Genomic DNA, 72,089 nt, shown 5'->3' with positions numbered 1-72,089 from the left:
CTGGGAGTGGCCTACCTTGTCTCTATGCATTGCTTTGTAGTTGTAAAAACTTCTGCTGAAACTGGTGACTATTTGATTTCTGTTATGTGTGTATGAATTAGGGTAGACTGCTATTTGTCAGTTAGAGCAGGCATTAACCACCAGACAGACACATTTAAAAGTAGACTGTTGAATTTTTTTGGCTACTAGCCGAAGTCCAACACATCAAGAAACACACACAGCTGTGTGTTTTCTTCCTTCTTTTTCCTTTCTTTTGAGTGTGTGTGTGTGTGGGGGGGGGGGGGGGGGGGAGGGGGGGACATTAAGTATAGGATAGAAACTAGCAAAGGTTGAGCCCAAGGGCATTATGAGAATGATGAATATGTTGCAGGAAAGTTCCCATCTGCACAATTAAAAAAAAAAAACTAGTGTTGGTGGGAAAGATTCAAAATGTATGGTCTGTGAAGTAGCACACACCGTGTTGCGTATCATGTTCGGCAGTTGGTTTTGGGATGGACCTAGGGATTTGAGGGGAGACTGAAGACTATGCTGGACTTCTGCAGTGGGATCACTGTGGCAGGCCATTCAGGTGGATGTGTCTGACAGCTGGTGAAGGCCCTTCATAATGGCAGTAGTGGAGCCTTTATCGGCAGGTAGGATTATAAAGTTGAGATCAGTTTTTAGGTGGCATTTTACTTCTTTCTGTGGATGTGAAGTTGGTTTTTCGCTTTTTGGGATTTGGGTACTGACGGTGAGGAAAGGTTTGAGGTTAGGAAATTCTAGAAACTTATAATGTAATGACCCCCCCTCCCCCCTATGAACCATGGACCTTGCCATTGGTGGGGAGGCTTGCGAGCCTCAGTGATACAGATAGCCATACCGTATGTGCAACCACAACAGAGGGGTATCTGTTGAGAGGCCACACAAACGTGCGGTTCTTGAAGACAGACAGCAGCCTTTTCAGTAGTTGCAGGTGCAACATTCTGGGTGATTGACTGAGCTGGCCTTGTAACATCTACCAAAACAGCCTTGCTGTGCTGGTACTGCGAATAGCTGAAAGCAAGGGGAAACTACAGCTGTAATTTTTCCCGAGGGCATATAGCTTTACTGTATGATCAAATGATGATGGCATTCTCTTGGTAAAATATTCCAGAGGTAAAATAGTTCCCCAATTGGATCTCCGGGTGGGGACTACTCAGGAGGATGTCGTTATCAGGAGAAAGAAACTTGGCGTTCTACGGATCGGAGTATGGGATGTTAGATCTCTTATTCGGGCAGGTAGGTTGGAACATTTAAAAAAGGAAAGTTAGAGTCAGTGGGTATTAGTGAAGTTCAGTGGCAGGAGGAACAAGAGTTCTGGTCGGGTGAATACAGTGTTATAAATACAAAATCAAGTAGGGGTAATGCAGGAATTGGTTTAATAATGAATAAAAAATAGGAACATGGATAAGCTACTATGAACAGCATATTGGACGCATTATTGTAACCAAGATAGACACGAAGCCCATGCCTACCACAGTAGTACACGTTTATATGTCAACTAGCTCTGCAGATGATGAAGAGATTGAAGAAATGTATGACGTAATAAAAGAAATTATTCAGATATTTAAGGGAGACACAAAACGGGTTGGTCATGGAGGACTGAATTCGATAGTAGGAAAAGCAAGAGAAGAAAAAATAGTAGGTGAATATGGACTGGGGGTAAGGAATGAAAGAGGAAGCCGACTGGTAGAATTTTGCACAGAGCATAACCTAACCATAGCTAACACTTGGTTTAAGAAACATGAAAGAAGGTTCTATATGTGGAAGAGGTCTGGAGCCACTGGAAGGTTTCAGATAGATTATATATTGGTAAGACAGAGATTGAGGAACCAGGTTTTAAATTATAAGGCATTTCCACAGGCACATGTGGCCTCTGACCACAATTTATTGGTTATGAACTGTAGATTAAAACTGAAGAAACTACAAAAGGGTAGTAATTTCAGGAGATGGGACCTGGATAAACTGAAAGAACCAGAGGTTGCAAAGAGTTTCAGAGAGAGTATTAGGGAATGAATGAGAAGAAGAGGGGAAAGAAATACAGTAGAAGAAGAATGGGTAGCTTTGAGAGATGAAGTAGTGAAGGCAGCAGAGGATCAAGTAGGTAAAAAGGCAAGGGCTAGTAGAAATCCTTAGGTAACAGAAGAGATATTGAATTTAATTGATGAAGGAGAAAATATAAAAATGCAGTAAATTAAGCAGGAATAAAAAGTATCAATAATGAGAGCAACAGGAAGTGCAAAATGGCTAAGCAGGGATGGCTAGAGGACAAATGCCAGGGTGTAGAGGCAATATCACTAGGGGTATGATGGATACTGCCTACAAGAAAATTAAAGAGACCTTTGGAGAAAAGAGAACCAACTGTATGATTATCAAGAGCTCACATGGAAGACCAGTCCTAAGCAAAGAAGGGAAAGCAGAAAGGTGGAAGGAGTATAATAGAGGGTCTATACAAGGGTGATGTATTTGAGGGCAATATTATGGAAGTTGAAGAGGATGTAGATGAAGAATTTGACAGAGCACTGAAAGACCTAAGTTGAAACAATGCCCCAGGAGTAGACAACATTCCATTAGAACTTCTGATGGCCTTGGGAGAGAAAGCCATGACAAAACGACCATCTGGTGATCAAGATGTACGAGACAGGTAAAATACCCTCAGACATCAAGAAGAATATTGTGGCGGCCGCAGTGTTCAAACACGTGAAGGGCGACACAAGTAAGCAATGCCAGGCATTCACGAGTGCAGCTACACCATTACGCCGAATTTTGGCAACCATGCATCATGCACCGGACTGCACAGGACAAAGCAGACCGACAGTGCGAGCTGGTCAACGCGATGCAACACACGTGCCTGACTTCTCCCGCCGTGAACCACGTGCGTCGAGTTAATGCGACTCCACCGCAAATACATACGCATTTGCGGTGGAGTCGCCCATTTCGCGGTGTGCACCCTCTCATTGGCAGTGCCTTTCGCTCCTTCGTGGACATCACGATGCCTCCGGTCCCGCCAGGAGCCGAACATTCGGTGACGTGACTTTTGTCTCGGTCAGTCCACGCAGTCGCGCCATGGCTCATCACTGGAGTGTACACCCTCCTAGATCGGTGATCGTGCTTTACCACTAGTGCAACGCACCTGTACGGATGGATATTAATGATGAATGGTATTTGTTACTTATTGTAAAACAGGTGAAGAATAAATGCATCACAAACAAAAACTGCCATAGTCATTTCCGTCACCAAGCCTCTCCCTTGAACACAGTGCTTGGGCATGGCAATAAAGCCTGTTCACTGCACATCATGACTGTAAGTGGTGATACCACACATCCCCACTTCACTGGTGACCCCGACGTGATCTGAGGCTAAAAACACATGACGACGAACGTTCATCGGTACTAGTGATGTGGAACTGCAAGTAGGCTGGCACGTATATGCCCGCGCCCGAACAGTGCTCCGTAGTGATAAACAATTTTTTTTGCACGAACCATTTTTTTGTTTATTTTTTGTGCGTGTATGTTTCGTTTGTGAGCTGTCTAGTATTATTATTATTTTTTTTGTGTGTATTCCTTTGTCGTGTTACTTTGTGTGCTTTCCTCTTGTGTGAGGATTTGACCCTAGCTAAGATGGCGACATTAAAAGAGTTGCAAAAGACCATCGAAGACCTGCTTGCACGCAACAAGGGGCTGGAGAGTGAGCTACAAGCACGGACTACATGTGCGGACGCTGTGCAGCCACAGTCAGCTCAGGAAAATTTTGGCACGCAAACCCCCGTCACACCAACACCTCCTATGATCGCTGGAACGCCGACAAGCACTGGACGGGTGTTGATCAGGTTGACAGCGGCACCTAGCGCCACGACCGCGCCAGCTTACGACACCACCTCCCCACCACAGTGGAGGCATGCACCTCCTGCACCCACATCGGATGCCGACCTGCACCAGCTAGTGCAAAACTTGGCCACACAGGTGGCAGCTCTCTCCGGGCAAGTCGACAGGTTGGTGCGCTCGCGGCAAGAGGGCAGCACGCATCGCAGTGGCAGCAGACCAGGCTCCCACAGCTGGTAACGCAGCAACAGCCACTCCAATGGTACCACGCAGATGTCAGAGCATGCACAAAGTGGCTACTGCTGGTACCGTGGCCGTTTTGGCAATGAAGCAACCAGGTGCCGGGCTCCTTGCTCGAACCCAAATGCCAGCTGCGACCGGACCTATGTGCACCTGGCTGGCGACCGGACCTATGTGCAGCTGGCTGCAGTACAATATGGAAGCGTCTGTTTGTCGCGGAACAGGGTGCGGGGGTGAGGTACCTTGTTGACACCGGTTCGGACCTTTTGATATTCCCCTGTTCTACGTTACGAGACCACAGGCGGGTCAAGGTACTATGCCTCATAGCGGTGAACAATTCAGCAATTAAGACTTATGGCACACACAGCCGCAATTTAGATGTAGGTCTACGCTGCACATTCTCGTGGACTTTTACTGTGGCCGATGTCAATGAGCCAATCCTGGGCGCGGACTTTCTCGGCCACTACAGGCTGCTAGCCGACATCGCAAACGGCCAGCTCATTGACGTGACAACAAATTCAAAGATAGCAGGACAGTGCCGGCAGGCCGCATTTTACAGTGTTAAACCAGTGAAGGGCCCAGACCTTACGCTGATATCTATACTAACATCCCCAATGTCTATCACCTTTCCGTCATTGACCACTACCTTTCTGAACACCCAACTGACTTCAAAGCCACAACTTCCTTCTTAGTCACTGTGCCAACTATATCCTCACCCATAATTACTTCTCCTTTGCAGCCACAACCTAGATAGAAATCTAAAGTACTGCCATGGACACTGCATGGCACCATTGTACACCAACCTATTTCATGTCCCATCTAGACAAACCCCTCACTTGGTTCAGATTTGTTGATGACTTCTTCATGATCTGGACTGAAGGTGAGTACAACTTACCATCATTCATCCAGAACATCAACAACTTATCCATTCACTTCACCTGGTCCTCCTCAGCCCAACAAGCCATCTTCCTCTCTGTCTACCTCTGCTTCGTGGATCACTCCATCAGTACCTCTGTCCTCATGAAACCTACCAACCCACCACCACCACCTTAATTTTAACATCTGCCACTTATTCCACACCATGAAGTTCTTTCTATACAGCCTAGCTCCCCCATGGTTGTCATATCTGTTGTGATGAGCAGTTCTTTTACAAGTGCGGTAGGGATCTCACTGAGGTCTTCAAAGATTATAATTATCCTTGTAGCCTTGTCCAGAAATACATCTCCCGTGCCTTGTCTCAGCAATCACCTACCACCACCTAGGACTGAATCACATTCCCTGCCAGAGTTTCTACTGCCTTTCATCATGCCCTGAAGTGATAAATATGATCCCCACCAATACCACAGTGGTATTTTGCAGCCCATCAAACATAAACAATCTATCCTTTTTATATTGTTGTTATTCCAACCTCATAATTGTGGTCTTGTGGCATCCCTAACTGTGTTTACTTATAAGTGAGACTGATGACCTCAGAAGTTAAGTCCCATAGTGCTGAGAGTCAACTTATAAGTGAAGATTTGGCTTTTTTGTGAGATAGATTTTTCTGTAATAATGATAAAAGCATCACAATCAATAAGATTTTTTTATTCACAGCTAAACTTGGATCTAATGTCAACTCAGATGACAATATACATTTCTTATCAATTGTACATATAATTCCCACCTTATAAAAAAAAAGTCTGCAGCTAGTAGTGTGTCTAACAACTTATTTTGAAATTGTACTGTGCCTTGTGTAATTTAAGACATTTCCAATACAAAGCAGAAAAGTAAAAGTGCTTTATAGTTATATATGAGTATTGCAGAGCTGAGCATGCCACACAACACAGTGTGCTCGACTTTAAAAACTGCTTCATGGCATATTCTATCTGAATCCTTCCCAGCAACATCTTTTCTGAATTATGCAGGTGGGAACTCTCACTGCAGTGTGGTCGTTTCCCTTATCTCCCTGGCTTCAATCTCCTTTAATCTCTGTCCCCTACCTGCCTCTATCCCCTCAACTGCTCCATTCCATTCTCACCTGCCTTCTATTCCCTTAATCAACTGCAAAGCTCTTTCCCTCTGTGCTTCTGTCCACCTACCCCCAAACGCCCCATCCCCCTCCACGTCAGCAAAGCTTTCCTGATGCTGCATTCAGCAGCCAGCCTTGATGCTATCCCCACCATATTTCTGCAGACTTCCACAGACAATACTACAGCATCTTCTCTCACTCCTACTCTACTATTCCCCTTCTCCCTTCACTATGTCTCTTCTGTACCCCCACAATCCACCTCCCCCAAGTTAGCTACTCAGTCCAGTAGTAGTGCTACACCTAGAGAAGACTGTGACCCTCTCTCTCTCTCTCTCTCTGTGTGTGTGTGTGTGTGTGTGTGTGTGTGTGTGTGTGTGTGTGTGTGTGTGTATCTTCACATGATGAAGGTCTGTGTCTGGTAGTTAAAAAAAATACAGCAGACTATTTTTAAATATGCCTCTCTTCTGTTCAGCCCTAATTCTAAGTGGGTGGATAACAATCTATCCTGATTCTTGTTATTCTGGCCCAGGTTTTCCATTTTTTGTGCTATTTTTCTAAGTGTTGGTTTTGCCTTCCCAGTAATTTCATGCTGCTTGAAATTACCAAGTCAGAAGTGGATGTCTTAGCAGTGATGCAGTTTGCTTTGAATGTTAGCTGAATTTTATTTAACGAACATTTGTGTAGTTTTGACCAGCAGTCACACCTGTAGCTTTGATGTTGTTTGCAAGTGGTACATGACATCAGTAATGAGCTCTTGAAAATATGTTAGAATAGGTACATATTAAATGATTCAACTGTGGGTTCTCTGTGAAGCATTGTATATTTATTAACTAAACAAAACACTTTTTTAGCCTTGTTTCAGAAACTTTATTATTACTGTTTGGTCTAGGTTTCAGGTTATTAAGCCATTTTCTAGTACATAACTGATCCCAAAAATGAGGACCAAGCAAAGATAAAAATGTCACCTATTTAGATCTATTGATTCGTGACTTAATGTGTAAAAGTTATCTCTGTTGATAATTCTGACAGATTACATATTGATTTACAAAATTCATTACAACAGCACTATGACTAAACATACATTGCAGTAAAGCTATGCACAGGAATATAATTCTTTGTTATCTGAATGAAGACACCAAGGTTTTTCTTCTGTGTAGGAGTCGTAACATTTTCTAAAAGAGGTGAATAATTGAATTGCGTTTATTCATTCAGTGATAAATGTGGGGATACACACATCCATTACACAGTTTATGAAATTTCTCACTGAGTGAGCCATGCACAGGTACAGATGCAGTAGGGGTATGGCTTGCTTCTTCAGTTTCTTGTTAAGAATTTCGTCAATAATGTTGGAATCGAATGTGTTATTTGTGGCTACTGTTTTTATTGTACTGAATTCCTGGTCATAATCTTCTTGGAACAAGGGAATAGAAAGTAGGTAGTGGATCATGGGCTGATAGACTACATGTTTGTAGGATGTTGATGAGAAGCTGGGATGAATGTGTCATTTTTTTTTTTTTTTAAATTATAAGTTTATGGTTTCTATTTTTGATCTGTAAGCTGATGTCTAGGAAAATAAAAATGGAACCTCTAACTCATTTCCTAGACAAAAATTGAACAGTGGAAAGTTCAAGTTGGAATATCAACAATATTATGGGACAAGGCTACCAGGGACAGCGTTGAGAGACTGTGGGGGAGGGGGTTGTCAATGGGGAGCAGAAAAGGAGAAGAGCAGAGAAGGGAAGAAAACAGGTGAGTTTGTTGACACAGAGCAGTGCACAAAGGGGCTGATGGGACATGAATTGGGAGGAGGTGATTGGACAGAGCTTGCAGGAACTGTTTGGAGTAGGTTATCATAGGCCGAGGCTGGATAATTTTGGACTGGAGAATGTGTTATAATTCCCATCTGTACAGCTCAGAAAAGCTGGTGCTGGAGGGAAGGATCCAGATGACCCGTGTTGTAAAGCAGTCATTGAAATTAGGCCTGTTATGTTCAGCTGCATGTTGTGCCACAGAGTGGTCTACTTTGCTCCTGGCCACAATTTGATGGTGGCCATTTGGTTGGTAATCACACAAACATAAAAAGCTGTGCAATGACTGCAGCAGAGGTTTGGTTGGACATGGCTGCTTTCACAGGTGGCCTAGCCTTTGATGAGGTAGGATAAGCGTGTGACAAGACTGGAATAGGAAGTGCTGGGTGGGTGGTCTGGGCAGGTCTTGCACCTGGGTCTTCCTCATTGGTGTGATCCCTGTGGCAAGGAATTGAGAGTGGCATAGGAATGGACTAGGAGCTTGCAGATGCTGGGCGGGTGACAGAACACCACTTTAGGAGTGGAGGGAAAGATCTTGGGTAGGAATCCCTCAATTCAGGGCATGGTGATGGATAATAAAAGCCCTGATGAAGGATGTGCTCAAGTTGTTCCAGACCAGGGTGGTACTGCTTGATGAAGGGGACACTCCTTTGTAGCAATGTTGGTATGATTGGGTGTGCTTGGGGATATGGCATGAGGAGTTTTGGTAAATAGCAATGTGTCCTTTTTGTAATATTGTTCATTTTATAGACATCAACTTGCAGATAGAAAATAGCAACCATAAACTTAAAAGTTACAGAAAAGATTAGTTTACTGACACATTAATCCAGTTTCCTCTCAGCATCCTAAACCTACAATATGCAGTGTTCCACCACATGATCCTTTGCCTCCTTTCCATCCCCATCTCCCAAGAAGACTAAGACAAGGAACTCAGCACAGTAAAAACAATAGCCAAAAATAATGAATTTTATTTCTACTTTAATAACAAAATTGTCAATAAAAAGAACTGAAGAAGCATTATTGTACCCAGTGAACAATATAAATAGACCGAATAAGAAATGGCACAATTTATTGTTTGCAGGTTAAACTTCAAATAGTATAAGCAACATTTTAAAAGCAAAGGGTTTCTCTGTGCTTTTTTGTGTTTCACAGGCAGTATAGATGTCTCTTCAATTTATAAGGTAAACAACGATACATCATGGAAATTGGGGTTTATAATATAATATGCTGAGAGTGTCAGTGTTGCTATATTGGAGACACTGAGAGATCAGTCTGCACTAGGCTGAGAACACCGTACAAGTTAGAGATTAAAGAAGCCAGACTCATCCTTTGTGGAAAATTGCATAAATGAAAACAACAAACATGTGTAGTAGACTCTTGCTGATCCAGCCATTCCTTACACATATTGGTGTCAGATTAGTGGAAGAGGTAGAGAATTGAGTGTGTCTTCAAAATGGTTCAAATGGCTCTGAGCCTAGAACTTAGAACTACTTAAATCTAACTAACCCAAGGACATCACACACATCCTTGCCCGAGGCTGGATTCGAACCTGCGAGTGTAGCAGTCGTGCGGTTCCGGACTGAAGTGCCTAGAACCACTTGGCTGGTGAGTGTGTCTTCAGTTTACTTTAAACACACAGGGATTGTACATTATTAAATCCAAACATACATTCATTTTCACAGAAAACTTAGTCCTTGAGCACGTACAGATACAGTAGTATCACTCACTACACCTTCACTGACACTCCACAAGCCACCATATGGCTAATGGCGTAGGGTACCCTGTACCACTACTAGACTTTTCCTTTCCTGTTCGACTCACAAATAGAGTGATGGAAAAACAACAGTATATATGCCTCCACATGAACCCTAATTTCTTGTATCAGGGATTCCCATTTGAGTTCCTGAAGCATCTCCGTAACACTTGCATGTTATTCAATCCTACCGGTAAGAAACCTAAGAGCCCGCCACTGAATTACTTCTATGTCTTCCTTTGATCTGACCTGGTGCAGATCCCAAACATTTGAGAAGTACTGCCTTCCCTACCACAATTCTCACATGCTTTTTCTGTTTCATACCGCTTTGCATTGTTATGCCTAGATATTTCAGTGGCATGACTGTATCAAGCAGAACACTACTAAAGCTGTACTTGTACATTACAGGTCTGCTATTCCTACTCATTCACATTAACTTAAATTTTTCTACATTTAGAACCAACTACCTGTCATTACACCAACTAGAAATTTTGTCCACATCATGTTGTTTCATCCTACAGTCACTCATCTTTGACACCTTCCTGTACACCACCGCATCATCAGCAAATGACTGCAGCCCACCGTGTCCTCCAGATCATTTACATGTACACATAGAAAATAACAGCGCTCCTATCGCGTGTTCCTGTGATACTCCTGATGATACCCTCATCTCTGATGAACACTCACCATTGAGAACAACAATTGGGTACTATTACGTAAGAAGTCTTTGGCCACTCACATATCTGTGAACCTAATCCATATACTTGTACCTTTGTTAAAAGTCTGTTGCCCTTCATCCATAGTTTGCAGTATATCATGTGAGAAAAGGACAAGCCGAGTTCCACATGTGCAATGTTTTCTAAACTGTGCTGATTCACCGACATAAGCTATTTAATCTCTAGGAAACTTATTGTGTTTGAACTCAGAATATTTTCTAGAATTCAGCAGCAAACCAATGAAAAGGATACTGGACTATAAATCTTCAGTCCCTTCTTTTAGCCTTCTTGTATAAAGGAGTCACCTCCACTGTTTTCCAGTCACTTGGGGCTTTGCGCAGATGTTCCCAATAAATGCAAGCTAAGTAAGGGGCCAATGCTTTGTTAAACTGAATTGGGATTCCATCGGGACCTGGTGACTGATTTATTTTCAACTCTTTCAGTTTTTTCTCTACACCAGGTATGCTTATTACTATGTTGTCCCTATGAGACTCTGAGCGATGGTCAAATGACAGTATGTTTGCATGATTCTCCTACACTAGCGATTTCTAACCCTCCGTTGCTCACGCAGATTACAATCATCATCCACTCAATTTTGTCTGACAGAGCTGCATTGAGTTTGCGCCATTTTCAGTACCTTTCTGTTAACTCTCCGGCTGTTAGCACCAATCATTGTTGCCTTTCAGTTACGAAAGATACATTGTTTATGAAACATTATTATAGTCTGGAGGACACTTGTCATCCACGCGAGCTCTGCTGCCACAATCTGAAACAAAGTAAGTCTGTATTACTTTATTGCTTTCCTAGATTCAATTGATCTTTCATGTGTGTAAATTTAGATGTATTGAAACTGATTGTAGTTACCTTCCGTGGTCCCTAGTATTCTCTTTATTTTTAAATTGTGGAAGAAATGTCAAAGGCAATAAACCTCGGACAGAGTTTAGTAGAGATCCTAATGTATGGCTGAAATAATTCAATGAGCTTAGTGATGAAGATGCTCACAGTGACTGCACAGACTGAGAGACTGAGGATTGTGTTCATGAAAGCGGTCATGATTCAGGAACAGAACAGGAAGTGTTAGAAAATGATGAATGTGGATCACAGGAAGAAGTAACTCAAGAGGATGCATTTTTTAGGGAAAGATGTAATAACTAAACAGAGGAAAAATAAATATCCTACCAGTGTTAGAAGCAGATCTTGTAATCTTATTACGCATTTGTCTGGGCCAAAAAACAAGCTCATATAAAAAAGACAGAAATAGAAATTCTGAATTTGTTCTTGGATGAAAACATAATAAGCATTATTGCAACATGCACTAATATATACTTCAATTAAGTTCGTGGTAACTTCTCTAGGGAAAGGGACACTAAAGAAACAGATGCGATAGAGATCAGAGCATTCATTGGTTTGTTGTATCTATGTGGATCTTTGAGATGTTCTAGGAAGAGTATATTGAAATTGTGGGATAACTCAAAGGGAAACAGACTTGAATCACGTTATTTATGCATAAGTGAAAACTGATTCAGGTTTCTGTTGAGACATTCGAGGTTTGATAATACCCGTGATAGAGGTGTTCGCAGAGAGATTGACAAGTTGGCTGCTACCATAGCTATCAGAGAGGCACTTGAACTATTCACGAACAATTGCCAAAAATATTTTTCACCTAGTGAATATCTTACTGTTGAAGAATGGCTTTTTGGCATTTAGAGGAAACTGCCCATTCAGGCAATATATTCCTAGCAAACCAGCAAAGTATGGGTTAAAAGTATTTGCTTTGGTTGATGTAAAAACAGCTTACACTTTGAATTTAGAACCATACATTGGTAAGCAACAAGAGGGACCACATAAAGTCAGTAATTCTGCTGAAGATATTGTTCTTCGAATGGTCAAACTGTTTCAAACGTTAGAATATATTATACTTTGTACAAATATTAAATGTATTGTATTTAGATTTAATAAAAAAATCATAAAACCAGTCATAAAGACTGTTCAAAGTGTACAAATAGACCGCTTGCTTTGAGGATGACACCAGTCATCCACGCAAGTGACGATGTCATGAATTTTCGCGTGAGCAACGGAGGGTTAAATGTGGAATTTAAGACTTCAGATTTTGTTTTGCTATCTTCAACTGTCACACCACACTGACCAATGAGGGACTGCATGGAGGCCTTCAGCCCACTTAGTGATTTTACAAAGGACCAGAATTTTCTCGAGTTCTTGGCCAGACCTTTTGCTAAGGTAGTTGGGTGGCAGCTGTATGTCACATGTAGATCTTTTCACAGATGCACGAATCCGTAGTAACTTTTGTCTGTCGTCATTGCATGTTCTCTTTTGAGCCAAGAATACAACAGACCTTGCGTCCTCAGCTTTATCAAAATTTTATTGCTAAATCACATCTTTCATCCACTTACTAGGCACCTACTTGTCCATAGCATGATTCACAATGTGTTTAAATTTTAACCACAATTCCTCTATGTCTATCATACTGGAACTACATTATGTCAGTTCATTGTGTAAGTGAGATGCTAACAACTGCTTATCTACTCTTTCTAGCAGAAACACTCTCCTAGCCTTCTTGACTGATTTATTAACTTTCATAACCACTGCCACCAAGATGGCATCATGATCATTATTCTCATTGCTATAGTGATTTCATTGATAAGGTCCAGCCTGTTTGTAGCTACAAGGTCTAAGATATTTCCATTGCATGTGGCTGCTGAAATAGATGCTCAAGACAGTTTTTGGAAAAGGTGTTCAAAAGTGCTTCACAAGACCGTCTGTCTGCAAGCCCTGCAATGAATCTGTAGACATCTCAGTCTATACTCCGCAGGTTAAAGTCACCTCCAACTAGTACTGCATTATCTGGATATTTACAAACTACTGAGCTTAGGCTTTCCTCGAATGACTGTAAAACTGGCACAGCAGTATCAGATGGCTGGGGAACATCCAACTATTAACTTGGTTTCACCTAGACCTGTTATACATGAGCAGATAACATCACTATCACACTAAATTTCAGCCTTAATTGAGACAATATTTTCATCAACTGCAATCACACTACCCCTACTATGGCATCTAATCTGTCCTTCCGATAAACGTTCCATGACTTGATAAATATCTCAGAGAATTCTATTTGTTGTTCTAGTCAGCTCTAGGTCCCCAAGAATAATTTGAGCATGAAAACTTCCCTTGAGGGCAATAAATTCAGGAACTTCGTTACAAGTACTTTGACAATGAACTGGTAAAATTTTGACAATCAATATGCCTACTCTGAATGCAGTCTGATGTCCCCTATCTGCACATTGACTGGCGAGTATTCATCAGAGTATCTCAAATTACAGCCTAAAAAACACCATGTGCTCTCCGCAAGTACTCTGCTACAAGAGTAGCTACTTCCTTTGTATACTGCACACATAAATTATCAAGGGGAGTCTTGCAATTCTGTACCTGATAACACAGGTCTAGAAATCTGCAGCCAAGATCGTCACAGTCAATGAAGCCTTTGGTTGAAACCCTCCACTTGGCTCCAAAGCAAAGGACAACGATCAACTCTGGTAACAATGGTGCAAATTGCAAGCTCTGCTTACATCCCGCATGCGAGGCCAGCAGCCTCCGCCAGCTGCCTGTATGTACTGAAGACGGCCTCAGAACCAGTGCAACACGAGCCACAAGTTGCAGATGACAACACTGTGTATGCTCAATAGCTGATGTTCAAGGCCATCTCCATATCTCAGAGCAGGCCCCCCTGGTGGACATACTGAGCACACTTTGGCTTTCTTTCCAGACCTGAACGCTATCTTCCCAAGGGGCTCAAAAATATGCCTAATATCGGAGCTCCCAATAATTAGCAAGCCCGTGTTCATTTGGGCCTACTTGGACCTTGCAGAAGGAACAGCCACCCATTCACTCACAGGGCAAATAGGTGAGGCCATCTGTCCAGCCTCTATATTGCCCCTCTGCCTCAAGTGGCAGAGTCTGGCCACTCACCCTGCTGTGAGGACTGGGAGGTGCCTTGGCAGCAGACCACGGGCAAAAAAGTGACACCTGAGGTGTCCTGTGTAACGCACCATATTGTCTGCCACCACTATACCTCGAGGAAGCAGCCTGCAGGTGCCTGACCATAGCCAAAACCACACTCAACTGTTCGTGAACAATTCGTCCTGCATCCACACACAGCGCACACACACCCTATCCATCCTGGAAATACTAACTGAAGAAGTAAAGTATAAAAGTTGGCAGATACTGAGCCCTCCTTAAATATCACCATTGGACACCGATGCCTTAATGAACTGTGTAACAGTCTGTGAAACATATAGTGGATTTATAGCTGTCAGAGTGATGATACGTGATGGCAGTACCCTTTAGCACATTATGGCTTTACAGGCATTACATGGGTACTGCATGTTTCTGATTGTTGCATGATGTACACCCAGAAGATGTCTGCAGCTCCAGCACCAGCAGTGTCAGATATCGTGTTACCTCATTCTATATTCTCTTCTTCATCACTTTCACTGTAACTTTCTTGTACACTTTTGATTCTCTCTTCCTCTGTTGAAGTTTGTCCATAGACGGTTGCTCGTCCATCATTGTACCCAGCAGCAGTGGCTTCTGCGATGAACCTCAGTTCAACTTACATATAATTTTGAGTTTCCAGATGAGGTCTAGCATAAAGTTTTCTCTTTTAGGAGCCTTGATAGTAAATCGTAAAGAAAGCCACAAATGGATTTCCAAGCAACTGGACTAACAAGGGCCAGAATAGCAAGAGTTTAGTGTAATAGATGTAGAAATCCTACACACAAAAGGAAAGAGTGGATAGCTCACTCAATTAAAAATTTTAGAAATTATGAAACAGATGAAGGTATCTCCACATTTGTTACTGAATGAACAAACTGAATTCAATTATTCATCTCGTGTAGATAATATTGCAACTCCTACGTAGCAGGAAAACCTTGGTGCCTTCATTCACATTCATATTCCTGTACATAGCTCTACTCCAACACATGTTTAGTTAATTAATGCTGTCCTAACAAATTTTGTGAATTCATATGTAATTTGTCAAAATTGTGTACAGAGATAATTTTTGCAAATTAATTTTGGACTCACTAGATTTAAAAAGTTGACTTGTTTATCTTTTTGAGATCAGTTATGGACTAGAAAATGGGCTTATAACCTGAAACCTAGGCCGTACAGTAATACTAAAATTTCTGAACCAGCCTAAATAGTGTTTTGTTTAGTTAATACAATAGGTGCATATTTTAATAGCTGCTTTCAACTAGCAATAATTAAAAAAAGTTTGTTTTAATCATGTGTACCCTAAATGAGATTTGTTTAAATTCTCTCTCTCTCTCTCTCTCTCTCTCTCTCTCTCTCTCTCTGAAAGGGCATGGTCAATTCCCTTCCCAATCCTTCACATAATCCCACTTGTGCTCCGTCTCTAATGACCTCGATGTCGACAGGACGTTAAACCCAATCTTCTTTCATTTATTTTCTTTATCATTACAGGCCAACTAAGAACCACATCAAGATAACTATTTGTTTGCCTTGGGGTGTTCGAAAAGTCCGTGCAAAGTCTGAGAGATGGCACCACCAGTGTGTATCGAGGTCATGTTGAGTTAGTAGCACCCTTGGAAAGAGCACACACCAAGTTTCGACCATATTGGTCTATTTCTTTGTGTTTGGCATTCCTGTGAATCAAGGATATCGAGTGATTGTCAAAAAATGGATGAAAAAGAATTTCGTGTGGTGATTAAACATTACTAAGGAGACTAAATAGAAGCTTGACAAACATCCGCAAGATGGGTTGCACGATTGCTCACACTTGACCGAAAACGGAATCACGTGAAGTGTTGCAAGGATGGTTTGCAGCTGTTCAGGAAGAATCCGCAGGACTTTAAGCATCGTTTCGTCACTGTGGATGAAACATGGATACATAACTATACTCCTGAGACCAAACACCAATGTAAACAATGGATTACCAAGGGAGAATCTGCACCAAAAAAGTTGAAGACCATTCCTTTGGCCAAAAAGGTTAAGGTGACTGTCCTTTGGGATTCGCAAGGAATAATCCTTATCGACTATCTGGAAAAGGGTAAAACTATTACAGGTGCATATTATTAATCGCTACTTGACCGTTTGAAAACCAAACTGCAAGAAAAACACCGGCAATTGGACAGCAAAAATTCCCTTTTCCATCACGACAGTGCACACACCTCAGCAGTTGTGATCGCAAAATTATTGGAAATAGGATTCCAACTCATTTCACATCCCCCTATTTGCCAGGCTTGGCTCCCTCGGACCACTATTTGTTCCTCAATTTGGAGAAATGGCTGGCAGGACAAAGATTTTATTCAAACAAGGAGGTGATTGCAACAATTAATAGCTATTTTGCAGACTTGGACAATTCCTATTATTTGGAAGGGATCAACAAATTAGAACAGCATTCGACGAAGTGCATATGTCTAAAAGGAGACTATGTCAAAAAATAAAAATGGTTTACCCCAAACACATAAGTAGTTTTTATTTTTGCACTGACTTTTCAAATGCCCCTCATATTCCTTGGCTTCTAATCTGAATTTGTTCTGGTGAGTAATATCTGTTCAATCTGCATTTCTTTCGAGTCATTTTTGGTCTTGTCTTCCCTCCCATTTTCTTTGTCTGTTTTCCCATTTTAGAACAACATGCAAATCTTGTTTGTTTGTCTTCCAGTGTTCTCTTTAGCTGTTCATAGACTGCAGCATTATTCTTTTGTTTTTCCATATCTTCCATACCCTTTTGCATCTGGATAAAAGTAGTGTTTTGGACTCATGTAGTACTTCTTGTTTTATAACTGTATTATAATGCCTTAGTTTAACATCTTCAAAAAGAATTTTTTATAGTACAGATTTCTCACTTTCATGTTTGTTCTTTTCCTTTTTTCAGTCCTGATTTTAATTTCTTGTTTGTCTTTTATGTTTATATTTGCACTCAGGTTTTTATAGTTTTTTTCAAGTTGCCATACTTGGCTTTTAAAATTGTTGGCGGGTTACTTTTATTGGTCATGTACTCAGCCTTTTCAATTGATATTTATAGACCTATCTTCTCAGTTGTTTCCTTCAGAAGTTCTAGTATATTCTTTGCATCTCTGAGGTTCTGGCTTATTACGAGGTTGCCTACAAATGCCAAACAATTTGTTGCAGTTTTTCAATCTACACAACTTAATAATTACATAAAGTTTTTTGTTTTTTCCCCCATTTTCCATTCTCTTACAACTTTTTCCAGCACACAGTTGAACGATAATAATGTGGTGACCACAATGTCGACTAATGGATTAACTCCAGTGAAATGGCTGTGCATGGACTTCTTAAGAGATGTTTTCATGGCTTTTTCAATGTGTGTTGAGTTATATATATCAGTGCTGCTTGCAAGTATTTTGATGCTAAATAAATTATTTGCTGTGCTCTATGACAGAGCTGTTTGTTCGTAGTTGAGATTACTAAGAAATTCCTTTCATTATTTCTTACATTAGTGACCATGACTAAAACATGGGTAAACCAGTGACAACAGAGTCAGATCCATCACTGTTGCATCCTGCTTCGGATCTGTTTCCATGTCAATCAAGCGGGAACATACACCAGTTTCTAGGCAAACAGATTCTACTTCAACCACAGTTGAGGAAATGTCATCATGCCGACCTGGATCTGCATCATGCTTCACCTCTGCCTAGCATTGTTAATGTGAAGCTGCTGCCAATTTGGTTGGCAAACAGGGAATTGTTGTTTACTCAAGAGGAAGCAATATTTTACAAATACACTCCTGGAAATTGAAATAAGAACATCGTGAATTCATTGTCCCAGGAAGGGGAAACTTTATTGACACATTCCTGGGGTCAGATACATCACATGATCACACTGACAGAACCACAGGCACATAGACACAGGCAACAGAGCATGCACAATGTCGGCACTAGTACAGTGTATATCCACCTTTCGCAGCAATGCAGGCTGCTATTCTCCCATGGAGACGATCGTAGAGATGCTGGATGTAGCCCTGTGGAACGGCTTGCCATGCCATTTCCACCTGGCGCCTCAGTTGGACCAGCGTTCGTGCTGGACGTGCAGACCGCGTGAGACGACGCTTCATCCAGTCCCAAACATGCTCAATGGGGGACAGATCCGGAGATCTTGCTGGCCAGGGTAGTTGACTTACACCTTCTCGAGCACGTTGGGTGGCACGGGATACATGCGGACGTGCATTGTCCTGTTGGAACAGCAAGTTCCCTTGCCGGTCTAGGAATGGTAGAACGATGGGTTCGATGATGGTTTGGATGTACCATGCACTATTCAGTGTCCCCTCGACGATCACCAGTGGTGTACGGCCAGTGTAGGAGATCGCTCCCCACACCATGAGGCCGGGTGTTGGCCCTGTGTGCCTCGGTTGTATGCAGTCCTGATTGTGGCGCTCACCTGCACGGCGCCAAACACGCATACGACCATCATTGGCACCAAGGCAGAAGCGATTCTCATCGCTGAAGACGACACGTCTCCATTCGTCCCTCCATTCACGCCTGTCGCGACACCACTGGAGGCGTGCTGCACGATGTTGGGGTGTGAGCGGAAGACAGCCTAACGGTGTGCGGGACCGTAGCCCAGCTTCATGGAGACGGTTGCGAATGGTCCTTGCCGATACCCCAGGAGCAACAGTGTCCCTAATTTGCTGGGAAGTGGCGGTGCGGTCCCCTACGGCACTGCGTAGGATCCTACGGTCTTGGCGTGCATCCGTGCGTCGCTGCGGTCCAGTCCCAGGTCGACGGGCACGTGCACCTTCCGCCGACCACTGGCGACAACATCGATGTACTATGGAGACCTCACGCCCCACGTGTTGAGCAATTCGGCGGTACGTCCACCCGGCCTCCCGCATGCCCACTATACGCCCTCGCTCAAAGTCCGTCAACTGCACATACGGTTCACGTCCACGCTGTCGCGGCATGCTACCAGTGTTAAAGACTGCGATGGAGCTCCGTATGCCACGGCAAACTGGCTGACACTGACGGCGGCGGTGCACAAATGCTGCGCAGCTAGCGCCATTCGACGGCCAACACCGCGGTTCCTGGTGTGTCCGCTGTGCCGTGCGTGTGATCATTGCTTGTACAGCCCTCTCGCAGTGTCCGGAGCAAGTATGGTGGGTCTGACACACCGGTGTCAATGTGTTCTTTTTTCCATTTCCAGGAGTGTATTTAATGCACTGTGACTTTGACAAATATGTGTTAGTGTTAGCACAACTAGACTCTGATCATATAAAAAATATTGAGCATGTGCTACGTGAACAATTATATGGTGACCTGAGACAGGCTCTGTTTGAACATTACTCTCTACCACTCCATGAATGTTTTAAAAAACTTGCTCTCATCCCAAAACTATGTGCATTTGAAGTCTTCAGAATTTGCAGGGGACTTATGTTCATTTTTATGCAGATATTTGTTGACTGAGACTGCTTTACACCTTATATGGCTCAACAAGCTTCCCACAAATTTATGCCCCGTTTTAATTGTTGAAACTAATCTATCAGATTTAGATAAAAAGGCAGACACTATAGCTACTTATCTTGAAGACAGTGTTTGTTGTGATCAATTACTGTGTGCACCTGAGAGTGATCCTGGACCGCGCATGCTCAGCGATTTAATGACCAGCGGCTCTAACGCATATGACCACTGTGGACAAATGACTACAGTGGGCAAAGCTAGCTCTGAAGCGTGATGTGCCACAGTGTGTATACAACATGTAAGTGGTACCTATGCTGAAATCTGATGTGTGTTTGCACCCTCCAACGAATCTCTAGGACACAAAAAGTTTAGTGTAAGCGCATACCCAAACATGAGCAATGAGCGTTCGTGGACATTCCTGCTAGTCATCCAAACAAAACACACCCAATCACAACCAGTGCCTTACATTGCAGCAATGTGACAGTTGCAGTGCTGTAACATTCCAACAGGGTGTTTATCAGGGACAGAAACACTGGTTGTAAATTTCTTGTTGACTCTGACTTGGAATTTAGTGTTTGCCCATGGCATCTGTGCTCTGATCCAACTTAAGCCACATCCCATATATTGACTGCAGCGAACAATACGTGCCTCAACATGTATGGCGAACATGAAATTTCACTGCATTTCTGCCCTTCCTTCTGCCCATCATGGAAGTTTATTCTTGCTTATGTTAGTGGTCTGATCACTGGAGATGATTTCCTACATTTCTATTAGTTGATGCCAGACTTGATCAATGGCTGTCTAGTGAGAATGCACACTGGCAATTTTCCAGCTGTCACGTCACCCATGCTGGTTCGTGACGAGTGTGCTGAGCTCACTTTGGCTCGCATGAAGATCTCTGCAGCATCCTGCACTAAATGCGAGAAGCAACCCGTTCCTTCCAGTACTGTACCTACGACAGGCAATCTCCAGTGACACTATTGGTGCTCAATTATTGTGTGAATTTTCTGCCCTGACCGACCCTGCCAAAGCACATGAAAAATGTTCGCACCCCCACAGCATGACAACAAAACAACTCCTGGACAGCCTATCTTCTCCTGTGTACATCACCTACTACCATACAAATTTTTGGATAGTATATTTTCAGATTGCACAATTGTTATGACTGCACTGATGTTTATTCTACGTTGGAAAATATGGTTGCTACCTGTGTGCCATATATGTTTGTGATTTTGTACTTATCTGCATACTGGGACACCCAGTTTAATAGATCTTTATGATGACTTCACTTAAAGTTAATTATACCAAAAATGTAAGTAGTATTAGTTTTTTTAGTTTTTAATTTGCATTGGAATGGCATAGTGATGTTAAATTTTGGTCCTTCTGACTTTATATGCATTTGTACAAATATTTTTCAGTGTTTTATTTTTTAACGGTTTAAGACTGAAATAGAGCAATTTTAGAAAATACGTTTGTCTCTTGCAGAATCCAGTGGAAATTGTTCGAGGTACAGGAACTGTCTTTCATTTAACCATTTGTAATCTCCACATTGACGTATCGAGCCATCCTTCTTGGGTACCATGTAAAGAGGATTGACCCCCACACATTTAGATGGTCTAATGATGCCACTGACCAACATGAATTTAACTTCTTTTTTTTTTGCCATTTCCATAGGCATTGGGTCTAACAGTTTTACCCCAGAAAACTGGTAATATTGTATTTGGCACCATGTTTAATTTCACCAGGCGCCAAATCAGGTTTAGTTATATCTGGATACTGTGACAATAGGTCCATAAATTTTGGTTTTTGAATCTTGGTTCTGAAGACAGTTCTCCCCCCCCCCCCACCCCCCCCCACCCCGCCGCCCTCAGATTGATACAGCTTTACCCTGAGAACTGAGTTTTGTTACATTAAGACATTTCACTCCAAAATTGACAGTACAAAGTTCGATCCCACAATCTAAGAATTTCAGTACCATTAACAGCATACAATTTATATGGTGACTCAACATAAACCTTTGAGTTAGTTGGAATTACATCTCCACTGTCAACTACAAACAAACAGGTTTTGTGGCCACTGCTTCAGGTAGCAGAACTTGTTGCTAATTCAGCTGCTGATCTGTGTTTCCCTTCTTGGACCACTTACATGGAAATGTGCATTTTTCAAGTCTGTAGTGCTGCCTGAAACAAAAATGGTAATAACAGTTCTTGCCCTTGGAGTTTTATTTTGAGACTTACTGTGTCTTTTACTTCATCAGTGGTCAAAGCTTCTACGGCGAGACCTGCCTCGATAACAGTTGACATTGCAGTTATTTGTTGTTCTAGCCCTGAAATTCTTGTAATTATGTCACTCCTAGCTACCAGAACATCCTGTTCGCTACAAGCCTCACTTTTCATGATGGGGATTCATTTCTACTATTCCGTCAGCTATTATAGCCACTTTTTTTTTTTAGTTCCTCTTCACTGATAAAGTGTTCCCTATAGAATCCAGAAGTTTTGCTAGTTAGAATATTAACAACAACCTTTTCTCTGCCAAACTTAAATGTTCTGTTCTGATTCCTATCAATGTGATCTCTACAGACTCAATGAGTTATTTATTTATTGTGTGGCAGGTTTTCCATTCTGCATATATGAGAATTTTATATGGAATTCCGAACAGTATGAACATCTACGAACAATATTAAAAGGAATCTACATAAAAATTATTTTTATCAGGAAAGGTCACTGGCGACTGAAAATAGTGACCAGTGATCTTTTTGCAATTTTTTTAAAAAATCTGATTGCAATTCATTGGCAAAAATTACATCATTGACAGGCAATAATAAAACAAAGTTGGGTTTTGAAGAGACTAAACATGGAATACCCCTTACCATTATATTCTCTTTAAACAGGAAATCGTCCTGATCTGGGAGAGGAATTATTAGTCACAAAAAAATAATATGTTTCCCTATAATGTATGCTGATAACTATTTTGAGTTGTTTTAGTTTTGGACACTTTACAATAACATGAAATCTGGATGACTCCAGGACTGCAGAACATTTTGAAGAAGCTGATAATACCAAATTTTTTATTACCAATTTGTATCAGAGTATGGAAGAGTATAAAAAGTAACTCATTGAATAATCAATTATATAAACATTCTACAATTATAATGTACAAACATTAAATTACAATAAGCTTCATTTTAATAATTATTCTTAACAATTAATCCAACAAACAAAACTATGAATTCATTTAAGTGGTCCTTACAAGAAGTTTAAATTGAACTCTTCTATACACTTAATTCCAGTATTTTCCTTACTTGTTGAAAATAACATACATTTTTTGTTCTTGCATAGCATCAACTTCTTTGGCAGTATATTTCTTTGCGCCAAAGTATACACATCATACCAAAATGACAAATTACAGACTGTATCAGTTGTTCATGTAAAATAGGTAACATAGCAGATTTGTGAAAAGGTAAGCTTTTCTTCCATTTTAAACCATTTAAACCACACACTATGTGTATATTGTATTTCAAGCAAACCATTTAACCAGAGATAGCATCTATGATTGTGTGTTAATTTTACATACCCAGATATTGTGAATAATTGTGCATGTAGTAGGTCTTGCAGTTCAGACAAGTCAAAAAACAGACAAACTCTTAACAACAGGAAGGACATTAGATTTTCTCATATTTAGAAACCAAAACAATCATTTTTAGAAGTTAACAATTTTATAGTCTAGGTTAAATCTGCCACATACGCTAAACACAAATTTATTTTCTTCAACAATAATCTTTACAATTTCTGTACAATTCACTTAAACATTGACAATTGCTTATGTAGTACTAAATGTTCTTTGTTTATCAGCCATTTCCAGTTGATGTAAATAATAGCACATTTCTAATAAGCAGCAGTACCTAGAATAAGAATTTTACAAGACATGAAACGGTTTTGAAAAATATCACAAAGAAATAAAAGATAAGTCCACAATTTTTTCCTAAGAGACATATTACACTCATGAACACTGAGTACAAGACAATACACACTGATCATTTACGCTTTTATGCAGTTTGCAATATAGATGGCTTGGGAAATTGGTGGACACTAACATTAATCATGACTGAAAATTATCACTGTTACCCTCTGACTACAAGAAACAGCATTTCCATCATCTTGCGAAAACATCACAAATCTTAGATGAATATGTATTGTAAAAAAATTTAGAATGCCTCTCAGGTCCAATTACTTTTGGTATATAAAATTTCAAACTACAATAATTTGTAGTTATTACATTTAAAGCACTGTTTAATATTGGTATACCAGCTGATCAAAAATGCAAGTGAAACAACTTAAAAATGTCTAGTAATGAAAAGAAAACAACCAAAACTGTTTAGGATAATTCAGTTTTAGAACAAGCCTCTCAAATCTCTTATTTAGGCTGTACTGTAAGTTTTGATTTTGACTCCAATACTGAAAATAAAATACACAAATTCCAAGTTGTCTGTGGTACCATTTGCAGAACATTGGGCCAAAAAAAAAAAAAAAAAAAAAAAAAAACCACACATCATGAAATTCTATAAAGTGATGGCAGTTCCTGTGTTATCCTAAAGAAGCAAAAATTTCAAACAGCAGAGATGTGGTTCCTACGGAAGATAAACAGCTGCACAAGAAGAGAGATGATTAGACAAGAAAATATCAAAACAAATTAAATATTCATGAATGAAAAAGATCAAAAAATATTGTGAAGATTGGAGATAACACCTCATGAGAATACCAAGTCACAGAATTCCCCAGAAGATACTCAACTACAAGCTGAATGAGAAGAGAGACACTGGAAGACTTCAAAAAGATGGGAAAGATTTTGTTTGTGGGCAACAGGTTAATCCTTGAAAGGAAGATGTCACAACAAGGATAAAGAGTTAATTACAGCAACTAATAGATAAATTGTGTTTTACTATGTCTTAGATTGGCAAGGAAAAATCAAGACTGTCCACTGGAACGCTGAGAGAGATCTTTTAAAATGAAGTTCCTAGCATAAATATTTAAGGGTTGTCTGCTGACTTACTCATTCATCTTCTGCAATCTGTCATTGGCATTAACTTAAATTTGAATCACAAAACAAAAGAGACCAGCATTAGGACATCCCAAATTAAATTGTGTTAAATTATGGGTCCAACTAATATTGTCTATGTAGACAACTGATGAGTGCTAATATCAAATTGCAACCAAGGTTCCAAGCAGAAAACTCCAGAAGAAGAATAATTACCAAGACCAAGTAGATTCTGACTACATAATTAGTGTTCATACAAAACACATTTTGACAATGCACTATACTGGATTTGGTTATCTACAAATATCCCAATTGTCACTTTCAATAATTTCATTTCAAACTCATTTAGTACGATTGCAGTCACTCTGGTACATTCATACAAATTAGCAGTGTGAATAATTTTACTGGAAAAATACTGAGTTACTCTGACACTATGTCGGATCTTGTTGAATTTTTTTTTTTTTTTTTTTTTTTTTTTAGGATGTGCAGAATTAAATATTTTTAAAGGAACACTGTTGCAGAATAATTTTAAACAGCACAGGAAAACTAGTGCATCAAAAGAAGGGAGAATCAGTTAGCTGAAGAGGTTACATACAATATACAGTACATAATAAAAGCCAGATTAGGTACACAAAAAATGGTTAGAAATACATATTCACACCTGTGCTGTAGGCGATACTGAAGTATATGAGTATTAAATGCTAATGTCTACTAACATTATCAACAGAAGTTTATATCTGGCCGCTGTTGTTCTATATGAAACTGGTAAAGCACTCAACTTCATTTTTTGAATGATCCCAAACACTATGTTCTGCAAGAACACACTGATAAGTCTCTTGTCCATATCAATATAACAATCAAGTAATACCACAATCCTACAAAAATCCAGTTTGTAACTTTTACACCACAGTCTGACAAAGACAAGTACAAAGTTGATAATGCTTCCTATGTCCCACACTGAATCCTAAATGATACGCCCATATTAAATGCATGGGCAACAAAAACATTCTAAAGAAAAAATCTGATTCAGTTGCTAGCACTTTTCTAAATTTATTCCACAACCAGTTTCGAAGCTTAAAGCTTTATTTTCACGTACCACCAAATAATTATGGAAACAAATGTGTGGCAGTCAGGCCAGGCAGTTAATGGGTAATCAAAACCCACAATAGGAGCATAGGACCAGCAACCACAGTGCCAGACTGGACAGCAGGTGTTCACCCTCTTAAATATTTTGTACATTTATGAGGGGCATTTGAAAAGGCCGTGCAAAGTCAGAGATTGCACCACTAACACGTATCAGGGTCATGTTTAGTTGTTAGCATCTCTGGAAAGAACACACACCAAGTGATTGTCATGTGTTGATTAAACATTACTTTATGAAAGGCAAAACGCCTCAGGAGACTAGAGAGAAGCTTGATAAACATTATAGTGACTCTGCACCTTCGATTAGTACAGTTTACAAGTGGTTTTAGAATTTTCGGAGTGGCCATATGGGCACAAGTGATGCTGAACATTCTGGACGCCCTGTGGAGGTTACGACTCCAGAAATCATTGATAAAATCCATGATATGGTGATGGATGACAAAAGAGATAAGGTTCCTGAGATTGCTAGTGCTGCGAGCATCTAGAATGAACGGGTACATGATATTTTGCATAAGCATTTGGACCTGAGAAAGCTCCGCAAGATGGGTTGTGTGATTGCTCACACTTTACCAAAAAGTGTTGAAAGGATGGTTTGCAGCTGTTCACGAAGAATCCACAGGACTTTAAGCCTCGTTTCGTCACTGTGGATGAAACATGGATACATTAGTATACTCCTGAGACTGAACACCAATTTAAACAATGGGTTCCCAAGGAAGGGTCTGCACCAAAAAAGGAAAGACCATTCCTTCAGCTGGAAAGGTTATGGCGACTCTTTTGGGATTCACAAGGGATAATCCTCACTGACTATCTGGAAAAAGGCAAAACTATTACAGGTGTATAGTGTTCATCATTATTGGACCGTTTGAAAACCGAGCTGCAAGAAAAACGCCGGCAACTGGACCGCAAAACAGTCGTTTTCCATCACAACAATGCACCAGCACACACCTCAGCAGTTGTGGTAGCAAAATTATTGGAAATAGGATTCTAACTCGTTTCACATCCCCCTATTCGCCAGGCTTGGCTCCCTCGGACCACTATTTGTTCCTCAATTTGGAGAAATGGCTGGACAGGACAAAGATTTTATTCAAACAAGGAGGTGATTGCAACAATTAATAGCTATTTTGCAGACTTGGACAATTCCTATTATTTGGAAGGGATCAACAAATTAGAACAGTGTTGACGAAGTGTATAAGTCTAAAAGGAGACTATGTCAAAAAATAGAAAAGGTTTACCCCAAACACGTAAGTAGTTTTTATTTTTGTATGGACTTTTCAAACACCCCTTGAATAAAGGCCTTATTCACAATCAACCAAAAATATTAATAATTAAGCATCAAAACTGGATGATCACTAGATTTCTGTTCTGTGAAACCAATAATTCTTTGCTTGTTACACAAGAAAATGATCTTAATAAGGAACTATAAGCATTACTTGTATACTGAAGAGACACTAGTGAAAATAACTGCTGAAAACAAGTGTGATTAACATAACGCCAGAAACACGAACCCAAAATGATTCTTGTTGATTAAATAACAATTTTGATCAAAGAATAAGCACATTAACATGAAGTGTTCATTTTGTTTTCAGAAGGGATAAAACAATGATATGAAACAAATACTAACAAAGAGATAGAGGGACTGGCCAGTACTTACCTCAGCTCAGTACAGCCAATAGATACACAAAAAACAGAACCAAAAATTTACGTTCCTAGCTTTCGGAACAAATGTTCCTTCATCAGGGAGGAGAGAGGGGAAAGAAAGGGAAGAAGGGAAAGTAGATTCAGTTACTCACAACCCAGGTTATGAAGCAACAGGGAAAGGAAAACAGGGAGGGTAGCAAGGATGGAGGCATGGTTGTCAGAGGGAAGCCAAAGATATTATACTGTAAGTACTGTGCCAGCTTCAAACCAAAGAGGATGCATACAGAAGTAAAGAGGTATATAGTATAAAGATAAACACAACTATGTAGGATGAAAAGATGCGTGAATGGCTAAAGAGGAAAGGGAAAGAGGAGAAGACTGAAGAGTAAATGGGAGTGAGGTGGTTTAACGTAGGTTCAGTCCAGGGGGATGGCGGGATGAAAGGATGTGTTGGAGTGCAAGTTCCCATCTCTGCAGTTCAGAGGGACTGGTGTTGGGTGGGAGAAGCCAAATGGCACATACGGTGTAGCAGGTTCCTAGGTCCCTAGAATTATGCTGGAGGGCATGCTCCGCTACTGGGTATTGGACATCTCCTAGGCGGACAGTTCGTCTGTGTCCGTTCATGTGCTCAGCCAGTTTGGTTGTTGTCATACCGATGTAAAAGGCTGTGCAGTGCAGGCATGTCAGTTGATAAATGACATGTGTAGTTTCACATGTGGCCCTGCCTTGAATTGTGTATGTTTTACCAGTAGCGGGGCTGGAGTAGGTGGTTGTGGGGGGATGCATGGGCCAGGTTTTGCAGCGGGGGTCGGTTACAGGGGTAGGAACCGCTGGGTAGAGAAGGTAGTCTGGCAATATTGTAGGGTTTAACAAGGATGTTACGGAGGTTAGGGGGGCGACGAAAGGCAACTCTGGGTGGTGTGGGGAGAATTTTGTCAAGGGATGATCTCATTTCAGGGGTTGACTTGAGAAAGTCATATCCCTGGCGGAGTAATTTGTTGATGTTTTTGAGGCCAGGATAATATTGGGTGACAAGGGGGATGCTTCTGTGTGGTCTGGGGATAGGAACATTGTTGTTGGACGGGGAGGAATGTATTGCTCGGGAGATCTGTTTGTGGACAAGGTCTGCAGGATAGTTGCGGGAGAGGAAAGCACTGGTTAGGTTATTGGTGTAATTGTTGAGGGATTCGTCACTGGAGCAGATACGTTTGCCACGAATACCTAGGCTGTAGGGAAGGGAGCGTTTGATGTGGAATGGATGGCAGCTATCAAAGTGAAGGTACTGTTGTTTGTTTGTGGGTTTGATATGGACAGAGGTGTGGATGTGAGCTTCAACAAGATGAAGGTCAACATCCAGGAAGGTGGCTTGGGTTTTGGAGAAGGGCCAGGTGAAATTCAGATTCGAAAAGGAGTTGAGGTTATGGAGGAAATTAAGGATCTATAAACCTATACCAGGCCAGGGGAAGCAGCTGTTGGGGAAGCAGCTGTTGGGTCTTCAGGAAAGCCTCCTCCATGCGGCCCATGAAGAGGTTGGCATAGGACGGAGCCATCCTGGTTCCCATGGCCGCTCCCCTGATTTGTTTGTAGGTCTGGCCTTCAAAAGTGAAGTAATTATGGGTGAGGGTGAAGTTGGTAAGTGTGATAAGGAACGAGGTTTTTGGAAGATCTTCGGGTGGGCGTTGGGAGAGGTAGTGTTCAAGGGCAGAGAGACCATGGGTATGTGGGATGTTTGTGTAAAGGGATGTAGCATCTATGGTGACAAGAAAGGTTTCAGGTGGGAGAGGAGTGGGAATGGATTTGAGGTGTTCTAGGAAGTGGTTTGTGTCTTTGATGTAGGATGGGAGTCTGTGGGTGATAGGTTGGAGGTGTTGGTCTACCAGAGCTGAGATACGTTCTGTTGGGGCTTTGAAGCCTGCCACAATGGGACAGCCAGGATGGTTCTCTTTGTGGATCTTGGGTAATAGGTAGAAGGTAGGGGTACGTGGCTCAGGTGGAGTGAGTAAGTCTATGGAAACCGTTGTGAGGCCTTGTGAGGGACCTTGGATTTTTAGGATTTTCTGCAGCTCAGTCTGGATGGAGGGAACGGGATCCTGGGTAACAGCTTTGTAGGTTGAGGTGTTGGAGAGTTGACGCAGTCCTTCTGCCACATACTCCACACGGTCAAGTAAGACAGTTGTGGAGCCTTTATCCGCCGGGAAGATGACAATAGAGCGGTCTATTTTCAGCTCCTTAATGGCACGGGATTCAGCTGGGGTGATGTTGGGGGTTGTCGGGATGTTCTTCAAGAAGGACTGGGAGGCAACACTGGATGTGAGGAATTCCTGAAATGTCTACAAGGGATGGTTTTGGGGGAGGGGAGGAGGATCCCTTTGAGAAGGCGGTCGGAACTGTGCTAGACAGGGTTCAACACTGGGTCTAGTATTTGGGGGCTGTGTTTGGGTAGTGAAGTGATATTTCCAGTTGAGGTTCCGGGTGAATGAGAGGAGATCTTGAACCAGGGCAGTGTGGTTGAATTTAGGCGTGGGGCTAAAGGTTAAGCCTTTTGATAGAACAGATGTCTCTGGAGGAGAGAGGGATCTGGATGAGAGGTTTAGAACTGAATTGGGACTGGTGATATGTGGCATTTGACTGTGGTTATAGTTGAGATTTGGTCTGTGTGGGGTATGTGCTGGGATGGGGAGATTGAGTAGAGTGGCTAGGCTAGGTTTGTTGGCTATGAGGGTGGGTTTGGTGAAGGTTCTGTTGTGGTTGGTGTTTGTGAGGGATAGGGAGAGGGACCCCACTTCTTAGGTGTTGCACTAGCACTGTGGATAGTTTTTTCAGGTGGTGTGTGGCATGGAACTCAAGTTTGCAGCTGGCTTCTAGGATGATGTTCCTGAGTGTGTTCTCCAAGGAAGGTTTTGAGAGGTGGAGGACTTTGAAGAGAGATAGGAGCTGTTGGGAGTGGTGCTTACATGAAGTAGTGTAGAGATTCAGGACAAGTTGGGTAAGGGCTAAGGATTGAAGGTTCTGGAAGTCCAGGAGAGACTGGTGGAAGGAGGAATTGCACCCAGAGATGGGAACTTTTAAGGTAAGTCCTTTAGGGGTAATTCCAAAGGTTAAGCAGGACCGGAGGAAAAGTATGTGGGAATGCAGTTTGGCTACGGTGAATGCATGTTTCCGGAATGAATGTAAATAATGTGGTATAGGATTAGGGTACATAGTGGGTAACTGGTGGGTAGGGAAATTAAATAACTAAAGTTAAAATAGTAATCATAAGAAGGAATAAAACACGGAGGGAAGGATGAGAAAGAAAGAAATTGTGTTGGTAATGTTCAATACCAAAGGAAGATCACTAAACAAGAAAAATACGGAAAAAGTTGACCAGACCAAGCAAGTATGTCCAGATCAGGGGAAAAGAACACACGTTGCTCAAAAACAGAGATAGCGAGTGCCGCAAAAAAGATAGCGAGTGCCGCAAAAAAGATAGCGAGTGCCGCAAAAAAGATAGCGAGTGCCGCAAAAAAGATAGCGAGTGCCGCAAAAAAGATAGCGAGTGCCGCAAAAAAGATAGCGAGTGCCGCAAAAAAGATAGCGAGTGCCGCAAAAAAGATAGCGAGTGCCGCAAAAAAGATAGCGAGTGCCGCAAAAAAGATCGCGAGTGCCGCAAAAAAGATCGCGAGTGCCGCAAAAAAGATCGCGAGTGCCGCAAAAAAGATCGCGAGTGCCGCAAAAAAGATCGCGAGTGCCGCAAAAAAGATCGCGAGTGCCGCAAAAAAGATCGCGAGTGCCGCAAAAAAGATCGCGAGTGCCGCAAAAAAGATCGCGAGTGCCGCAAAAAAGATCGCGAGTGCCGCAAAAAAGATCGCGAGTGCCGCAAAAATCCGCAAAAAAGATTGCGCGTGCCGCAAAAAAGATTGCGCGTGCCGCAAAAAAGAACAGGCCGCATGGAGGAGGCTTTCCTGAAGGCCCAACAGCTGCTTCCCCTGGCCTGGTATAGGTTTATAGATGACATCTTTGTGGTCTGGACTCATGGTGAAGAAACACTCCTTAATTTCCTCCATAACCTCAACTCCTTTTCGAATCTGAATTTCACCAGGTCCTTCTCCAAAACCCAAGCCACCTTCCTGGATGTTGACCTCCATCTTGTTGAAGCTCACATCCACACCTCTGTCCATATCAAACCCACAAACAAACAACAGTACCTTCACTTTGATAGCTGCCATCCATTCCACATCAAACGCTCCCTTCCCTACAGCCTAGGTATTCGTGGCAAACGTATCTGCTCCAGTGACGAATCCCTCAACAATTACACCAATAACCTAACCAGTGCTTTCCTCTCCCGCAACTATCCTGCAGACCTTGTCCACAAACAGATCTCCCGAGCAATACATTCCTCCCCGTCCAACAACAATGTTCCTATCCCCAGACCACACAGAAGCATCCCCCTTGTCACCCAATATTATCCTGGCCTCAAAAACATCAACAAATTACTCCGCCAGGGATATGACTTTCTCAAGTCAACCCCTGAAATGAGATCATCCCTTGACAAAATTCTCCCCACACCACCCAGAGTTGCCTTTCGTCGCCCCCCTAACCTCCGTAACATCCTTGTTAAACCCTACAATATTGCCAGACTACCTTCTCTACCCAGCGGTTCCTACCCCTGTAACCGACCCCGCTGCAAAACCTGGCCCATGCATCCCCCCACAACCACCTACTCCAGCCCCGCTACTGGTAAAACATACACAATTCAAGGCAGGGCCACATGTGAAACTACACATGTCATTTATCAACTGACATGCCTGCACTGCACAGCCTTTTACATCGGTATGACAACAACCAAACTGGCTGAGCACATGAACGGACACAGACGAACTGTCCGCCTAGGAGATGTCCAATACCCAGTAGCGGAGCATGCCCTCCAGCATAATTCTAGGGACCTAGGAACCTGCTACACCGTATGTGCCATTTGGCTTCTCCCACCCAACACCAGTCCCTCTGAACTGCAGAGATGGGAACTTGCACTCCAACACATCCTTTCATCCCGCCATCCCCCTGGACTGAACCTACGTTAAACCACCTCACTCCCATTTACTCTTCAGTCTTCTCCTCTTTCCCTTTCCTCTTTAGCCATTCACGCATCTTTTCATCCTACATAGTTGTGTTTATCTTTATACTATATACCTCTTTACTTCTGTATGCATCCTCTTTGGTTTGAAGCTGGCACAGTACTTACAGTATAATATCTTTGGCTTCCCTCTGACAACCATGCCTCCATCCTTGCTACCCTCCCTGTTTTCCTTTCCCTGTTGCTTCATAACCTGGGTTGTGAGTAACTGAATCTACTTTCCCTTCTTCCCTTTCTTTCCCCTCTCTCCTCCCTGATGAAGGAACATTTGTTCCGAAAGCTAGGAACGTAAATTTTTGATTCTGTTTTTTGTGTATCTATCGGCTGTACTGAGCTGAGGTAAGTACTGGCCAGCCCCTCTATCTCTTTGTTAATATTTGTTTCACATCTTTATATGAGATTTTCCATTAATCATTTAAAACAATGATATGGTCTGTCCAAGTAAGTATCCAGTCATAACTGACAAAGTTTTGCAAGCTTGTAGCTATAATAGTCATCTGCTGGTTCAAGGAATCAATCTTGATAATGGTGCCCTCTGGCTATAAGGCAGAGTTCAATAATGTGTGTATCATTTGGCACTAATTACAACAGACAAGCAGTGAAGAGTATTCCTACCTCTGGCCACTTCTTACCAAGCATACAGTAATAATACTCTATTCTGTATGGCCACTTATGACAAAGCCTGGTTATTGTTAAGTCAACACTGCAATGCTTTTCATAGGTTTTATAAGCAAAACATTAATGGACAATGTCGTATCTCACAGATAACAGTCTCAGACAAAAGATGATTTCCCAAACTATAATTAATGAAAATTTAATCTTACAGAACTCAAAACCACAGTTAAAATTATGTGAGAATGTGTGGGACTTCACCTCCAAAACTTTAGCACAAAACAGTAAATCGGGAAAGATTTCACTACCTTGGACCCTAATCAATAAGACTGATTAAGAGATCTGATTCCAATGGATCAAGCAGGTCACGAAGAAAGGAATCTGAGCTGCTTTATAAATGTACAAAATATATGATCAGGTTAACACCCACTATCCAGAAGGACACTGTGGTTGCTCAAGACTAATATAATATTTTACACAGGATTACTGAACATGAATAATTGCCTCATCACCAAAAGAATGGAAATACAGATAGTGCGACCTGACATGCGATAGGCCTACAGAAAACAGAATAAAGGTTACACACACACACACACACACACACACACACACACACACACACACACACAAAGGCAACTGAAATTACACTGCCAGCAGCAGAACCAGTGCGAGATGGGAATGGCATCTGATTGGGGTAAGGAGGAGGCCGGGGGGGGGGGGGGGGGGGGGGGGGGGAGGGGAGGGATAGTATGGGGGGGGGGAGGGGGTGGCCAGTGAAATGATGCAGGTTAGGTGGAGGGCAGGGGAGGGGGAGTAGCGAGTAGCGTAAAAGGAGATATATAAAAATACTGGGTGTGATGGTGGACTGATGGCTGTGTTGTGCTGCAATGGGAACAGGGAAGGGGCTGGATGGGTGAGGACAGTGACTAATGAAGGTTGAGGCCAGGAGGGTTTAGGGTTATTGTTACATTCCATCCTGGATTTTCCTTTGAAACATTACACCAAAATACACAGAATAACCTAAAACATCAGGGAAATAGGGAGTGCTAGAAGAATGGATGCCAGTCTTAACACAGCCCCTCCAAAAGAAAAGGAGCAAAGCACAAACTAATAACTGAAGACGATTTTACTACCACTAGTCACATTAAAAATTCTATCCAAAGCCCCGTTAAATTGGTTGCAGCCTCGGATAGATTCACAAATAGAACATCAAGGAGGGTTCTGGAAGACAAGATCATGCGCAGTGAATAGATCTGGTGCCTGAGAAAAATATTAACGTCAAGGAAGTTCAGGAACATAATAGCAACATTTGTCGACTTCAAAAAGTCCTATGGCTCCCTAGGTAAACATTCTTCAACACACACTGAGTTATAAAGGTGACTAAGACCAGAAAGCTAATCCAGGAAATACTCAGTAATCCACTCTATTTAACTGAGTTTTAGAGAAAATAATCAGGACAAAGGTCTGAATGGGCTAAAGATGGCAGGTGGGGAAGACACGAAAAGAACCATCAACATACACATATCAAAAACCATTTTGCATCACCTCGTTTCCAAGAGTTCGGAACCTGTACAGAAAATTGAAATAGAGATCAACATACATATCATTTCTGCCCTTTTTATTGCTCATGAAAACCACACTCTGCATGTTGTACCGCCACAAAGCGAGGCCTTCACAGAACAGTAATTCAGTGTAGATCCCACACGAGTTTTTGAGAAGACAGAAGAAAATGGCAGGGGAGGAGGGGGGGGGGGGGGGGGGGAAGGCTATAAAAATTGTTTTAGCATGATAGTGGTGATGGCAATGACGATGATGATATAATGATATTTCATGAAAACTCCATCACATTCAATCAATACCTAATAATTTGTTGCCAAAAAACAAGTGAAATTTAACTTACCTCCACAAAAAGATGCTTGCTGTATGATGAAAACACCCTTCTAGCATAAGAAGTGTTGTTAGCAAACATGCATACAATAATTTGTTGGGATACAATGCAATCAGGAAACTGGCTGGCATAATTACAGGTTCTGTACTGCATATTTTGTCTCCTGGTGTTCCAACAGAGTATATTCAGACTGTTAACAGATGTGAAAGTTTGGCACAGTGATCACAGTATGGACACATACATGCACTTCCTCTTGGACAGCCCATTCAGTCCAAGTATGTTCCTGTTTCACTTGCTACTATTTTCAGCAATGCCCACAACAAGTTAAACTTCACGTTGCAATGTCCACACAATTTCTGCTTCACCAGTGCTGCACACAACATGATAGCCTAGTTCACTTAAGGAATTTATGACGTGCATAGGTGGTCCTGTGGAACAGATTTCACAGTATCACATACAATGTTATGTCATGTCATGTTAAAATCTGTTTAATAAAGTTTAAGGTTTACACATTAAATCAAAATCATATTACACAAGGACCACTACAAAGTACACAATATACTGTACATTTCATAACTGAGATACCAACATTTTACCTGTCCAAAACTACAGGTACATGCACTACATTAATAAGAAGTGGAATAAAATCTTGCCCACACTTAATCAACAAAACTGCAGTACGAAAGCTATGACATTCTTCATATTTCATTAACAGCTAATGTCAGAATAAAGGAACAGGATTTTTTTTCTTTTTTTAGGGCGCACAACTTCAACAGTCATTAGCGCCCAGACTACGTTAGGAATGCACCGCGAGTCACAAGTTTAAAACAGCAACGAAACGGAAAACACGATAAAAGACAGACTGACAGGCATAGGATTAAAAAAAACAGCATAATCAAATCTCCTTAGAGAGGGTTGTCAAGTTGATAAAATGAAGAACCCGAGCAGCTGCTCGTGGGTCATCCGCTAAAATGGCATCGAGAGTACATGGCAGGCCAAGATCAAGACGCAGTGTGTTAAAATCCGGACAGGACGTTAAAATGTGGCGGACTGTCAGGAATTGCCCACATGGGCAGAACGGCGCCGGCGCAGCCGTCAGCAGATGGCGATGGCTGAACCGGCAGTGTCCAATTCGTAACCGGGCCAAAACTACCTCCTCCCGCCGAGAAGGGCGTGAGGAGGACGTCCGAGCCGCGGGAAGAGGTTTCAAGGCCCGAAGCTTGTTGTCTGTAAGTGCAGCCCAATCGGCATGCCACAGCGATAAAATTCGCCGACAAATGATCCTGCTACAATCTGACGACGGGACACAACAAGAAGCTGTCCGAGGCTGGAGGACCGCAGCCTTGGCCGCAGCATCTGCAGCTTCGTTCCCAGGGATACCGACATGGCCAGGAACCCACATAAAGCTAACCGGAGAACCGACATCCACCAGCTGCTGGAGAGAGCGCTGGATCCGGTGCACGAAAGGGTGAACTGGGTACGGATCACTGAGGCTCTGGATGGCGCTCAGGGAATCGGAGCAGATGACATATGCAGAATGTCGGTGGCGGCAGATGTAAAGAACAGCCTGGTAGAGGGCAAAGAGCTCAGCTGTGAAGACCGAACAATGGCCATGGAGCCGGTATTTGAAACTTTGTGCCCCGACAATAAAAGAACACCCGACCCCGTCATTGGTCTTAGAGCCATCTGTATAAATGAAGGTCATATTAATGAACTTCGAACGAAGTTCGACAAAACGGGAGTGGTAGACTGAACCGGGGGTAACCTCCTTTGGGAGCGAGCAGGGGTCAAGGTGGACGCGAACCTGAGCCTGGAGCCAAGGTGGCATGTGGCTCTCGCCCGCTCGAAAGGTTGCAGGGAGTGAAAAATTAAGGTGTTGAAGGAGGCGACGAAAGCAAACTCCAGGGGGTAGCAGGGCAGAGACATACAACCCGTATTGACGGTCGAGAGAGTCATCAAAAAGGAACGATAAGACGGGTGGTCGGGCATTGCCAGTAGCCGACAGGCATACCGACAAAGCAGTATATGGCGCCGGTAGGCGAGTGGCAATTCACCAGCGTCAGCATGAAGACTCTCGACGGGACTAGTATAAAACGCTCCGATCGCAAGTCGTTAACCCCGATGTTGTATGGAGTTGAGGGGGCGTAAGATGGATGGCCGTGCAGAGGAGTATACGAAGCTCCCATAATCCAGCTTGGAGCCGACGATCGACCGATATAGGCGAAGTAGGACGGTTCGATCCGCTCCCCACGACATACCACTGAGAACACTGAGGACATTTAGAGAACGGGTACAACGGGCAGCCAAATATGACACATGTGGAGACCAGCTAAGTTTCCTGTCAAATGTAAGACCTAAAAATTTTGTTGTCTCCACGAATGGGAGAGCAACGGGACCGAGTCGTAAGGACGGTGGGAGAAACTCTTTGTAGTGCCAGAAGTTAATACAGACCGTCTTCTCGGCAGAAAAACGGAAGCCATTGGCGACACTCCAGGAGTAAAGACGGTCAAGAGAATGCTGAAGACAGCGCTCCAGGAAACACGTACGCTGAGCGCTGCAATAGATGGTAAAATCGTCCACGAAAAGGGAGCCTGATACATCAGCTGGGAGGCAATCCATTATTGGATTGATCGCTATGGCGAAGAGAGCGACGCTCAAAACTGAGCCCTGTGGCACCCCATTCTCCTGGCGAAAGTTGTCTGACAGGACAGAACCCACACGTACCCTGAACTGTCGATCCATTAAAAAGGAACGAATAAAAAGAGGGAGGCGACCGCGAAGGCCCCATGTATGCATGGTGCGGAGAATGCCCGCCCTCCAACAGGTGTCTTAAGCCTTCTCCAAATCAAAGAACACAGCTGCGGTTGGGCGCTTCCGCAAGAAGTTATTCATAATGAAGGTCGACAAGGTAACCAGATGGTCAACAGCACAGATGGTCAACAGCAGAGCGGCGCCTACGAAATCCACATTGTACATTGGTAAGTAGGCGTCGAGACTCGAGCAGCCAAACCAAACGAGAGTTAACCATTCGCTCCATCACTTTACAGACACAGCTGGTAAGCGAGATGGGTCGATAACTGGAAGGCAAGTGCTTGTCCTTCCCCGGCTTAGGGATCGGGACAACAATAGACTCGCGCCAGCATGCGGGAACATGTCCCTCAATCCAGATGCGATTGTAAGTACGAAGAAGAAAACCTTTACCCGCAGGAGAAAGGTTCTTCAGCATCTGAATATGAATAGAATCAGGCCCTGGAGCAGAGGACCGTGATCGGCCACGTGCGTTTTCGAGTTCCCGCATGGTGAATGGGGCATTATGACTTTCACGATTCGAGGAGCGGAAGTTAGGTGGCCTAGCCTCCTCTGCCTGTTTGCGGGGGAGGAAGGCAGGGTGGTAATGAGCGGAGCTCGAAACCTCTGCGAAAAAGCGGCCGAAGGCATTTGAGACAGCCTCAGGGGCCACAAGGACGTCATTCGCGACCGTCAAGCCAGCAACTGGTGAGTGGACCTTAGTGCCAGATAGGCGGCGCAGGCTACCCCAGACAACAGAAGGAGGAGTAAAACTGTTGTAGGTGCTTGTGAAAGCAGCCCAGCTGGCTTTCTTGCTTTCTTTAATAATACGACGACACTGTGCACGTAATCGTTTATAATTGATACAATTCGCCACTGTAGGGTGGCGTTTAAAGGTGCGTAAAGCACTTCGACGAGCACGTAAAGCGTCTCTACATGCTGCGGTCCACCAGGGGACCGGTACGCGACGTGGAGAAGAAATAGGGTGAGGGATGGAATATTCAGCAGCAGTGAGAATGACTTCCGTGAGGTGTGCGACCTGACGATCGCAGCTTGTGAAGGTTTGATCCTGAAAGGTCGCCCTGGAAGAGAAGAGCCCCCAGTCTGCTTTGGAGATGGTCCAACTAGATGAGCACGGAGAGGGGGTATGCTGCAGGAGATGGATAACACGGGACGTGGTCGCTCGAATATGTATCAGAAAGTGCATACCACTCAAACCGGCGTGCAAGTTGGGGAGTACATATAGAGAGGTCTAAATGGGAATAGGTGTGAAATGTGTCCGAAAGAAAAGTAGGGGCGCCAGTATTGAGGCAGACAAGATTGAGCTGGTTGAAAAGGTCTGCTAACAGGGAGCCCCTCGGGCAGGATGCTGGAGAGCCCCAAAGGGGATGGTGGGCATTGAAGTCTCCAGTTAACAAAAATGGTGCAGGTAGCTGAGCCAGAAGTTGCATCATGTCTGCCCTGGTAACGGCAGACGACGATGGAGTGTAAACGGTACAAATGGAAAATGTAAAAGTGGGGAGAGTAATGCGGATGGCAACTGCCTGCAGGCCGGTGTGCAACGTGATGGGATCGTAGTAAATATCATCCCGGACCAGCAACATAACCCCTCCATGAGCCGGGATACCTGCCACAGGGGGTAGGTCAAAACGCACAGAGGTGTAGTGTGCCAAGGCAATTTGATCGCATGGGCGTAGCTTCGTTTCCTGGAGGGCTATGACGAGCGGACGGTGCAAGCGAAGCAGCAACTTGTCCTTTCGGTTGGAGCGAATGCTGCGAATATTCCAGTGAATAAGTGCCATCGTAAGAAGAAAAGGAAGATGAAAGAAGGGGTCACCTCGAAGGCCGCCGAGGGCCTCGCTTCGAGCGCGCACTGCCGCCGCTATCAGTAGGTGGACAGTCATCGTCCATTGGTTCTATAGGTTCATCGGCCATCTTGGTAAGATGACCGGGAGGGGGAGCTTCCTCCGCCGGTGAACGGCCAGATGTTCGGCTACCAGCGGTGCGGCCAGGCGAAACGGATGACGGCCTGGGGCGGCAACCGCTGGGTGGCGCAGGAGAAGAAATGCGCCGTGGCGGAGAAGGAGAACTGTGCTTCCTATGAGCCTTCTTGGAAGGTCGTTTGGTGGAAGTACCGGTCGATGGCTGGGAGGTCGAGGTACGTAGGAAGTCTGCACGGGATGGTCCCTTCTTGAAGGCCCGTGCATCTGACTTCTGGGTCTTCGTCTTAGCAGAAGCTGATGAAGGGGCTGGTGTCTGTGGGGTGATGGGAGGAAGAGGAGACGTCGACCGTGCGACCTTAGCACTGGCCGAACGGACGACCGTGGTGCTGAAGGTCAGATCACATGTCTGGGTTGCCACCTCCCTGGTAGTCCGAGGAGAGGCAAGGACAGTACTGTATTTCCCCGCTGGGAGCAGCGTGGGCTTCCTACTAGCCAATAGCTTGCGAGCAGCTGAGGTGGACACTTTCTCTTTGACCCGAATTTCTTGGATACAGCGTTCTTACTTATACACGGGACAGTCGCGGGAGGATGCGGCATGGTCACCCTGACAGTTCACACAATGAGGAGACGGAGGTGGACAGTCACCCTCATGGGCATCCCTGCCACAAGTGACACATTTAGCCGCATTGGAACAAGACTGTCGAGTGTGATTGAAATGCTGACACCGGTAGCAGCGCGTAGGTGTCGGGACATAGGGGCAAACAGAAATAACCTCGTAGCCCGCCTTGATGCGCAATCGCAGCTTAACACTATCAAAGGTCAAGAAAAGTGTCCGGGTCGGTACAAGGTCATTGTTGACCTTTTTCATGACCCTATGGACAGCCGTCACGCCCTGCTCAGCGAGGAAAGATTGAATCTCCTCGTCAGTCAATCCGTCGAGGGATCTAGTATAGACCACACCACGAGACGAATTCAAAGTTCGGTGAGCCTCCACCCGGACAGGGAACGTGTACAGGAGTGTGGCCCGAAGCAGTTTTTGTGCCTGAAAGGCGCTCTCAGTTTCTAGTAACAAGGTACCATTACACAACCTGGTACAAGATTTGACAGATCCAGCTATGGCATCTACGCCCTTCTGGATAACGAAAGGGTTGACAGAGGAAAAATCCTTTCCATCCTCAGATCGAGAAACGACGAGGAACTGTGGGGTAGGCGGTAGTACTTTCGTCACTGGGGGCTGATCATGTTTCCGTTTGTGGGCAGAAGTCGAGGGAGAAGAACAGAAATCCATTGCGGAGGAATCCCCCACGATTGCCAGCGTCTCCGATGGCGCGCTCGTTCCTTAAGGGGACCCTCTCAGAGGGCACTCCCGCCTTAGGTGAATGTTTACACCACAGGCCACACCTCCCGAGAAACAGACGGAGGGACCAATCGGCATGGTCAGAAGGTATCAGCTCAGGCAATCATCCCTCCCTGGGCCTGGCCTTTACCAGGGGGTACGTGCGTGCCTTACTTGTCTACCCAGGGCGGGGAATTACGCGTTACCCCGTCACCGGCTACGCGTGCGAACGCGTGGGTCGGCCTTCAGGCACGCACAGGGAGGAAGGAAGAAGAAGAAGAAGAAAAAGAAGAGAGAGAGGGAGGGAGAGAGAGGACAGACTGTCTCAAACGCCGAGGCGGAGACCAGAGAAGGCAAGGAGAAGAAGGCAAGGAGTAGAAGGCAAGGGAAAGAGTAAGGAAGACAGTGAGATGGAGAAGAACAAAGAAAGGAACCAACCAAAGAAGGAAGAAACGAGAAGTGAAAAACCAAAAAGACCACAAATATAGGTCGTGGGACCGTCCGTCTCCAGACGCAGGCGCTAACTACCCCCTTGAGGGGGATGGACTCCTTTTAGTCGCCTCTTACGACAGGCAGGAAGACCTCGGGCCTATTCTAACCCCCGGACCTGCAGGGGGGGAGGGGGACAGGATGTGTGTGTAAAGAGGTCAAGTGATGGATGGATGGATGGACACACACACACACACACACACACACACACACACACACTCTTCCGTGAGAATAGAGCGCTTTGGCCACAACTAACAGAATTTTGAGACTCCAATATTTAGGTCAAGGTAGGTATCTTTGAAACATGCACACAGTTCCTTAAGATTGTGCAACATACTGCTTGCTTCTGTTTATGTACTCTTAACTCAGTTTTCTGTCACGGACACACAATCTTTTCTTCTCTGGTATCACATGGTTCATTACTGTAACAGTAAAAAAATCATATACATGTTGAAATGTTTTCTTACACAATGTCTTACTTTGATTTTAATTTGGTGTCACTAAGATACCATATTCCGTTTTGCTCTTCATACCATGTAATCTGGAGTGGAAATTCTTCCACAATTTTCCTTATAGTCCATCTCTTTGAATGTACAGTCAATCTTTGTATTTTTATGACAAACTGTCAGAATACTGAAAACTGCCTTTCAGCTGGGCTATGATTTCACTTTCTGCTTTTTTTTTTTTTTTGCACTTTATTTTTCTAGTTGTGCCACGTACGTATGCTTCAGCACTGAGGCAGCTTTTTCAGTTTTTGCTTCTCATACTTTTCCTCATGCCTAAACCTCTTTTTCACAGTAGATTTACCTAAAAACTGGAGACTAGTATTTAAATAATCCAGTGCCAGATCAGATACTATTTCATCTTCACTTACGTCTTCTGTGGAAGTACCAAGTGTAGCTAAGGTTACAGCTGCAGGGATTGCTGTGTTTTGTGATATTTACTGCAATTTCTTTTACCTAGCCTTTGTTTATCATCCACTCCTAAACTATTCTATACTCTTTCATGACCTTCTCCTTTAAATGGATTGCAATAATACAATTTTAGCTTAAAGACACTACTTCGGAGCACACACAGTTTGTATTACCAAATGTCTGATTGTGTCACTCAAGGTTAGGGAGAGTATGAACTGGATACAGGTTGTTCAATATGTAATATTTACCGGACCATGAAGTACCGGGTTAAAATTAAATCAAAATAAGTACATGAGACTTCTTAACAAGGTGAACAATAACTACACACAACACAGCTAAAGAGTTTTTGTATGTCCATCTTTGCAATAGGAGATTGGTTGGTTGTTTGGGGGAGGAGACCAGACAGCGTGGACATCGGTCTCATCGGATTAGGGAAGGATGGGGAAGGAAGTCGGCCATGACCTTTCAGAGGAACCATCCCGGCATTTGCCTGGAGTGATTTAGGGAAATCACGGAAAACCTAAGTCAGGATGGCCGGACGTGGGATTGACCCGTCGTCCTCCCGACTGCGAGTCCAGTGTCTAACCACTGCGCCACCTCGCTCGGTCTTTGCAATAGGAGATCTGGGGGCTATGGCCATTCACTATTGTAAGAAAATGAAACTCCTACAGCCACTTATGCGGTCATTATTGTGTATCTACCAGTTTCAGTACTTCAATGCGCTACCTCCAGGCCTTAGTTGAAGGGTTATCACGATCCATATATCTGATGGATCAGTGGCCAACAACTGGTTTACACAGACTACCTGTAACTGTGATATCATCTCTCCAACCATCAACTGTCAACTTGACAGGAATTACATCTCAAGAGTGAAGTGGAATGACAGTCTGCTTGAAAGCACTCATACTAAAAATACATTTACATCATTCATCAGTGCACTGTCAGATACATTCAAAACTGTTTGCCCAAAACCAGTGAGAAAAACTGAGACAGCTGCCATGAAACATGATCTTGTGTATGAGCACAACTGGTTCACACCTGACCTACAAAGGCCTAGCACTCTGTCAATGATTTCCTATGATGCAAACTACGTAATCTTGAAGAGCAAATACAGAAAAGACTTTAGATTAAGTAAGTGCAACACAAATTATGATGAATAAGTCCCAAAATAAATGGAAAACAGCCTGAACTGTTGTCATGACTCATTTGGGTAGAAGTAAAGATTAGCAAAAATAAGTCCTGTGATGCTGGTATCTCGCCAGACAATTTCAATACATTCTTCATTAATGCTGGCAATATGAATAACGCTTTCTGCAACTGAACACAGCCATAAATATGTCAACATCCATAAATCATGTGAACTCCATCCTATAAAATTTTGACGAAGTAATTCCTGTCTTTAAACAGAAAGGAGTAAACGTAAGCAATAGTAACAACTACAGTAACAAAATTAAGTTTCTCAAAATTTGAAGACTTTTATGGTCCCTCAAATGCTGTGATCAAAAAAACTGTGGATGTAATAGCACATCCACTATGTTCTCTTATAAACTGGGTGTTTGTCAGTGGCTGTGACAGTCATTACACAGCTCCAATTATACAGTCGACATGTGTGTGCATCACTCACAGTGACAAAGTATGGTTTCGGGTCTGGTTTGTCAACAGTAAAGGCAACTGAAAATATTGTTTCATTTATACTACCATCATTTGAAGAGAGGTTGTCAGTTAACACTATCCTTTTGGATCTCAGCAAGGCACCCGATTGTCAGCCAAGGAATTCTGCTAGGAAAACTCTATTGCTATGGTTTTATAGACTCCAGACTATTTCTGATGAGATCCCACCTGAGTGACAATAGGAGGTCAAATGTCTGATATCACACCTTATGTTGTGTAAACCCACATTATTCAGACAATACTACTTTTGTTACAGTTAGGAAGGATTTGGGAACATTAAAGCAGGAAAGTATAAATAGTCTCTGAGCAGCCAGTAAGTGGTTCCAAATCAATGAATGATGTATTAATCATGAAAAAAGGCTCCAAATGTTCTCTTTACCTCAGGTATTACAGATGATGGCAATGACAGTTTCATCTAAACTTCTTGGGATCTGTCTCTACTCAAAATTAACATGGATGATTCATACTAATGATTTCTGTACTAAGTTAGCAAGTGTTACATATTTGTTAGGTGGGCTAAGTTCTTGTCTTAGTAATAAGCTACTGCTCAATGCGTACTATGCCTTTTTCCACATCAACCTGACATTATATATATAAATTGGTCCAATACATACAAAAGAAACCAAGGCAGGCATAAATTTACAACAATCTGTCCACTAACATACCCCACACCTATAACAACATATTGACATTACAGTTATTAGACTTAAGAAAACTCAAGGTAGTTACAAATACATTAGGTAAAACTCTTAAATATTGCAAATACAAGCACACAATATGACACTGACAGTATTTAAAAATGCCACACACTAATGGCTCAGAGAATAAGCACTTTTTACAACAGAAGAGTTCAAAATCTTCCCTAAACATGGTTTTAAGCGTTAATACAGTTTCATTTAGATAAAAACTTATTCACGTGAATATATAACGTGCAATATGATGCAAAATTTTGTGTCTTGATAAGCAATAAATGATCTAAAATACCTTTTGCACCACATATTGTGTAATTTTATATTTAACTGTGTGCAGACACAAAAGATGACATCAATTGCATTTTTAATGCTCAAAGATGAGTAATAAATAAAACAGCTGCTTATTGCATTTTGTTAGTGTAGTGCTGTACATGAAATAAATTTTGGGCATTGTGTCTAATGTGTATTCTTCATATACATCATGTTTATAGCAACATACTGAAGAAATAGAAGTTTTTTTCATGAACTTGAAGGAGGGATGTTTTGAGATATTCGAAGTCAAAGGTCAAGGACCTTGCATGTGAAATTTCTTAGAAGCCCACAATGTTGCATATCCATGCAAAGCTCTACTCATTAGCTTTTCAATTACACTGAAGAGCCAGAGAAACTGGTACACCTGCCTAATATCATGTAGGGCCCCTGCAAGCATGCGAAAGTGCCACAACCCGACATGGCAAGTACTCAACTCTTGTCTGAAATACTACTGGGGGGAATTGACACCATGAATCCTGCAGAGCTGTCCATAAATCCATAATAGTATGAGGGGGGTGGAGATCTCTTCTGAACAGCACTTTGCAAGCCAGCCCAGATATGATCAATAATGTTCACGTCCGGGGAATTTTGTGGCCAACGGAAGTATTTAAACTCAGAAGAGTGTTACTGGAGCCACTCTGTAGCAATTTTGGATGTGTGGGGTGTTGCATTGACCTGCCGGAATTGCTCAAGTCTATCAGAATGCACAATGGACATGAATGGATGCAGGTGATCAGACAGGATGCATACACACCTGTCAGAGTCAGTGTCGTATTTAGACTTTATCAGGGAACCCATATCACTATAACTGCACATGCCCCACATCATTACAGAGCCTCCACCAGCTTTAACAGTCCTCTGCTGACATGCAGGGTCCATGGATTCATGAAGTTGTCTCCACAGCTGTACACGTCCATCCGCTTGATACAATCTGAAAGGAGACTTGTCCGAGCAGGCACGTTTCCAGTCACCAACAGTCCAATGTCCATGTTGACGGGCCCAGGCAAGGTATAAAGCTTTGTGTCTAGCAGACAAAGGATAAATGAGTGGGCTTTCAGCTCCAAAAGCCTGTATTGATGATGTTTCGTTGAATGTTTCACTTGCTGATTGCCCAGCACTGAAATCTGCAGCAGTCTGAGGAAGGGCTGCACTTCTGTCATGTTGAAGGATTCACTTCAGTTAATCAGTCCCATTCTTTCAGGATCTTTTTCTGGCAGCAGCACTGTCCGAGACATCGTGTTTTACCGGATTCCTGATATTCACGGTACACTCGTGAAATGGTCGTACAGGAAAATCCCATTTCATCACTACCTCGGAGACGGTGTGTCCCATCGCTCATGCACCGACTATAACACCACATTCAAACTCACTTAAATCGTGATAACCTGCTATTTTAGCAGCAGTAACCGATCTAACAACTGCGCCAGACACTTCTTGTCTTATATAGGTGTTGCCGACCACATCGTCATACTCTGCCTGTTTACGTATCTCTGTATTTGAATACACATATGCCTTTACCAGTTTCTTTGGCATTTCAGTGTATATAAGTTTCCTTGCTGTACAAAGTGTGGTTATAAAATAACAGGACTGATGCTATCACAGAGTAAGCAAGCATGCACCTAAGATGAATGGCCAGTAGCTGAGAAGCATGAAGCTTTCTAAATGAAGTATGACATTTCTGGTGTCTGTTGACAAATCAGTAATAGCCATGGCCTTAGTCTGCATAGAGCTGTTATTCTGCTTTGCCAGAAAAAATAGTAAGTGTAATAATAGAGCAAGGAATTATTGCAAAGTTCACATGAAACTTAGAAGCTGCTACTAATACCTTTCTTTCACCAAAAGAAGTGTATCGTGAAGACTTAATTATGTACATGAGTTTTTGAGTGGTTTGGGTGTTTCCAAGATGACTGAGCAACCACTGAAAAGATGACTCTTGCTCAGGACACCCTTCAACTTTAGAAACTGATAAGAATATCGAAAAAGTACGTAATCTGATTCCATCTGGTCGCCTGTTGAGATTCAATGAATTGCTGAAACTGTAGGAATTGACAAAGAATATAAAAAGCAGCAAATTTCAAAGTGAACAGTTTAACAAGAGGAAAGAGTGTGTGAAACTGGTGCCAAAAATTCTCACACTCAAACAAAAAGAAGTTCGTGATATGTTTGTATTGACGCTTTGAATACTGCTGAAATTGATCCCAATACTTTCGTGAAAGAGCGATAACATGTCACAAACCTTGGTTTATTACTAAGTGCGTGCCAATCCATGCAGTGGAGGGCCCAGCGTCACAGAGTGACAAAAGCTCGAATGAGCAAATCAAGATTCAAAGTGATGACAATTGTTTCTTATTCGCTTGGGCTAGCACTATGTAACTTACCTGTTCCCCAAGGTCAAACCTGCATTAAAAGGAACAAGGTTTTAGTCTGTTTAAGCAGTGAAAGAAAAGTGGCAAGTGTCCTCAAGGAGCTAACAAGGAAGACTTCCAGCACTGTTTCCATCAATAGAAAATTCACATGGAGTGTTGTTTAGGCATATAGGAGGGGCTTATATTGAGGATGACAATAACTAAACATATACATTTTTTAAATAAAATGTTTTACTGCAACTGTCCTGTTATTTTATTTTATAGTCACACCTTGTATCTGGATTAGAACCAGAATTATATTCATTTATGCTGAGAGAGAGAGAGAGAGAGAGAGAGAGAGAGAGAGAGAGAGAGAGAGAGAGAGAAAGGGGGGGGGGAGGGGGGGGGGGCACATAAATTTCACACAATTACTGAACTTTGCAGACCTGTAATTTTCTTCAAAATTGTCTTATATAGTGAAATCTCGCTTTTACACTTTTCAAGGATCTATGAAAAAATTGTGTAAAATGAGGGAAAATGTCGGAAAAAAGTTAACAACCTCCCTTGCATTTTTGCTCTGTATGTAAGATATACATAAATAATAGTCACCAAGATACTTGTCAGGGACTTGTTTATTAGCTAATAAAAACTGATGACTTAACTGGAAATGTAACTATCTGGGAACTAGACATGTTTGACTTCATTTTATATGACAAAACTGATGTTTTATTGAAAGTCTGGTACATAAATAGTGAAATATTGCCTCAGTTACATATTTTTCTTGCTTAGCATGACATGTTACAAGAATTTATTTCTTGTTGTCAAGTGCAAATACTTACGTAAGTATTTTGTGTGGCGTCTGCATATGGGTTGTTCTGCATCTCTTGCACTGTAGTAATCTTTTTGGAGTTATCAGATACTGTGCCTCCTCAATTACGTAGAAAACCACACACATGCAAACTATCACTCACAATGTTTGTTTGTGAAACATTGCAAAAAATCTTTATGTAAATATTTGCACTTGACAACGAGAATAAATCTTTGGAGCATGTGTTCGTAAATCTTGGGGAAGGGGGAAGAACTTAACTAGTGCTGCGTTTCAAACAAAAACATTTGACATAAGGTGAGCAAATGTGTCAACTAGCGTTACAAGTGGCCAGACAACGAAACACACTAATTATGGTTTGAATAATGCAACTCAAGACGATCACAACAATCACGAAGGTGCACATGCACAGTGGAGATAGTTTGTAAATGGTTGTGATTGGTCATGATATTTTTATTTGAACAAAACTAGTTACTCCCATCAGCCACCATGTCAAGTAGCACTCGGCAGTGGCAGGAGATAAAGCACAAATTGTTCCAACTTTTACTCATTTGCCAGTTCGATCTGCTGCAGCACCCCAGAGTCAAGAAACAACCACGTAACTTTTGTAAACACTACTTGATGGCTAGTGCCATGCCATCATAATTTAATGTCAATTATTTAAGTTCTTTTCTCCATAAACATTTTTTTCATAAAGCATAAATCATGGGAAAGTTTATACGTTAATGCAAAATCAGTTGTGAATTAACAGCGTGAACATAGGAAATTTGAACGATAAAACATGTCAAACGGTGGGAAAACGTTAATTTGGGGAATGCAAAAGTGGGGTGATACCATATCTCTGCAAATTGTTAGTTTATGCCTCTTATCTGTATCACTGATGGTACCAAATTTGAAAGAAATCCGAGATGGTTGAGTTGAGTATTGTGTTGAACTCTTGTGGAATTACCTCGTGTATCAAAGTATGTAGGTCTTCCTTGAAAATTCAACGTGGCTCCCATTCATCAAACTCGGACTAGACTAAGAAGCAACTACAATTTGTTGAAAAATTTGCATAACACTGCTTTGGCTTTTTCCAATAAATTTCATCCTGGCATGTGCCTTCTCCATGGCTACATTTATGTGGTGGTTCATTTTAATATGTTCCATGCAGATTAACTTGGATGTTTTATGGTCCCAACTGTTTTCAGTAACTGATCACTTATTGTGTAGTCATATATGTACTGTTCTGCCTATTTACACACATTACTATTTTCATGGCTCTGAAGTATCACCAAAAAGCCTCACAGATACACTGACCAGATTAACTTTGCCAGTTATTAAAATGGATGTTTTTATTTCTCACATTTGCAGTAAAGTAATGAATGAAGCAAGGAAAGAGAAACTTTAAACCACTTACCACCATCAGCCACCATAGCCATTTTGGAGGTGGCCTTCCTCCAACCTTCAGTAGGGTGACCAGGTATCCCATTTCTAAAAGGACTGTCCCTTTCTCTCACTGTGTGTTCAGTTGTCCCGGCAATAAATGAATCCTTTTTCCTTAGGTCCTTACTTGTAACTAACTTTTTCATTCAGTTCTCTAAGGGTTTTTATTTGCTCTATGCATCAGTTTTGTCTCTTATGTTTTTCATGCTTTCTTACTGACATCCATGTGACACTCTAATGTTCAAGGGAGTGCAATTGCTAGCTGTCATTTTTCAGGTATTAAGTTTTCCCCTTGAGCCATAAATATAGCAGAGAGCAAAAGTACACACTGACAGTGGAAGTAAGAAGAGAAGACATTTCACTAGCTTGCTTAGTTCTGGCAACTCTGGCGTGAGCTTCATATTTATCATTTTTTTGTGGTAGAAATAACACACAGAAATAAGGTTTTGTGAAAGCCCATTATAGGCACATTAGAACACTAATGTCCTGCTTATCTGTAGTAACGAACATGAATCAGCTACACACTGTCAGATCTCATATTGACAGCAAATGCATGCAGCTCTTTCTTCCAATTACTACCAAAAAGTACTAACAATTAACTAAGGAAGAGCAGTGAGCTGGCGCCAGTGCATTCAATTTTTTTAGTGTTCACTTCGTTAGATACGTGTGTTAATACGGAGGGGAAAAATGTAGAGTTGCCTTTCTTGAAGCAAAACCCAACACTACAAACACAATGTATTTTATGTTGTTAAGTTTCTTCCACTAACGTGGAGGATGAGTCAGTACAACACAACACAAAAAGAATGTGAAGCACATGTTAGCAGTTTCCTTGAGAACTTCCAATAGCAAAATTTCCTTTTGTAAGTAAGAACTGAGCAAGATGAAAGTGTCACTGCTGAAGAAGGGCTGTTAGTGTTTCATACCGCAAAACAAGAATTTATTCTGTTCAATGGTCTGCACAGCTCTTGTGGGAGGACTTTTAAGAAGAAATTCACGTGTTCCAGGAGAAAGTCCGAGTCAATTTTAGGGAACATTTTATCACCATATGCAACACATGAAGTGCAGTCAGAACTTAAAGATGCTAAGTACATGACTGATGCACCAAATCACAAAATTTTAAAATAATAGTCCCGATCATACACTACTGGCCATCAAAATTGCTACACCAAGAAGAAATGCAGATGATAAACGGGTATTCATTGGACAAATATATTATACTAGAACTGACATGTGATTACATTTTCACGCAATTTGGGTGCATAGATCCTGAGAAATCAGTACCCAGAACAACCACCTCTGGCCATAATAACGGCCTTGATACGCCTGGGCATTGAGTCAAACAGAGCTTAGATGGAGTGTACACTTACAACTGCCCATGCAGCTTCAAAACGATTCCATAGTTCAACAAGAGTAGTGACTGGCGTACTGTGACGAGCCACTTGCTTGACCACCATTGACCAGACGTTTTCAATTGGTGAGAGATCTGGAGAATGTGCTGGCCAGGGCAGCAGACGAACATTTTCTGTATCCAGAAAGGTCCGTACAGGACCTGCAACATGCGATCGTGCATTATCCTGCTGAAATGTAGGGTTTCCCAGGGATCAAATGAAGGGTAGAGCTACGGGTCGTAACACATCTGAAATGTAACTTCCACTGTTCAAAGTGCCGTCAATGCGAACAAGAGGTGACCGAGACGTGTAACCAATGGCACCCCATACCATCACGCCGGGTGATATGCCAGTATGGCGATGACAAATACACGCTTCATATGTGCGTTCACCGCGATGTCGCCAAACACAGATGCGACCCTCATGATGCTGTAAACACAACCCGGATTCATCTGAAAAAATGACGTTTTGCCATTCGTGCACCCAGGTTCGTTGTTGAATACACCATCGCAGGCGCTCCTGTCTGTGATGCAGCATAAAGTGTAACTGCAGCAATTGTCTCCAAGCTGATAGTCCCTGCTGCTGCAAACGTCATCAAACTGTTCTTGCAAATGGTTGTTGTCTTGCAAACATCCCCATCTGTTGACTCAGGGATCGAGACGTGGCTGCACGACACGATCCGTTACAGCCATGCGGATAAGATGCCTGTCATCTCGACTGCTAGCGATACGAGGCCATTGGGATCCAGCATGGCATTCCGTATTACCCTCCTGAACACACCGATTCCATATTCTGCTTAACAGTCATTGGATCTCGACCAACGCGAGCAGCAATGTCACAATACGATAAACCGCAATCGCGACAGGCTACAACCTGACCTTTATCAAAGTCGGAAACGTGATGGTATGCATGTCTCCTCCTTACACGAGGCATCACAACATTTCACCAGGCAACGCCGGTCAACTGCTGTTTGTGTATGAGAAATCTGTTGGAAACTTTCCTCATGTCAGCATGTTGTAAGTATCGACACTGGCGCCTACCTTGTGTGAATGTTCTGAAAAGCTAATCATTTGCTTATCACTGCATCTTCTTCCTGTCGGTTAAATTTCGCGTCTGTAGCATGTCATCTTCGTGGTGTAGCAATTTTAATGGCCAGTAGTGTAGTTAAACATTTCACTCCTGCCAAAGGTATGCAGTGCGAAATAATCTCTTTGGAGAAACAGCAGAATTATTACCCAGTTATATCCTAGGCATCTTAAAGTGTGATTTAGTGGAAAAGATCATCATCTTTTGCACAGGTCACTGTATCACTAATGTTGGTGAGTACAAGAGAGCTGGGACAATGTTTATTTCAAACTGAACAGTGTGCTCAAAATGAACATTCAAGGCATTAGTTGTGTAGTTCACATGGTACACAACTGTGTACAACCAAGTGCAGACATTCTTCCTATAGATATAGAAATTTTAGTAAATAAAATATTTCAATATTTTCATATTTATACTGTATGTGTGGACAAAATGAAATCATTTTGTGTTTTAGCTGCTATTGATATAAGCAAGTTCTGGGTAGTGTTAAAACTAGATGGTTGTCATTGATGCCAGCAGTTACAAGACACTGATATGTATGAACCCCTTAAGTCTTATTTCGTGTCTCAGGATGTGTGTCCTACATTCCTAAAACAGTTTTTTTGAGAACCCAAAATAGTCACTTCCTTGGCTTCATTTTACACAAAGCCAACTAAAAATGCTTTTCATTTCACTCCAAAAAGTAGAAAGAACAAAAAAATTTGCTATCAAATCAGCTGAGGAACTATAATTGCTTGAAGAAAATAATCAATTTAGCATGTTTCAAACTTCAGTTATTTCTTCAATGTTAATTAATTTAGAAAACGGAGGTATTTTTCATTCTATCAAAACATGAAACTATAACAAATTTATTTTATGATAATTTTGTAACCTATTCAGAAAAGTGGGTTTCTCTGAAATCATTTCACTGAACCACAAAAGATGGTTTGATGTATTCCATATACATTAATACCCCATAATGATGCGACAGGTGAGACCAAGCGATAATCATGTAAGCTAAATTTGTGTAATTCCGGATCCAATTTTGCATATAAACACACACCAATTGGGCCCTATGTTCAATTAGGGCCAGTGACTAAAGAAAACAATGTTGTTTAGAAGAAAATGTTCAAAAATACAACAAATTACAGTACAATATGACATTTCAACAATGTAAACTGAAGTTATTGTGATGTAAAAGGCTTCACAAAATCTAAACTGTCATCTGACAAGTAAAATTTTTTTTTTCCCTAGTCACTAACCAATTTTTTATTCTCCATTTTGCAGCAGAAATGCACATTTCGTTGGAATGTATTTTTTCTAAAATTTGTAACCCTTTTTCAACTCAACTGAAGTCTCCTGTCAAGTTTGCAACTATAATTTTATCTTCTATTTGAACTGTGTAAAGAATATGGCTGGTCAATGGGTTGATTTGGGGGAGGAGACCAAACTGCGAGGTAATTGGTCTCTTAGGATTAGGGAAGGAAGTCGGCTGCACCCTTTCAAAGTAACCACCCTGGCATTTGCCTGAAGTGGGGAAATCACAGAAATCCTAAATCAGGATGGCCAGATGCGGGATTGAACTGTCCTCCTCCCAAATGCGAGTCCAGTGTGCTAACCACTGCGTCACCTCGCTTGGTGCTGCTCATCAACTGTCACCTCTTGATGGTGAGAATCCAGCAGTTCTCGAATGTCATCACCATCCACCTCTAAATTTAATTGTCTGCCAAGGTTGATCACTTCTTTAGTCACAATATCAATTTGATCAGGATATGGTTCCTATCCACCCAGGGTTTTATCTTTAAAATTTGATAGTTTTCCAGTAATTCTCACAACATCTAAAACACTGAATAATTTCCAACTGTAACGTGTTTTAATGACTTCCTGGTACAGGTACATCAGCTGAAGCAGGCTGGTTGCATTCAGTGGCAAAAAGACTACTTTCACATCAAAATTAGAGCAACAGAAGGATGACCTTGTGCATTGTCAATAGCATCACTTTAAATGTGATTTGTTTTAATTGGCAATAACATTCGACTTTATGTACGAAATCTAGACCAAAACAGTCCTCAAAAAGGGTAGCTGTCACCCAAGCTTTAGCAATTGACTTCCAAAAACGGGCAACCCAGCTTTAGATGTGGTTTTTAAATCTCTTTGATTTCCTGAGTGATAAGCTAACAGGTTTTCATTTGCAACCACCAGCTGTATTCCTGATAAATATCACTGTCAATCGATCTTTAGCGGCTTTAAAACCTGCAAAGGCTCTCTCTTCACGCACAACAGAAGTTCTTTTAGGCATTTTCTTACAGAACATGCCAATTTCATCTACGTTGTATATGGTTTGGTTGGTACAACCACCGCCCTCTGTCACTGCCTCTAGTGTTTCTGGATAGAGCAGCACAGCCTCTTTATTAGTGCTTGCTGCATCCTCACTTTCTGTGGTGCTATGCCAATATCAACAACTTTTGTATTGGCTAAACCAACCGTTACCAGCTTTTACGACTTCACTTTTGGCCACACTCCCAGCTGCTTCTTTCAATCTCTCAGAAATGTACTTAGCTTGACAGCACACTGTATTCTGATCAACAGAGCAATTTTTCATTCTTACTGGATTACCACACCATAATTTTAACATTGTTCCCATCTGGGTGATAATACGAATGATGTTTGAATTCAAAGACTGAGGCTTTTTCATGGCTTCAAGAATTTTTTCTTGACCTTTTATAAATGGCATAACTGTTGATTCTGGTAGATCAAACACAAATTTAAATTTTGGTATCAAAGTCTCCATTAATATTAAAGTTTACATCACAGATAATGATTTTCTTTCTTTTGTTTGACGTAAATGAATCAGTTCTGTTCCATTTGGATGGCATCATCATTAGGAACCATTAATCAAGCCAGTTCCATGGCTAAAATGATTCCGCGTGAAACATGTACTAACCTGTCCTAAGTCGAACACTATGTAGGCAGTGAAGGAGAATAGAGGTGTGTGGTGCTCAAAACAGATGAATCACATAACTCCAGATTTGAGTAAAATGGGATAACTTGAGCCGGGGTATTACTATGCTTAAAAATGTGGATATTTCATATATAAATATAGAGGTTCTTGTGAATTTTGCTCTTGCTGTACCAGGCACAAATGTTGCTAAGGAAAGAGTCTTTTCAATTGTTAACTGCCTTTAGATGGATGAAAATTAGAGTTGTTAAGAATCATATTAAAGTTTTCATTTACCTCATTAACACACTGTTAACATATACAAGTATATTTTATTTGTAACTAGTATCCTGTTTTGTTCTGTTTTTCATTTCTCAGACATGTCCAGTTTTTTATATAAAAAAATCTGGTCACCATAACTTACAGTTTAATGTGAGCACCAGAGGAAGTGGCTGTTAAGAGTTCCAAAAGACTTGCAACAACACTTCTTTTCAAACAGATAAATTAATTATTTTTGAACAAGCATATTGACAAGTACATATTTATGCTTTCCAGTAATTTAGGTGGTTTCATTGACATACTGATGAGATTTTGTTACGACAGACTATAAGGACGTGGAAGCGCTTAGGATTATAATGTTTCTAACACTTTCTTAGCTTTTGTGTATGTTGTGTGCCTTGTTACACACCGTGTATGTCAACCGAATAACAACATTCTCAACACTAAACAACAGAGTTCTCAGATGAAAAAATTGGCATGTTCAAACTGTCTTATATTTTATCAAGTGCAGCAAACTAGCTAATCTTATTGCAATTACATGTGATGTGCAGTAAAACAGTTTTATAATGTATATTTACCTTAAATGTAATAGTTATGTGATACAGTGAAATGAAGATATACATAGACATCCCACAGATTTTTGAGTATCCACTTGTTTTCACTCTTGTTGTGTATAACAACATGAACGAGTCAAGAAGGTGCTCTCTTTAGTTAATGACCAGGCATTAGATCTCTATTGCTGACAATGGGGCATGATATGTTCGAACTGTCTCTCAACTTCCTTCTTACCAAACATTTTACTCCTATCCACTGTGGCGTACATGCCAACACAAAAACCTATAACTAAACATAGAGTTCAACCAGGACAAATACACAATGCACTGCATACAATGTGTGCCCCAGAATTTCTCACTAATGGAAGTTCTTACTACTTCACCTATTCTCATCAGTTTAAGAATACCAATGCGGTGCACCTAGATCTGCGCAGTACCATATCTAAATTATTTTATACATGAGTTAGACAAGCTAACACCCCAAATACCAGAGAGAGAACATCTAGGCCCAATTATGGATACTCCAAAGCAGATAATATTCCAACAGTATAACACAGAGTAGTGCTGATTTTCATAGTCCCTGTAGGTATAAGAATAGCCCACTGAGCAAATGGCATTGTGTATAAGCATGAGTAGATAATCTCCTATAACAGAAACCTTTTAAATAATATTTCACATTTAATTTGTAATTATGACTACAAATTTATTTTGTGAGAATGTTTTAAATGAAATTTACATTTCCTTCATAGGTGTTACAAAAAACTACGAGGACCTATTTCTCTTCTATTATGTCTTCAGATACTGCTTATGAAAAATTCAGGTTTATGCACATTTTCCAACTTTCTCCTCTTACTTAGTAATGAGATTTTACATGGGTTGCAAGTCACTTTCTGTGTTTACACAAATATTATCAGTTTTCTCCCAGTAAAATTTAAAAGGTTGAAGCTTTTTATGTTATCCACTTTTTCTGGTCATTCCCCACTTTTTGCACCTTTTTCCATTACTGTGGAAGAACCAAAAGTAACACATGGACAACAGCTTTGTATCAGACATGTGCAAATGATTCCCATGCAATTAACATAGCATACCTACACAAAAATACTAAAGGAATGGAAAGCAATTAATCTTACCTTTTATTATAACTCCATTAAGCGTCTCTGCAGAGGTGTTCTGGTAACGTTTTGTGAGTGCCTGTATTTCATCACAATTTAGTCCGAAGACTGAACAGTCATTAGCATGTAATGAGCCTTTAACTGCCACATACACGTATGATGGCAGGTCTTCCGTCTTTAAATCATTAGGTTGCGAAAGTTGAGTGGCCATTTCCAGCTGCAAAGAATAAAATGTAAACATCATTCAACATGGTTACTCTTCCTATAGGCTTTTCTTTCAATCTGAACAATCTAGGATTAAACTGAATGCAGCAGAATTAATTAGCTGATTCTACATTCACAAATATACAAAAATGTTAATATGTCTAAATTCTAATGTGATAAGAAAGCACATTTTTTTCTTCATGCCTCTAGTCACACTAAGCTTTCAACGGCATGCAAATATGAGCAACATACTTAGGTGCAAAAAGACTAGTAAATATTAAAAATTATTAAATTTGTAATAAAAGCTTATCTGACTATAAATAACTAATTTTAAATGCTTTGGGACACAAACAATGTAACAATTTACTGTAGTTTTACTGGAGAGAAACATTTACTGAAATACAAAATCTTTACATTCTTGTAGAATAAACCTTTCAACTATTAGGCTGTTGCAGAAGTTCATAGTGTTCTTCCACAAGTTTAATAAAAACAACAGATACATGTAACAGACTTTAGACATCAATAGTACGAGGGTTGGAACTTTAATAGTGGCAACTATTTATTTACAGCTCGTACACAATAGATACGTGTTTCAAAGTTTTACTGACCTTCAAAGTAGTCACCAGCATTGTGTATAGCCCATTGCCAGCGAAGTGAAAGTTGTGGGATACTCTTAGCAGTGCCAGTTGTGTTGACAGTTCGAGCAGCGCAGTTTATTGCCCGACGAATTTGTAGCAGTTCTGAAGCAAATGCCGCGGAATATTTCCTTCAGTTTAGAAATTGAGTTGAATTCACGAGGGCTTAAGTCAGGAGAGTGCAGTAGGTGGTATAGCACTTAGCAGCCACATCAGTCAAACAAATCAGTAACAGCTTGCACTGTACTTGCTTGAGCATTTTCCAGCAAAATGATGGCCAAGTCCTGTAGAAAGTATCATCATTTTTGTCTCTAAGCTGGTCATAGGTTGTGTTCCAAAAATGAAAAGCACAGAGACAGAAGTGATGACTCTTTCTGCAGGACCTGACCATCATTTTGCAGGACAATGCTCAAGCATGTACAGTGCAAGCTGTTACCGATTTGTTTGACTGATGGGGTTGCTAAGTACTATACCACCTACTGCACTCCTCTGACTTACGCCCTCATGAGTTCCAATTCCATTTCTAAACTGAAGGAAACACTTCACAGCATTCGCTTCAAAACTGCTACAAATTCGTTGGGCAGTAGACCACACCGCTCGAACTGTCAACACAACTGGCACTGCTAAGAGTATCCTACGACTTCCACATCGCTGGCAATGGGTTATGCACAATGCTGGTGACCACTTTGAAGGTCAGTAAAACTGAAAAATATATCTATTTTGTATGAGCTGTAAATAAATAGTTGCCACTATTAAAGTTCCAACCCTTGTAATACTCCTTCACTATTTACAACAGTCTGTCAATGCTGTGGTAACTTTTCCATTTAGCGACTGTAGCAATCACATAGTTATGAGGCAAAGAACTTATCAAGCCATGTTCAGGCGCATTTTCATCAAGAGAGGAGATTCCTTGAAGGCTATTCAACAGAGATTGGAAAAGGCGAAAACCTGAGTGCACAAGATAAAGTGAATATGGTGTGCGCAGAATGACTTCCCAACTCAACTCCTGTATAGTGTTTTTTATCAGTCTAGCTGAATGCAGGCTGGCGGTACCATGAGGTAGCATCACTTCACGCCATGAGGTAGCATCACTTCACGCAGAGCTCCTGGTAACTGTCCTTGGACTGTGTCTACAAGAAATCTCGGTTGTTGACAAATGTCAGCAGTGATGGTTATACCTCAGGGAAGCAATTCATAATACACCACTCCACTGCTGTTCCATCAGATGCATAACATTATCTTTTGTGGATGCACACAGGTCTTATCAAGTGAGGTTGGCACACTAGACTGGCATTCAGGAGGACAATGGTTCAAACCCACGTGTGGTCATCTTAATTTAGGATTTCTAGAGAAGGAAAGTTGCTACTCACCATATAGCGGAGATGCCGAGTCACAATAGGCACAATAAAAAGATTCACACAATAAAAGCTTTCGACCATTAAGGTCTTTGCCAGCAGCGCACACACACACACACACACACACACACACACACACACACACACACACACACGCACACACACACACGCAAGCGCAACTTGTACACATGTCTGCAGTCCCAGACTGAAACTACAATGCGAGCAGCAGCACGAGTGCATGATGGGAGTGGCGACTTGGTGGGGGTAAGGAGGAGGCTGGGATGGGGAGGGGGAGGGATAGTATGGAAGGAGTGGTGGACAGTGAAGAGTTGCAGTTTAGACGGAGGCTAGGAGAGAAGGTGCGAAGGGGGAAGATGGTAAGTAGCGGAAAGGAGAGAAATAAAAATAAAAGAAATTAAAAGACTGGGTGTGGTGGTGAAATGACGGCTGTGTAGTGCTGGAATGGGAACAGGGAGGGGGCTGGATGGGTGAGGACAGTGACTAACGAAGGTTGAGGCCAGGAGGGTTGCGGGAACGTAGGATGTATTGCAGGGAAAATTCCCACCTGCGCAATTCAGAAAAGCTGCTGTCGGTGGGAAGAATACATATGGCACAGGCTGTGAAGCAGTCATTGAGATTAGGGGTATCATGTTTGGCAGCGTGTGCAGCTACGGGTTGTCCACTTGTATTTTGGCCACAGTTTGTCGGTGGCCGTTCGTGCGGACAGACAGCTTGTTGGTTGTCATGCCTACATAGAATGCAGCACAATGATTGGAGCTTAGCTTGTACATCACGTGACTGGTTTCACATGTAGCCCTGCCTTTGATGTGATAGGTAATGTTAGTGACTGCCACTTCAATGGACAGGAAAGCACTGCCAAATTCTTAGCACCAGGGACAGTTTGATGTTGACACCATTATTGGTGCATCCCGATTTCAGCACACCATTTCATCTCAGCACATGTCTGGGATTATGGCCTTGGGGCCCCAAGTGTAACACAAAACAGTCAGATGTAGAACACAAACCGATAACATTTGCAAGCTGTATGCTCACACATACTGAAAGCAATTATGGCATAAGCAAGAAAGAGACATTTGTAGTAGTGTAGGCATTTAAGAAGTTTAAATACTTATTAGCAGGACAAGGCCATTTTCCATAGTGATCATTCATCATTAATGCTACTCTTGAAAAGGAAGTTGCTACACAGTAGCTTCCCTAGTGGGCGATGTTCTTGTAGGAATTCATTTTTTCTATAAGATATGACAAAGGCAATGAAAATATAGTACACAGTGTGTTGTCCCACCTTCAGTAGGTTGACGGCAACAAGACGATGTCAAGGAATGTGGCACTTTCACAACATATTTTTTTTAAATCAACGGTTTAGACAGGGCTGTCGTCTGTCATAACTTTCAAATAGAACAACACAAAGATCAAGCACTACTTAAACATATTCAATGGTCAGAAGATAGGATTGATGAATTAAACATGAGCTGCAAGCTCCACTGAGGAATGCTGTTCCACAGAAGTCACTCTTCAAGTAACTGGTTGAGTATGTATACCATACAACTGTAGTCAATTAATAATTTGGTACATACATCTAGGTTATGGTCACTCTGATCCCAAGAAATGTACCATGCACATTAACAAACCATTATTACTTTAAAAACATACTCCAATGACATACAAAAATTTTAAAACTGTGTGAGACGCATCAAAAAGTAAAAATCAAACAATGGAAAATCCAGGATGGAATGTAACAATATATTGTAATAAATGTAACAATATATTGCCAAAAAGTAAAAATAAAGATGATGAAACTGCACACCTTACTTCATCCCATAATACTCTATGAGTTGTGGGATTAGTAGCAGTGGACTTTTATGGTCCACTGCCTTGGGGACAGGGTATGGAGTTCATTTTTGTCATCCTGCAATGCTGGCCAAAACTAAATTTTATCAAGAAAAGTTATGACCCACAGTGTCATACTGAAGTTGAAGAGATCATCATTTAAAGCAGGTAGGGAGATGGAAACATTTGTTCTCTGATAATTTATAACTATGCCCACTGAAACATATGATGCAGGAATTGGTTATGTCTAATGTACTGGGCCAGTAAACACTTCAAGTGGGTTGAGATAGTGACTGATTTTGAAAGAATTCTGAATGAACTCCCCTATTCCGTTACCAGGGTAGCACCCATAGAGATTTTAGGCAAACAAATCAAAGCTGAAACTTCGTTAAAGTAGATCGACTGGCCTAAAGAGAACGTGTTGATTATTCCAGTATTACATTCAAATATCAAAAAAGACATTAATTAAAACAGATAATGAGAAAAAAGAAGATGGGAAAGGAGAGCTGCAATTGTTTACAAATTACAGGACATAGTATTGTTAAAGAGGTACAGGGTGTCCGAAAAGTCTTTCCCTGATTACGTAAATTGATAACTCGGGCTAGAAGTAAGATACAAATATGAAACTGGAGTCTAATTGTTTACAAACTATCAAAGTTTTTTTCACACATCAGTAAACTTCCACATGAGCACCCTTGGTAGCATGTAGCACATCTAGGCGATCTTCAATTTCCGTCCACACATTAGCCAACATCACTGGAGGGATCGATTCAACGACTGTGGTTATCCGTTGCCGCAGGGTTTCAAGATCTGGTACACTTGGTCGGTAGACCTCGTCCTTGACCAAACCCCATAAAAAGAAGTCTAATAGGGTTATGCCAGGAGAGCGTGGAGGCCAAACCGTTGGCCCATCATGACCAATCCATCGCCCAGGAAAGGTCATATCGAGATAGGCACGGATGTCCAAACCCCAATGAGGCGGTGCACCGTCTTGCTGAAACAAGACATCGGGGTGATACTGAAGCAGCTGAGGAACAGCATGCAGTTGCAACATGTCCACATACACTGCAGACATGATGGTAGCTTCAGCGAAGAAGAATGGCCCGATAATTCGATTATGCAATAGCATGCACCAAAAATTCACTTTGGACTGCCTCTGGTGCACTCCATGACCTCGCCAGGGGTTTGTGAACCCCCAAATGCGCACATTATGGCGATTCACTACTCCACTGACAGAAAAGGTCACTTCGTTGGAAATGGCAATTCGTCTGAGATAACCATCATTGTCCTCAATACATGATAGCATTTCGACCGCAAAGTTATATCGATGTGTACTGTCATTGGGCAACAAGGCCTGAACGATTTGCACTTTGTATGCATGAAACAATAAACGTTTGTGTAAAATGTCATGGAGAGAGCTTTTTGGCATCTGTAATTCATGTGATGCCCTGTGCACCAACTTCTTCAGACTTCGCAGAAAGACTGCCTTACAGCATCCAGCCTGTCTGCAGAGGTTCTTGGTCGACTAGACTTCGAGACCTTGGAAGGTCAACAGCCGATCCTGTGTTCTTGAACTTCCGGGAATGTAGGGTATGTTGCAGGCAGTGTTCCCACCTTCGCAGTTCAGGAAAGCTGGTGTTGATGGGAAGGATCCAGAGGGCGCAGGCTGTGAAGCAGTCATTGAAATAATGAACACTGTTCATAGCGTGTAGGCTTTCACGCCCGGCGTCTTCAGTAATTAAAACTTCCGGGGTAAGAGGCCATGGTCCAATAGTAGAAACATTTCTCACTGAAGTTTCATTGCCAGCTGCAGGCATCATCATCTGAGATGAGTCGTACAGTCGTAGACTCACCTCAGATGATGTTGCCCGCAGCTGGCAATGAAACGTCAGTGAGAAATATTTCTACTATTGGACCATGGCCTCTTAGCCCGGAAGTTTTAATTACTGAATGAACACTTTGTTCAGTGGACTGCTCAGCAATGGGGGGTGGTCCAGCTGTTTCCTGGCCTTTGTTTGTCTGTGGCCATTCATGCAGATAGATAACTCATTAGCTGTCATTCCCCCATTCCTCTCAAGTTTTCAGTTACATCAGGAGGTGAGACTGGTGGGCAATAGAAGGATTCAGTTATAATGTTATGTCCACCCCTGAGACTGAGTCTTGTCCAAACAATCTCACATGTAGCTCTAGTTTCTATATCTGTTGATTTGAATTTCTTGCCTACTGCATCAAATACACCATCTCCATTTCCCATTAGCCAATACATTGACTACAGTCTTAAATTTTCACGAAAAATCTCACTGCTATCAATTTAAGCTTTCAACCAGCTTTCTGTACCTAGTATTATGCAAATTTCACTGTTTTTCATGAGCGCCTCAAACTCTGGCACTTTGGTGCAAATGCTTCGACAATTTACCATCATGATTTTAATACTCTCACCTATCGCAGGCATTTCTTTTGATGTTACGCTATACTTCTGGGTTTCCCATAGCTACTGTTATCTGGACTGGATGGAGAGCTGCCTAATAAAAAACACACCATGTGTGCACACCAGAAACAGTCAGTTACCCAAGTAGCAGCCTCTGCTGTGTAGTGCACACCTGACCCATTTAGGCTTCGTTGAAATTCCACGCATAAGGCTGGTATTCTCAACCTTGTCTGCCAGTCACTGGGATGACCCAAGTATGAGCCCAGTGCCTAAACGACAGGCAGCATCTGTTCCAATATGTGCCACAAACTGCAGTTGCTTGCACCCTGTTCTCTCAATGGCTGCTGGGATAGCCTTTTCAACAATTTGAATGGGGCTTTTTACTTAGATGATTCCTAATATTATACAGGGGGCACAAGAATAATGTTATCAAACTCGCAGAAGAAAATATAGTGACCCAGTCAAATATCTCACGAAATAAGCATCAAATGACAGAACTACAGAGAACGAAACTCGTCTAGCTTGAAGGGGGAAACCAGATGGCACTATGGTTGGCCCACTAGACGGCGCTGCCATAGGTCAAAACGGTATCAACTGTGTTTTTATAAATAGGGACCCCCATTTTTTATTACATTTCATGTAGTGCGTAAAGAAATATGAATGTTTTAGTTGGACCGCTTTTTTCGCTATGTGATAGATGGCGCTGTAATAGTCACAAACGTATAAGTACATGGTATCACGTAACATTCCGCCCGTGCGGACGCTATTTGCTTCATGATACATTACCCGTGTTAAAATGGACTGTTTACAAATTGCAGATAAGGTCGATATCGTGTTGATGTATGGCTATTGTGATCAAAATGCCCAACGGGCGGGTGCTATGTACGCTGCTCGGTATCCTGGACAACACCATGTGTGCAGACTGTTCACCAGACAGTTACGTTATTTAAGGAAACAGGAAGTGTTCAACCACATGTGAAATGTCAACCACAACCTGCAACAAATGATGATGCCCAAGTAGGTGTTTTAGCTGCTTGCGTGGCTAATCCACACAGCAGTAGCAGACAAATTGTGCAAGAATCGGCAATCTCAAAAACGTCCGAGTTGAGAGTGCTACATCGACATTGATTGCACCCATACCATATTTCTATGCACCAGAATTGCATAGCGATGGCTTTGAATGTCGTGTGCAGTTCTGCCACTGGCCACGAGAGAAATTACGGGACAATGACAGATTTTTTGCACGCGTTCTATTTAGCGACGAAGCGTCATTCAACAACAGCGGTAACGTAAACCAGCATAATATGCACTATTGGGCAACACAAAATCCACGATGGCTGCAACAAGTGAAACATCAGCGACCTTGGCGGGTTAATGTATGGTACGGCATTATGGGAGGAAGGATAATTGGCCCCCATTTTATCGATGCCAATCTAGATGGTGCACTGTATGCTGATTTCCTACGTAATGTTTTATTGATGTTACTACAAGATGTTTCACTGCATGACAATGGCGATGTACTTCCAACATGATGGATGCCCGGCACATAGCTCACGTGCAGTTGAAGCGGTATTGAATAGCATATTTCATGACAGGTGGATTGGTCGTCAAAGCACCATACCATGGTCCGCACGTTCACCAGATGTGACGTCCCCCGGATTTCTTTCTGTGGGGAAAGTTGAAGGATATTTGCTATCGTGATCCACCAACAACACCTGACAACATGCGTCAGCGCATTGTCAATGCATGTGTGAACATTACGGAAGGCTAACTACTCGCTGTCAAGATGAATATCGTTACACATATTGCCAAATGCATAGAGGTTGATGGACATCATTTTGAGCATTTATTGCATTAATGTGGTATTTACAGGTAATGACGCTGTAACAGCGTGAGTTCTCAGAAATATGTTCACAAAGGTACATGTATCACATTGGAACAACCGAAATAAAATGTTCAAACGTACCTACGTTCTGTATTTTAATTTAAAAAAACTACCTGTTACCAACTGTTCGTCAAAAATTGTGAGCCATGTGTTTATGACTATTACAGCGCCATCTATCACGAAGCGAAAAAAGTGGTCCAACTAAAACATTCATATTTCTTTACGTACTACACAAATATGTAATAAAAAATGGGGTTCCTATTTTAAAAACGCAATTGATAGCCGTTTGACCTATGGCAGCGCCATCTAGGAGGCCAACCATAGCGCCATCTGGTTTCCCCCTTCAAGCTAGACAAATTTAGTTCTTTGTAGTTTTTTCGTTTGATGCTTATTTCGTGAGATATTTGGCCCGGTCACGATCAATGGACCAACCTGTATAAAAATCAAATCCAATATATAAAACTTATGAAAGTTTGTAAGTTTTTCTAACTGTGAATGTAGTAAAGATAACTAGAAAAACAAACTAATATTTAGCAGTTAATAAAAATGTGACTAATATATCTCAGTATGTGCTCACAGGCCCCAAGTGTTGGCAGACAAAAATTCTCCATCACTGCTAGAAGTCACTAACAATTATTTCTGTCCAGTACAACATCTTAACAATCAAGAACATTCCAGATCGAAAACTAAGTCATATGAACAATACAATTTCCCAGTTATGGCTTTTAAACACACACTAAGGGGACTTCTCCCTTTCTTGATTATGTGACTAAGTAGATAAAATGAGCATCTTCTTTCAGACACACTCTCCCTCCAAATCAAACATACAAAAATGGTCTAATGAAATCAATTAAGGTAATCAGATAGGCATGCAATAGCAACACAGTCTATCAACAATCCATGCAATAAGAAAATGGCTACAAAACCCACACAAACAATGCAGACATTCTAACATGCAGTGAGTGGCACATCCAATACAGTCTGGCAAGCCATATTCCAAGACATGGAATCAAGTATCAGCCTGATGTGTTAACACACAGGGGGAGGATCCATCAAAGTATGCACTATTTACACCAATATTGCACAATCATAAGGAAGCAAAGGTGGTATTGTGGTGAAATAGTTTTGCTTTACATCAAGTTTAAGAGCCAATATCCACTAGAATATCAGCTGCCAATTTTGAGGCTATGGCAATAACATTTGTAGTGTGGCACGACACTTTGTGGCTGTGCCTCAGATACTGAATTCTTTCTATACACTTGACATTTCTCAACTTTTTCATCTGCTCTTTCTGTAAACAATGGGAGAGTTAGGTTTGTTATTTTAATATTTGCATTCATACATTCTCATATCAATCTTTAGACAGGTAATTTACTGTTGGCTGTTTGTAGTACATGTTTAACCAAACTATTTCATTTTTTATAATGACATTGGTTTGAAGCTGCTTTTGATGAGTTTACAAAAAAATCTACATTTGCTACACATTGATCCACCATGTGTTGTACTGAAATGAAATGGAATACTTTGGCAAGTCTGTCAGCAGGGCTGCCATCAGACAGACATTACAGAATCACCACTAAATGATAAGCACGAGTCTCAAAACTTTTACAGCAGCTGTGTGCATCATGAACATGTCTGAGTCAAACTGCCGTAGCAGTCTATCACACCTGAGGTATGCCATTCGTTTGCTGTGGAGATCTTGGCAGCCAAAGGGTCAATCAGTTACTCTTTCTTCACTGTATGTTCAAAGACTGTATTACCTGTTTTGGGACATTCAAACACAATCCCAACTTTTGGCTAAGTCCTTCTAGGATATTTAATCATCTGCTCACCATCAAGAGCTCTGTGATGGAATAGCTGTAGTAGAGACAAGGAAGTATATCAAGTATACATTCTATTATTTACAAAAATTCAAAGACAAAGTAAGTATACTATTCCAATAATATTTAGAACTCAATGATGATGTTATCACATAGTTATTAAGAAGTATAAATGAAGTTGCAGATTTGTGAACAAAAATTTTATTTATATGTCACAAGATCTATTTTTGTGTGGAGGGGAGAGGTTCAAATTTTCATTCAAATGAGTGTGGTTAAAGTCATTCAATCAGATGAAAGATATTCATGCAAAATTTTATGAGTGAGGAAAGGGCACACAAATCAATTACTGCCACTACAAAACAGCTGTGAGATACTGCAAAAAGTTGTAACAGCAGACAATATCAGCAAGAGTATTACTCACTAGCTTTCTGTTGAGCAAAATCCTTTGTCAGTGTCCACATGTATTCATTATAGTCCTGTTTGACAGATGTAGATGAAGATGCAACTACTTTATAGCCCAAAACTTCAAGGGCTGTCAAAATAACACAGGGGTGTTGCAAATATACAATAGTAGATTCATCACTATAACCTCCTGAAGCAAACCTGTCCATCTGCTCAATATCTGATGCTTCATAATGACACGAAAAAAGCACAGTACAATATTACAAATCGGCTCTTTCAAAAATGCCTCTTATTCACTACATTCTTATAAAAATGCAAAGAAAAAATGAATCTAAAATAATAATATCTTAATGCTTAAGAGTTAAGATTTTCAGCTGATATGTCTGTTCAGAATACAACTGGACAAAATTTGTGAATTAACAGTGTAGTCAAACTGAGTTAAAGAAAATTAAAATCTTACCGCTCTCTCCAGGATAACATATGGTTGTAAAACTGATAAACATATCACAAACCAATAAATGTGTAATGTACAGGGTGTACATTTCAATTATTTATTGCACAAGAACTTAACATTGTACAGATGTCATACATATTGCATTTTGAAGAGAAACTCAAAGTTTTTTTTACAAACCTTTGATACGCGCACCACGTGTGACCCGGCAGATATCAATATGGTAATCAAATTCTTGCCATACCCGTCCCAGCACGACATTGTCGACTGACAGTCGCTTCCCATGTTCTCTCCCGGAGCTCTGCTACATCACGTGGTAAATGCAGTACATACACCAGCTCTTTAACGTGTCCCCACAGAAAAAAGTCACAGAGAGATCTGGTCATCACACGTTTGCAACCAGCGCCGACTATCAGCAAATTACCAAACTACACTGTGGCGGTATACATGGGGGGAAAAAAAACTGAGGGTTTCTGTTCAAAATGACATATGTATGATATCTGTAAAATGTTTGGTTCTTGTGCAATAAATAATTGAAAGAGTCCCCGGACTTTATGTACACCCTGTATTTAGTCTTTTTTGGACTTACTTCAATTGCTGACTACAAGAAAATGTCTCTCAGAACAGAATGCTGTTTTAAGAGTCATACCTAGGATTACATTACACAGTGAAAACTACAAGTTAAATTGATCTCATGTTGTGTTTCACAACTCTCAATGTAATTGACAATATTCGCCCCTAATGACTCTTCTTTAACCAAGACCTCACTAAGTGTGGTGAAGGTACAGAAACAGCTTCTGGTATACATGCACATAGATGACAACACTAATTATACTCTGAAGCAGCTGCCACCATAAAAGCATTAATTTAATGAGACAGTAGTGCACTCTGTTAAACAAAAGTTTAGTTAATCCACAGCCCATTCTCAAACCCACATTTTCTTAATACTTTGCTGGATGTTCATTTGAAGAAACTTATGCCAATATCCTTGATCATGCTGACCAGCATTATTTAATAAAAGTATTTTAGCATGCAGATGCAGTTACAATCTACGCATCTGTCTATTATTGTGTTATTAGAGTTATACCATTTGCCTGAATTATCTCTTTCAAACTGGAACATGCAAAAATTATTTGCATTCTAGAGACTACTTGTTGCATTATGAACTTTCGTGACAATTCCAAATATTTTTGACATCAACTGTACTAGGCATGGAAATCATACCTATTGGAGACGCAAGAAAATTTGTGCCTTACTGAGACTTTAACCTGGATTTCCTGCTTATCACAACCAGTCGCCTTAACCATCTCGGCTATCCACGCACACATCCAGGACAAATACAAATCTCCACATGCCATAGTGTCTGTCTGGCACAAATTTTAATGTCACCAATAGGTATAATTTCCATGACTAATACAGCTGATATCATAAAAACCTGAAATTGTGACAAAATCTCATAATATTACTACAGCTACAGATCATCATCCATGTATTTCGTAATAAGAACTTGCTACATCACTAGACACATCAGAAATTCTGCCCATGTTACAAATATGTATAAGAAATTTTTTTCCATCTCCCAATTAAAGGTAAATACGCAATGAATATGTTTTTTATTGGAATGTTCTAACTATCTAAGCTTTTGATAGTACTGACTGGAACACACTTCCCAGAATTCTAAAATTGTTAGAGATAAAATAGAGAGCACAAGGTTAACCACAGCTCACACAAACCAGACAGTGGTGCTAAGAGTCTAAGGACGAAGGACCTGAATTGGAGATGCTGAGTTGCAGATAGGCACAACAAAAAGACTGTCACAGTATAAGCTTTTGACCAACAAGGCTTTTGTCAAAAATATACAAAAACACACACACACACACACACACACACACACACACACACACACACACACACACACACACACACTGCAGCGCTAAAGAAGATTGAGGTCATGAGGGTTATGGGAACATAGTATATATTGCAGGGAGAGTTCCCACCTGCACAATTCAGAAAAGCTGGTGTTGATGGGAAGGATCCATACGGCGCAGGCTGTGTAGCAGTTGTTGAAATGAAGGACACTGTGTTAGGCAGTGTGCTCAGCAACAGGGTGGTAAAGTTGTTCCTTGGCCACAGTTTGTCAGGGGCCATTTATGCAGACAGACAGCTTGTTAGCTGTCATGTCCACATAGAATGCAGCACAGTGGTTGCAGCTTAGCTTGTAGATCATGTGACTGGTTCTATAGGTAGCCCTGCCTTTGCTGGCATAGGTGATGCTTGTGACTAGACTGGAGCAGGTGGTGGTGGTGGTGGTGGTGGGAGGATGTATGGGACAGGTCTTGCATCTAGGCGTATTACAGGAATATGAGCCATGAGGAAAGGGGTTGGGAGCAGGGGTTGTTTAGGTATGAATGAGTATATTGAGCAGATTCAGTGGACAGCAGAATACCACAGTGGGAGGAGTGGGAAGGATAGTGTGCAGGACATTTCTCGTTTCAGGGCACAACGAGAGGTAGTCAAAAACCTGGCAGAGAATGTAATTCAGTTGCTCCAGTCCTGGGTGATACTGAGTCATGAGAGGAGTTCTCCTCGTGTCCGGATGTTGGGACTTTGAGATACTGGTAGGTGGCTGGAGAGATAAGACATGGGAGATATCTTTCTGTACAAAGTTGGGAGGGTAATTACAGTCCGTGAAGGTTTCAATGAGACCCTTGGTATATTTTGAGAGGGACTGCTCATCAGTACAGATATGACAGCCATGGGTGGCTAGGCTGTATTAAAGGGACTTCTTGGTATGGAATAGGCACCAGCTGTTCAAGTGGAGGTATCACATGATGTTAGTAGGTTTGATATGGACATAGGTACTGATGTAGCCATCTTTCAGGTGGAGGTCAGCATCTACAAAGGTGGTTTTTGGGTTGAGTAGGACCAGATGAAGCAGATGGGGAGAAGTAGTTGAGGTTCTGGAGGAATGTAGATAGGGTGTCCTCACCATTGCTAAGATGTCATCAATGAATCTGAACCAGGTAAAGAGATTTAGGGTTCTGGGTGTTTAGGAAGGATTACTCTAGATGGCCCATGAATAGGTGGGCATAGGATAGTGCCATGCAGGTGACCATAGCCATACCCTAGATCTTTTTGAAGGTAATGCATTCAAAGGAGATGTAATTGTGGTTGAGGGTATAGTTGGTCATGGTGACTAGGAAGGAGGTGGTTGGTTTGGAATCTGTCAGGCACTGGGAAAGGTAGTGTTGAACAGCAGTAAGATCATGGGCATAGGGGATGTTCCTGTAAATGGGAGGTGTCATCAATAGCGACGAGCAGGGCACCCTCTGGTAAAGGGACAGGAAATGGTATCTTTTATAACGGAGGGTAGGTTGCAGGTAATAGGCTGAAGATGTTCGTCTACAAGAGCAGGGATTCTCTCCGTGGGGCCACAGTAACTGGCTACAATGGGGCATCCTCGGTGGTTGGGTTTATGGATTTTAGGAAGCATGGAGAGTGCAGGGAGTTGTAGGGGTGAGTAGAGAGATGGACTCCGAGGAGAGGTTCTGGGATGGGCCTAAGGATTTGAGGAGAGACTGGAGATCCTGCTGGATTTCTGGAATGGGGCCAGTGTGCGAGGTTTGTAGGTGGATGTGTCTGATAGGTGGCGGAGTCCTTCTGCCAGGTAATCAAAGTGGTTCAAAACAGCAATGGTGGAGCATTTGTCCACAAGTAGGATCAAAAGGTCAGGTTCAGT

The 72,089-nt window shown here is 41.8% G+C and overlaps 1 long non-coding RNA gene across 1 annotated transcript; it reads right to left on the bottom strand.

The window, feature by feature from the left end:
* Positions 1-22,866: 22,866 nt before the first annotated feature.
* Positions 22,867-35,570, bottom strand: LOC124595877. The gene is made up of 2 exons (XR_006978256.1): positions 35,259-35,570; positions 22,867-23,722 (listed from the first exon to the last, which is right to left on the bottom strand). It is a non-coding gene; the product is annotated as an uncharacterized LOC124595877 (long non-coding RNA).
* Between the last annotated feature and the right edge of the window lie 36,519 nt (positions 35,571-72,089).

The sequence above is a fragment of the Schistocerca americana genome, chromosome 2 (genome assembly GCF_021461395.2).
Source record: "Schistocerca americana isolate TAMUIC-IGC-003095 chromosome 2, iqSchAmer2.1, whole genome shotgun sequence".
NCBI classification, from domain to species: Eukaryota; Metazoa; Arthropoda; class Insecta; order Orthoptera; family Acrididae; genus Schistocerca; species Schistocerca americana.
This window is presented reverse-complemented; position numbering and strand designations above follow the sequence as displayed.